This window comes from Ranitomeya variabilis, chromosome 8 (genome assembly GCF_051348905.1).
Source record: "Ranitomeya variabilis isolate aRanVar5 chromosome 8, aRanVar5.hap1, whole genome shotgun sequence".
NCBI classification, from domain to species: domain Eukaryota; kingdom Metazoa; phylum Chordata; class Amphibia; order Anura; family Dendrobatidae; genus Ranitomeya; species Ranitomeya variabilis.
This window is the reverse complement of record NC_135239.1, coordinates 42836158-42908246: the sequence shown is the minus strand read 5'-3', so window position 1 is coordinate 42908246 and position 72089 is coordinate 42836158. Positions and strand designations below refer to the sequence as shown.

Below are 72089 nucleotides of genomic sequence, written 5' to 3'. Positions count from 1 at the left end.
ATACTCACCTGTCCGACGCAGCCGGGACTTCAGCGAGGGAACCGGCAGCGTTGTTTGTTTAAAAATCGCGCTATTACTTGGTTACGTGAATTCCCGGCTTGTGATTGGTCAGGTCGGCCATGTTGCCGGGACGCGGACCAATCACAGCAAGCCGTGACGAAATTACGTCACGGCTTGCTGTGATTGGTCCGCGTCCCGGCAATATGGCCGCCCTGACCAATCACAAGCCGGGACGTCACGGGAGGCTGGACACGCGCTCATTTTAAAATGGGCGCGTGTCCAGCCTCCCGTGACGTCACGGCTTGTGATTGGTTGCGCCGCGATCAACCAATCACAAGCCGGGAGGCTGGACGCGCTCATTTTGAAATGGGCGCGTGTCCAGCCTCCCGTGACGTCACGGCTTGTGATTGGTTGCGCCGCGATCAACCAATCACAAGCCGGGAGGCTGGACGCGCTCATTTTGAAATGGGCGCGTGTCCAGCCTCCCGGCTTGTGATTGGTTGACCGCGACGCAACCAATCACAAGCCGTGACGTCACGGGAGGCTGGACACGCGCCCTTTTTAAAATGAGCGCGTTTCCAGCCTCCCGTGACGTCACGGCTTGTGATTGGTTAATGGCGGCCATGTTGCCGGGACGCGGACCAATCACAGCAAGCCGTGACGTATTTTCGTCACGGCTTGCTGTGATTGGTCCGCGGCCCGGCAACATGGCCGCCCTGACCAATCACAAGCCGGGACTTCGCGTAACCATGTAAAAGCGGGAATTTTAAACAGACAACGCTGCCGGTTCCTGCGCTGAGGTCCCGGCTGCGTCGGACAGGTGAGTATAGCGATATTTTTTATTTTAATTCTCTATTTTACACATTTTAACATTAATGTTGTTCCGATACCCGATACCACAAGAGTATCGGAATCCCGGTATCGGAATTCCGATACAGCAAGTATCGGCCGATACCCGATACTTGCAGCATCGGAATGCTCAACACTAGTGTTGAGCATTCCGATGCTGCAAGTATCGGGTATCGGCCGATACTTGCTGTATCGGAATTCCGATACCGGGATTCCGATACTCTTGTGGTATCGGGTATCGGAACAACATTAATGTTAAAATGTGTAAAATAGAGAATTAAAATAAAAAATATCGCTATACTCACCTGTCCGACGCAGCCGGGACCTCAGCGCAGGAACCGGCAGCGTTGTTTGTTTAAAATTCCCGCTTTTACATGGTTACGCGAAGTCCCGGCTTGTGATTGGTCAGGGCGGCCATGTTGCCGGGCCGCGGACCAATCACAGCAAGCCGTGACGAAAATACGTCACGGCTTGCTGTGATTGGTCCGCGTCCCGGCAACATGGCCGCCATTAACCAATCACAAGCCGTGACGTCACGGGAGGCTGGAAACGCGCTCATTTTAAAAAGGGCGCGTGTCCAGCCTCCCGTGACGTCACGGCTTGTGATTGGTTGCGTCGCGGTCAACCAATCACAAGCCGGGAGGCTGGACACGCGCCCATTTCAAAATGAGCGCGTCCAGCCTCCCGGCTTGTGATTGGTTGATCGCGGCGCAACCAATCACAAGCCGTGACGTCACGGGAGGCTGGACACGCGCCCATTTCAAAATGAGCGCGTCCAGCCTCCCGGCTTGTGATTGGTTGATCGCGGCGCAACCAATCACAAGCCGTGACGTCACGGGAGGCTGGACACGCGCCCATTTTAAAATGAGCGCGTGTCCAGCCTCCCGTGACGTCCCGGCTTGTGATTGGTCAGGGCGGCCATATTGCCGGGACGCGGACCAATCACAGCAAGCCGTGACGTAATTTCGTCACGGCTTGCTGTGATTGGTCCGCGTCCCGGCAACATGGCCGACCTGACCAATCACAAGCCGGGAATTCACGTAACCAAGTAATAGCGCGATTTTTAAACAAACAACGCTGCCGGTTCCCTCGCTGAAGTCCCGGCTGCGTCGGACAGGTGAGTATAGCGATATTTTTTATTTTAATTCTTTCTTTTACACATTTATATGGTTCCCAGGGCCTGAAGGAGAGTTTCCTCTCCTTCAGACCCTGGGAACCATCAGGGATACCGTCCGATACTTGAGTCCCATTGACTTGTATTGGTATCGGGTATCGGTATCGGATTGGATTCCGATACTGTGACGGTATCGGCCGATACTTTCCGATACCGATACTTTCAAGTATCGGACGGTATCGCTCAACACTAACTATAATGCATCTGGAAATTTTTGTATTGATATACTCTATAGAGCAGCAGTAAGAATGCCCCAATAATTTGACTGACAGTCGGCTTTTCAGTGCATCAGTGCTGACCTGGCTGTCAGTCAAAGTACCATGGTATGCCGATAACCATCACTCTCAGTGCTGCAAGTGTTCATGGTAGCTACGCCTGCATAATTGAAAGATGGCCGCACCCGGGAAGAATAAAGTCAATTTTCTCCCAGGTGCCACCCTTTTAGCAAGGTTCTTTATATGCAGGTTAATGGCGTTATCTGACCTGACAGGTTCCCTTTAGGGCTCGTGCAGACTATATTTTCAGTCCAAGTGCGATCCAACAAAACATCCAATTGCACCAGGTCCAATGTTTGTCTATGGGGCCATGAACATGTCAAATTTTGTCCTTACACAGAGCTGGTCCAAGGTAAAAACGCTGCATGACCGAGATTTGGATCGCGCTCATCCATGTAAGTCAATGAGAGCGTGAAAAACAGTCAGACGGCACAAAAGATGAATTCAGATGGGATTGAAAAATTAATTGCAAAGGGTCAAAACTCTGAAATAGTAGGTATTGTACAGACTTGGATTTTTTTCTACTATGCATTAATTGGATCTGAAATCTCAGTTCATTGTTGCAGGAAATCCTCCAGGTCTGATCATCAATCCCAAACCAGAAGCTCTGAGTTTACATGGAAGAACACATAGGCTTTTTTTTATAGAAATCATGAGATCAAAAATTGGAGCATACGCCAACACGTGCTGTATTATGTAAGTATTCTACCCTAGGAGCGTCGCCTCATGGGAGCACCATATGGTGACACATAAAATGCAGTGCAGATCCGTTCTGTGGAAGCAAAGGTTACTGTACTTATACCAAGGTGGTAAAATAGTAACGTCTGTTCCTTACAAAAATACACAAAACCACTTTATCGATACCAATATTGGAGCCTTTGGCGCTATTATACAAAGCACAACACATCAGCTGCAGATAAAGTGATTTATGCCCAAGGTAGAAAAAATAAGTTATAAATGTAAAACAAAAAAAGGTCTGCGCTGTATACAAAAGTGGGAGTAGGAGAAGGAATCAAAATCAGCCAATATACTCCAAAAATTGATTCACGCAATGTTTATCTGCCGTAATGTTACCAAATGGGCCGTTTCTTAAAGCTGGGGCTGCACGTGACATTTGCCATAATGCTGTCATTACAGTCTATTTAGACTGACATTTTTAAGACGCCCCTTATCCTTGGGGGAAGGAAGAAGAATCTTTAGAAACCCGTTGGCAGTGTGTCCATATGTTCCCATTGTGGAGTCACAGTAGCTACCAGCGAGTCTTGTGATTCCACTTTCGGAGCAATGCTGCCTTCCTGTGGACAGGACAATGAGACACTACAAGGAGTACTCACATTTTGCGCGAACCTAGCTGTATTAAAGGGGTGATCCAGGACTATTTTTCTTTTAGGAAAGGACAGTGCCTGCTGCTCCTACCAACAATTTAGCTGATCAACGTCAACAGAGCAGCTTTTCCTCTTCCGGGCAGCTCTGTTGACTGGGCATCACATCATGGTGATTGACCACTGACTTCCTGAAGTTAGGCAGCAGGAAACAGGCTGTCAATCAGCATGACTTCAACAGTCATGACCCGTCAGCAGAGGAGAGCAGAAAAGAAGCCACTGCTCTGTCGATGTGATGTCCACAGAAGCAGCAGAATCGCTGGCAGGAGCAGTCTGTGAACCCTCTGTGCTGGCAGAGATCGGTGCCAGACACAACAGGCAAATAGTTAGCAACTACTTACCTGTTAGGTCTTAGGTCCATAGCAAAAAATTAAATAGTCAAAGATAACCAATTTAAATATCAAAACTTACACCCGAACACTGGACCCATGGACCCTACGGTTGAGCACATTTAGTGCAATATTTTCGATCATCAGGCTATACTGACTGCATTTGCAATATTATAGAAAACTTTGTGTGCAGTCCCAGTTTGAAGAATGAGCGTATTTGGTAACATTATGGCAGATATATATTCTGGTTCATTTGTGTATCATGTTTTTTTTTTTTTTAGTTTATATAATATTCTCTTATCTAGCAACAACTCCCAGTTAAGCTGTAAAAATAGTTGGGACTTTGAAGAATTAATTATTTCAGAAAAGAATGTTAATTGATGACCTTGGGGCAAAATACAGACACTGAAACGAGTTAACAAAGCATCGGTAAATAATTAGGTGGGAATAAATGATAACGAATCAAAAGAATCCTGTTTACAAAGAAAACATCATGGAAATTTCCAGAGACTTTATTGCTCCACTTACCTACTGTGCTCTAATTAAATGCTTTGTACGTCAAATTTATGCAAATATTAGCCTGTGTGATCTGTGTGTGTAAGGTAGGAAATAAAAAACCTGGAGGCGCAGAGCAGGAAGTCAGGAGTGGTCATTGTCTTCCCTCTCCCTTCTCTTCCTTCTGATGTAATGTTTATCAGATGTTTAATTCTAATATATTTTATTCATTTCAGTTCATCATTTCCATAAAAATTCCCAAGAAATCTAGCCAGGATTCAGCCAACTTGACATATTTCTAAATGTCAACTGTTTTCTAAATTCTTAGCAAGTCTTATCTTGCCGAGTGATACAACGGAAGATGTGGCTTATCATAACCCCGGAGAAGTTTTGCCATCTGGATTTTATATTTTACAGCTACGGCACAAAAGCTGGAAATGATATCCAGGTGTCTGAACTGTGGCTCTAAAATATGTGAATCTGAAAGATTATCTCGAGTCCTTTCCTATTGGATGGGTTTGGACGGTGCCAGTTCTGGTTTACTTATCCCCTCGCATGAGCAGATACTTGTAGAGCTTTCAAATATTCAAAACATAATTATATCAAATATATCAGGCAGGAAAACTTCAATCTATGTTATCAAACTTGTCTCGCATACTGACAATTGCCTCAATTCATCAAAGCTATTTCGCCAGAATTCTGGTCTTGAAATTTTGGCACAATGCGAGTTTGCGCAAAAAAAGGTGCCATGTTTGGTGATCTCATGCCATTTTTGACTATTCAGACTTGTCGGATTCATTAGAAGGCATGTATCTCTCAATGACTCAGGAATGTCTGACACCTGCACACTTCATCGAGAAAAACATGAAAAACATCAGTCTTGTTGAATTAGTTCCAACTTCCAATGTCTTTTAAATGACTTGGGCATGTATCAATAATTGTCTTAAAGTGTACCTATTATTATAATTATTTATTTTTTTCAATAAAGCCAATACAGTACATTTTTAATACAGCCTGTTGAAGGATTATTCTTGCATGCTTCCTGTAAATGTGGAGAAATTCTCCAGAAGTAAAAATGAATATGAAAATAGAAGGGTAAAAAAGGTGAGGAAATGCTGCAATATCTCTCCCTCCCAGTGTACGCGTGAGACAGCAAGATTTAAAAGGGTCTTTAACATTGATGCCCTATCCTTCTGAAAGGTCAACAATGTCTAATGGGTGGTTGTACAACCACTGATTAAAATGGAAACATTTTAAAAACCTCTTGATTTATTCAGTAACAACGTCAAGCGGAGAATTCCCTGCACTTAAATGCTTTGGCTGCCATCAATGATGATATTATTGGTTGTCCAAGGAATTTTCTGCCACGCAGATTGTACTTTCATCAAATCATCAAGATCCGCTGCTGGCAGTAACCTTTGCAATTGATGACTAATGCAGATTGACGACCCTTGCAGATCAACTGTTCCCGGAGTCTGCGTTTGCTGGAACTGCTCAGTTATGGATCTGAACAGCTTCGTCGACAGAATAGCGGCCATGAACGAGTACTGCACATCCACCTTCTAATTATTAGAGTAAAAGTACCCGGATGTCCATTTTTTGCTTGCTGTCTAAAAGCTTTGCGTAAGAACGACATATAGCGCTCAAAATGCATAGCTTTATTTCTTTTTTCCTGTGTTGATTTTGGAATGAAACTTTAAAATACTTTGCATATAATGGAATTTTATCCAGGACCTGAAACTTTCCTTTTTCCTAAAGGTTACCTTCACCAGCAGGCATGGCATAGCGAGATAATTCCCCTCTGACTCTCACAGGTTAAATATGATGGCTTACCCAGAGAATAGCTGTCGATCTGAATGTGTATATCCCGAACACATTAATCTAATCTTATATCCTACAATATTGTGCTCCTCTGACTTTCTTTTAGGTGAGTTTGATAGCATACGTGTGCTATATTATATAACATATTATAGACCCATATAAAGTGCAACATGTTAAAAAAAAACCACAAACCTGGGCTGAGTGCCCCCTCTTCACCTAAAACGTTAGTCATGTATTAACAATTGGTACGCCAAAATACTTTCTGTGGATCTTTCCCAACCAAGAAGGACTTAATTCATAGTGACAAGTCCAAGAGTCCTCTCCGCTCCGCTGCTGTGCCTTTCCCAGGGGGGTTCATTATGACAATACTTTTTGCTGTGTGATAAAAGACATTTTTTGCATAGTTACTCGAGTATGGAGGAGAATGTTTTCCTTTTTTTTTTGTTTTATTTTAACAAAGGCTTCAATGTACGAAGAATTCCTTACTTAGCTTTCAGCAAGATTTAATACTTGGACATCAGCAGGTAGAAAATACAGCTGACAGGATAACCTTTAGGAATATCCAGAGCTCTTCACTGAATGGAAACATTACCAACTTGCGTATTTGATTCCTGCTTTTTAGCTAACAGCGATACGTAGTTCATCAACATCATCCTGAAAGTCATGTGGTTGTATGCGCAGTATCTTGTACTATATGTTTACTTTATTATTTCATTTACAGCAAATTCTGATAATAAGGCATCCTCCAGATCAAACGGGCTTAAAATATCAGCTCGTCTTAGTTCCTTTAATTAAATGGAAGCATGTAAATTACTTTTAAGACCCGCTCTGAGCCATTTGAGCTCCCATTCAACATGTAACCTACTCTACTGTCGGTTCCCATCTTGATATAGTTAAAATGGCCAGAAATGCTGCTCAGCCCATATCAGGATGAAGCAGGTCACAGAGATTTCTGGAGTGTTCAGATTAGACTGGTAAAAATACTCAACAGGGACCCAGGGTTACACACCTGCCTTGGCTTGGCTTCACCACCTTCCTCTATGGCCACTGCCCTTTGCTGTGCTCCACATCAGATTTCACAAATGACCCGGCATGCCTCCATAACATCATCTGCCTGGGCTTATTTAAGACACACACCTGTATCTTGAAAATAAGATTCCTTGTCCTATATTCTGCTTGTTTGCTGTGCTCTTCTATCAGCTCTTGGTAAACTTCTCCCTCATGACCCTGCATGCCTTTTACCTTCATTGCTCTGGACTTTCCTATTTGCACTTTTCTTTCTGTGGCTGCCGGTGCTCCAAGACCTCGCTCACACGTGCCTTCCTGTCTCCTACACCAATGCCCGGGATCTGTGTGCCCACCCGGACATGAGGCTTAGTGGATCCACCTTATTAGGTGAGCCTAACACCAGGAAAGTGTTGAAACTTCAGTTGTGGGAAACTGGTCAAATGAGTATTGCTTCTGTCATTTATTTTAAACCAGTCCGAAGCCTTTAAAAGTAACTTTTATCCCATGGATAAACCATTTAATAAGCAACAAAGTCGCAATAGACTAATTTCTCTCCTTCAGAAAGTGATAATTCCTGAGAAACGGTTATTCTGTCAAGTTGGAATGAAGCGGAATTTAGTAAATAAAACAATTATTCTTCCATACCTGAGCAAAACTATAGAGCTGTTATCTGTTTGTTCAGCCGTGCATCTAGACTAAGGGTACCGTCACACAGTACCATTTTGATCGCTACGACGGTACGATTCGTGACGTTCTAGCGATATCGTTACGATATCGCAGTGTCTGACACGCAGCAGCGATCAGGGATCCTGCTGAGAATCGTACGTCGTAGCAGATCGTATGGAACTTTCTTTCGTCGCTTGATCACCCGCTGACATCGCTGGATCGTTGTGTGTGACAGCGATCCAGCGATGTGTTCGCTTGTAACCAGGGTAAACATCGGGTAACTAAGCGCAGGGCCGCGCTTAGTAACCCGATGTTTACCGTGGTTACCAGCGTAAACGTAAAAAAAACAAACAGTACATACTCACATTCCGGTGTCTGTCCCCGGCGTCTCAGCTTCTCTCCACTGTGTGAGCGTCTGCCAGCCGGAAAGCGAGCACAGCGGTGACGCGGTGACGTCACCGCTGTGCTTTCCGGCTATGGCGCTTACACAGTGGAGAGAAGCAGAACGCCGGGGACAGACACCGGAATGTAAGTATGTACTGTTTGTTTTTTTTACGTTTACGCTGGTAACCAGGGTAAACATCGGGTTACTAAGCGCGGCCCTGCGCTTAGTTACCCGATGTTTACCCTGGTTACCGGGGACTTCGGCATCGCTCCAGCGCCGTGATTGCAACGTGTGACCGCAGTCTACGATGCTGGAGCGATATTCATACGATCGCTGCGACGTCACGGATCGTGCCGTCGTAGCGATTAAAATGGTACTGTGTGACGGTACCCTTACAATATCACAAGGCTCTGTTCACATGTCCAGCTGTCATCCATTTGTAATGGATCCAGTTTTTTTTACTACAGGATCTGTGACAAGAACAAACAGATGAACACTTTGGTTCCCATTTTGTATGTGTTTGGTTCCATTTGTAATAGATCCGTTTTTACTTGAGGTGTCTTTGAACATTTCTAGTGTTCTGGGAATCCATCTGTTATGATCTGTTTCCATGTTATATGTCCCGTTGCTTTCTATTTTTATGAACTGGAAAAAAAAGTTGTGCAGACTACGTTTTTTGACCCAGCTAAAAAAGAGATTGCAACTGGATTGCAGACAGGCAAAATACATTTTAGGACATTTCTGTCCCTATTCAAATGAATTAATAATTATTTTTCTGGGGGTTTTTTTGTCAATGGAAATAACTACTGGATATGTGAACATAACCTAACTCTAGTGACTCTGTCCCGGTCTACACAGTAAAGCTGACAAGTGAACTGCAGAAAACAGGAAACGTAAGTGTATTGTGTGTGCCCTAGTGTTAAATTGGTTTTCTGGGACTTTTATATTAAAGGTCTATCCTTAGGATAGGTCATCAACATCGGATCGGTAAGGGTACGACACCCGGCACCCCCACCGATCAGCTGTTTCCCGTATTGGCTGCTGGATATGCTGAGTTGCGGATCTGCACAGAACAGCTCTGTCAACTGCATAGTGGCCAGAAACTGAGTGCTGCACGTACTAGCCTTATTGATTTGAGTAGGGGCGGATGTGCAGTACTTGGTCGTGGGTGGCCACTATTCTGTTCACAGAGCTGTGCAGCTCCAAATTCTGTCTGCTGGTGGCACTGAGAACAGCCATTCCTGCACCCCTACCGATCAGATATTTATGACCTATCCTAACGATAAGCCACCAGTATAATAGTCCTTCAGTGAAAAGATGAATATTACAGATTTTTCTTTTTTTCATGCAAAAACCTAAGTATAATATAAAAGTCTTAGAATGACAGAAATGTCATGGGAATGCAAAATAGGATGAGAGATTGGAGCCCTCTCAACTGTTCAGCAAAACCTAAAAACTCATGACGACATACTGTTCTATAATAAATCATTGCAGCTAAGCGGTGTGGTAGTCCAAGCCGGACATAAGGCCGTGTGAAGCGTGCCCGCTTGTATCCGCAGCCGGTCAAGTTGCCGTGCTGCTCTGTTCTTCCCCGAAGCTTTTTACACGGCACATTCGTGTTCTGGACTCATCAGACTGTGAATAAGCACAAACTACAGTATAACCATTGTGTCTAGTAAATGTCACTGCTGTCATGTACAGAAATGTCACAGTATACTGCAAAAAGAATGGTGCGCACGGGACAAAAGAAATGGAATGCCCTACATACACAATGTGATAAATATTCCCAGCCGGAGAAGTTTACAATAAAGGAAGTGAATATTTTCTTCCTCTTAGCTAATGGAAGATATTCTTTCCTGCTTCCTCTAACACAATTTAACAAGATCATAATTGTCAATATTTGTTAAACTGCAATTACTCTGCAATCTGGGATCACAATAAATAACGTCCAGGTTATTATTCAATACTTCCATATTTCCTGAATCACAGAAAGATACAATATTTCATCACCTGCGCTGTTCAATGTCTCATTGTCGGCATTTATTTCATATATGCAAATCATTATCGCACAGCAAGTTTTGTTCTAGCGATATTTCACAATTCTGCTGCTGAATGTCACACTTTCATGTAATATTTGCTTCCTGTTCCAAAGGCAAATTTTGTTTCATCCATCCAATTAACATGACGTGTTGCATAAATGATACATTTCCAACCATGCGGCTACATAACTCTTCATTGCCTGGTATTGCATCCTACTTAGGTGAGATTTCTCAGCTCTCCATGACTAATCAGAAAATTGAATGATTGAAGTTAATAATTGCTATTTTACTAAGCTAAGATTCTATTTTTACAAGTAAAAGAACTTTCTCTCTTGCCTATTATCACTTCAGCTCTTAGTGCCTGTGCACACCTTGCAGATTTGTCGCATGTTTGTCACTTTTTTTTGTCACCTCACCCTCCTGGCTCACTCACACCACCATATTTTCCATTCGAGTACAATCTGACAAAACATCAGATCACACTCGGACCTATGTTTTTTTATGGGACCTCTAACATGTCTAAATTTATTCATTGGACCAAGCAATCCAAGGAAAAAATCACAACATGCCCAAATTTCATTTGATTATTAGATCGCACTCTGCCATTGGACTTTATCAGTGAGTGGAAATCAGTGGGCTGCACTCGGATGACATCTGAGTGCAGCCACATTCCGTGCCCTGACACAGTGGAGAAGATACAGAAATTTTGCTCTCCATCTTCTCATCTGAGACAATCAGATCACATTCTGATCACACACTGTTCAGAGTTTAATCAGAGTGCCCTTTGCAATAAACGTCTTGATTCTCTCAGATGAGAGAATCTACAGCCGTCTGGCCCCGGCCTTAGATGTTAGAATATGTGTGATAGTATATCGCTATGTAGCATCCTACTTCACTTTATCTCTTTTCTTTTTTTCATGTTTCTAACAGAACATATCCGGTGCATTAAGGGCACTGATCTACACCCATCTGGCATGACTTTGTGATTTGCATTACAACAAGGAATACTACTGTTCGGCTTCAGTATTTGGCCTCGGGTTGTAGATTCTTGTTGTGATATTATATAACACTGTACATCTGCCCCCATGATATTTATTGGATTGCATTTAATGCTGATCGTAGACAACACAAATCTTGTTAACAATCCAAAGTTTTTAGAAATAATAGCAAAAAAACTCAAAGTATGTTGACCATGGAAATTTACTCACTTGGTCATAACATCTATTATTTAATCAGGTATATACAATTTCACTTTTTCAGTGATACATCTATATATTCTATCAAAATAAAACTATACTTTTGCAAATCTTTGGATGTGTTGTAGTCCCTAAAAGTCCTGTTCATTGCTGTGGATCCAGGTCCTGAGAATCATTATTAGCTTTCTGCAAAAACTTGCTGTCCTTGTGAATGCACTGGTCTCGGGGATGTTCCACACTTGTCCCAGATATCCTGGGCTTCGCTTCCTTCCCTTGGGCCCACTGCCTCTGTTGTGCTCCACATTGGGTTTTGCAATTTGCTCGGTATGGATCAATAACATCATCTCCCTAGATCTATTTAAGGCCCATTGTGACATACTGTACACCTGTGTCTTGGGATTGATTCGCTAGGCCTCCATGTTTGGTGTGCTTTATAATCTGTCCTTTTTGTGTTTATGCTAATATTTCATCCCTGCTGGGTTCTTGCTGCTCTTGAGATACCTGAGTGTGCCAAGTCCTTGCAGCCCACGTGCCTTCTAGCTTTCTGCATCAATAGCTTGGGTCTGTGCACCCACCTGGACCTGAGGATTAGAGGACAGCAATATCACAGAGATTTTTGGTAGTGAACAATACCAACTTTGCAATGCCTCAAAGTCATGACATTTAAGTATCTCAGGACCATGTAGAAAACCCCTTCCCTCAGACACACAAATGCCAAGCTTGTACAAACCCGACCCCTTTTGCATTCGGATTTCTGCAACTTTCCGGATAAAAAATCTATTTTTGCTCACAGGAGAGGCCACTGATTGGCTGCAGTGGCTACGCACCATTCCTACCTAAAGAGGGAGCAAGGAGACTGATGGGGGGCCAAGGAAGTGCTAAGGAGAAGCATTGGGCGATCAGCAAATTAAATGTTTTTTATATACAGTATATATTTAGGCCATGGTGGGACGGTTTTAAAACCTTTTTAACATCAACTCAATAACATCTGATTTATGGGGCTCCACATAAAGGAACTTCTTTGCAATTATCACCTCCAACAAGCTTGCCATAGCTTGTCCAAGCCGAGCAAAATCTCTACTTAGTCCTTCACACCTAATGTTGTATTCACATGTCGCAGTCAGTTTGCAGTCACCAAAGTCGCAACTTGTGAATGTAGCCAATGGGATGGCAACTTACTGATAACTGTACAAGAGTTTGACACATTTATGACACAAGTTCCCTAGCCACACCCAGGCCTGATTACTGCCACACCTGTTTTCAATCAAGAAATCACTTAAATAGGACCTGCCTGACAGCATGAAGTAGACCATTGTAAATTGTATATTTGTATATAGTGAATATCTGCATAGCCAGCTCCGGGTTTATGTGGGTCCAGTGGCGTACACAGACAAATGAGGGCCTTTGTGCAAGAACAATATATGGGCCCTTTGCAGTTCTGTAGCTCATCATAATGCACAACTTCAGCTATTTTGGAGGTGAGAATGTGCCCCCTTTCCTCTTGGTCCCATGGGCAGCAGAGTAACTGTGGGCCCCTCTTCACTATTTGTTTTCCTCTTTGCCTTTCAAGCCCTTTAACTTTTTTCTTTTTATTGATAAATTTATATCAGTTTTGTTTTCTTATGATACATGTTGTAATTTTTATCAGAATCATATGAGACTTACAACTCTCTGATCTCTTTTCATTTTTTTTTGTTAATTTGTTAAACAAAAAGCAATGACAACGACTCTTTAATTTAGATTTTTTTCCATTGAATAAATATTATGATATTTTAGTAGTTCGGACAGTTACATATGTGGCGATACAAAATATCATATATTTATTTATTTTTTTACATTTTATTAACATTCTGTTTTTTTTTACATTTTGTGATAAAAATTTGTTCTCTCGTCTTTACATTTTTTTTTTATCAAGAACCATTTGATCGCTTATATAAGGCAATATTGTAAAATTGCAGTGTTTTGTAAAATTTCCTATCACAGTTATTACAAGCATGGAAGATACAAGGGGGCCATCATTTGGCCCTTAGCGTTCATGATAAAGCCATCGGCACCCTGCAATCATATCGGAGGGAGGGGTCATTGGTTGTTGGAATGGGCATTTTCTTCTACTTCTAATCTATTAAATGCTGTTGTACCAATTTGACAGCAGTATGTAAGAGGTTAAACCTCTGCTGTACAGGGTGGTCTCAGCCTCTGAAAGTGCATGTAGAATGGATGTCTTGGATTGAAACCTGGGCAAAGTGGTCCACACAGGCAACATGGACCCCTGGTGCTGCTGCCAGCCCCGACCATGTGCGTACATCCCAAAGCATAATCTGTAACAGGGTCCCCACCTACCATGTATTGTCTATATCACACAGGGTCTATGGGACCCCTCAAACATCACGACCCAGGTGCTATTTCATCCGACCTTGATTACTCAGTAATGTGCATTATATGTCATTATACTGGCTGCATAACACACTGTTTTGTATCTTTGGATGCCTAGGGACCATTATGGAGAAGATCAAGGTTGCAGTCTCTCTACTCCCATAGCATGACAACTGCATTTGTAAAAGTTTTTCAACTTTTTAACTTTACAAAAAAAGTTTTCATTCTCATGCATTTTGCTTTTGCTCCAAAGTACTGGAAAGACATGAACCAGTTAATTTTCATTGGTATTTCTAAATGGCAATAAAGGTTGTTATTGTGCTGAATGATGTTTGGGAACAGATCTGCTGGTAAAGAGTGGGAGGTCGAAGCTACAGACAAAAGCAACAGTGTGTTACTGAAATAACTCAAGAGGGCCTTAATGAATGTGAATATTGGCATGACCCCCGGCCCTTGTGACATACAGACTGGGACCCTCCTAGTATGAAAAACCGAATAAAACCAGATCTAGCTGCACCGCCATGGGATATTTGTGTAAATCTTATCTGGAAATTAATGCTTACTTGCTATTTTTAGAGGTTGGGATATGACTTCTGACCTTAAGGTCATACAAATCATTTTGATCTATGGAATTTTGCCACAAAAGAGAAAAGTAATTGACTTGAGAAAGTAATTGAAAAAAAAATGCCATTCTTGACATGACCTGTACGGAGGAGAAAAAAAATCACTTTTTTTTTATAAATAAGAAAGCAAATAAAGTTAAGTTAAATGGGTTGTCCACCTTTGAGGACAGTTTTATTATTAAATACATGGAAGTGGGACTAACAACCATTTTTGAAATGAACATGCACCTCGGACTGAGCCCTTTTTCCAACATAAACTACACGTTATGTAGATTATATTTCAAAAAGGGATCATTCTGAGCCTGAAACCCGTAATAAAACTACTTCTCAACTACCCCAGTCTGGATTCTTCCTCTCCTTTGGCAGCATGGTCGCTCTAACACCTTTCCTCCATTTCATAGTGCAAAAAAAAAAAAACAGGAAGAAATTTTACTGTTTTCTAACTCCAAGAAGGTAAGTCCTTATACCTTTGAAAAAAGAGTGCACTGAATTTTTCTGACTCCAAAGTATTTCAAACAAATTCTTCAAAAATCTTTCATTCCATAAAATCAATTATTTTATTAAAACATATTAAAATTGGTGCATGTTCATCTCCCACATTTTGAGATTGAAACGCGTTAGGGAACATATATCGCTTTTAATATGTTTCAATAATAAAATTGATTTTACGGAGTGCCGGATTTTTGAAGAATTTGTTTACACATTTCTCATGTTGGGTCTCGATATCTGGTGCTCTTCATTTGCATCCTGCTGCTTCCTTTGGTCAGATCAGTTCCTAATGCTTCCGAGATGACCTTCGCAGCAGAATCGGAGAGTGTAGTGGAAGCTGTAAATCACAACACCCCACCCACCCGCCATTCCTGTATTGTACAATACCAAAGGCATGGTTTAGACGTACCGCTGTACTTACCCATTGCCATTGTGTTGGCCTTCTTGAAAGCAAGCAAATGGAGTACTGATCTGAGTCGGAAGAAGCAGTGGGAGGAAAACGGAGGGCACCAGGTAGGGTAATTATATATAAAAAATGTAGCATCACTCTACAACCTCAAGGTGGAGGGTCGCTTTGACTTGCACGTTTTCTTTAAAGGCCTAAGTTAATATTTTTGTGTTTGAATCTTAATATCCTACGTAGGAAAATCAGCTGATGCTTTTCAGTTCAACGCCGCACAACAGACGTGGGAATCTCCTTGCTTTATATTACGTTAGCGAATTATTAAAAGCTACAATGTGGAAGGCCAAACACAGCAATACCGGGGAAATGTCTTTTTAGTCTTCATTGAACTGATAGTAACAAACACTTAACGGACACCCACATGAAGGTAATGAATCATCGGATAACACAGACTCATGGACAGGAAATAACTATAAAGAAGCTGTTTTTATTATTCTGATGAAAGCCTAGAATCCCAAGGACTTCTCATTCTGGTTTCCGGTCTATTAATGACTATTATGGTTTCATTTAATGGACACGAGCAATCCCTAGCGACATCATCAATTCTTCACTGGAAGGAATTGGCTACTCTTGACAATTATCAAAAATCTAATGTCACCTTAATAACCATAGATATAGCTTTCTGTTAAAGAGGTTTTACCGCTAAACAGGATCAACAACATCAGCAAAAAATGTGTGATTTATCGGGGTCTGACTGCAGGATCCGTCACCCATCTCAAAATAGGTTTCCAAAATGCCCTGTGTTAATGAAACAGTAGCATGCATCCCCATCCACTAACATGGAAATTTGCCCCTAAATTTGCTAATTTTCTCTTTATTCTTTGCAATGTTGTTTTATAATAGTTTATGGGATCAGAGACCTTTCCCGAGGAAGGTGGGACAAGCGTGGCTACTGTTTGTAGAGGGTCTTGTTGCAAAGATGAGAGATGCGAGTTGGGGGGGAAATCATCCAAGCAAAGGTAGACTCAGAGCTCAGTAGGTTATAGCTACTATAGATCTTAACTAGTGATGAGCGAGTGTGCTCTTTACTCGAGTTTTCCGAGCATGCTCTGTTGCTCTCCAAGTATCTTGGGCGTGCTCGTAGATTATGTTTGTGCACTGCAGCTGCATGATTTGTGGCTGTCTGGCAAACTGAACACATGCAGGGATTGCCTGTTTGTTAGGGAATCTCCACATGTATTCAGGCTGTCTAGCAACCGCAAATCATGCAGTCAAGTCACTCGCTCACCACTAATGTTAACAATTTTTGCGGTCTTTCTTAAAAAATAAATAAGTTAAGTACATATTATCTCACCACTTTACATGGTTCTTCAATTTTGAATGATGTTTCCATCTTCAGATCGGGAGAAGGAGAAGACAAAAGTTGTGCTGAAAAGAATAGTAAAGTATTCAACTCATTCTTAAAGTTGTAAAAACGTTATTTCAATAAAAATGTCACAGGAAACTCTTTGCACTGCCTGACGGTTTTTGTCTCTACAGCCTTCCTCACGATATAAAGTAAGATTATCAGTAACATATGGTACTTCTGTTATAACAGCTGAGAGACGATGCATAGATACCTTGATGGATATTCAATGCAGAAGTAAGTTTAAAGGAAACTTGTCATGCCCCCATACACTATTAAATTGCAGATATTGGGTTAATATGCAAGTTATTATTGTTATTATTATTTATTTATATAGCACCATTGATTCCATGGTGCTGTACATCAGAAGGGGTTACGTACAAATTACAGTAAACAAACTAACAATCACAGACTGATACAGAGGGGAGAGGACTCTGCCCTTGCGGGCTTACATTCTACAGGATGGGGAAGGAGACAATAGGTTGGGGGTTGCGGCAGCTCCGGTGTCTTTCTTGAAGAGATGGGTTTTCAGATTCCATCTGAAGGATCCGAAAGCTAAAGCTGCCCATCCGCTGCACTGAAAGTGCCTCTACCAGGAGGAAATTAACTTTATTCCTCCTGGGAACCACTGGCTTTCGACTATAGAGTCATGCACAGAGCGGCTTCAGTGGTCGATTACTGAGAGCAGCAGATATTAGACTTGGCATTCAAATATGGTGAAGAAATAGAATTTTGGTCTAAACAGTAGACCTTCATTAGTTCACGGATTGCTCAGGAAAATATTCTTGACTAAGGAAAATAGATTTAAGGTAAACATGTGGCATCCACCACAGTGTGGAGTTATGAGTGCCTTATCATTCACGTTGTCCATTTTTTTCTTCATCTGCTTTATAAAATGTAACTAAGAAAAAACTCATCATTTTTTCCCTAATCTCACTCATCCCACTTAACCCCTTAGTGACGGAGCCAAATTTTTGAAATCTGACCAATGTCACTTTATGTGGTAATAACTCTGGAACAATTCAACATATCCCAGTGATTTTGAGATTGTTTTTTCACTCCACATTATACTTTATGATAATGGTAAATTTAGGTCGATATGTTTTGTGTTTATTTATAAAAAATATCAGAAATTTGAGAAAAATGTTAAAAAATTAGCAATTTTCTAACTTTGAATGATTATCCCTTTAATCCAGATAGTCATACCACAGCAAAACATTAATAAATATTATTTCCCACATGTTTGCTTTACATCAGCACCGTTTTTAAAGTGTTCTTTTATTTTGTTAGCATTTTAGGAGGTTTAAAAATGTAGGAGTAATTTTTCATTTTTTCAAGGAAATGTACAAAATTTATTTTATTTAGGGACCTATCCATGTTTGAAGTGACTTTAGATGTCCCATATATTGGGAAACCCCCAAAGTTATACCATTTTAAAAACAGCACCCCCTGACATATTGAAAACTGCTGTCAGGTAGTTTATTAACCCTTCAGGTGCTTTACAGGAATTAATGCAAAGTGGCATAACAGAAATGAAAATGTGTATTTTTACCACCTAAATGCCGCTAACTTCTGAACAGGTTGCAACAGCCAACAGACTCTAAGGCCGCTATTTGGTCATGAATTGCAATGACAAACATCAGGACCACGCAATCATGATCTGAGGGCACCAATTGGGATAAAGAGGAAGCCCCCACACTCTGTTAACCCTTTATAATGATGTAGTCACTATTGACAGCAGCATCTAAGGGGTTAAACAGATTTGCACGGTGCAAACACTGATCGTGGCTGATGCAGCAAGTTGTCAGCTATAGTGTACAGCCAACAGCTGCTGGATTGTCACCTGTATGGGGAGGCTATTCTCTTATATCTCAGGTCAGTTAAAAGACGTATTGGCTGTCATTAAGGGGTTGACCTATCTATCACAATTAATGACTGCATTTTTTCATTTTCTCACAAATCCACTGCCTCAGTGTCAAATTTGACTCTATTCAATCCTTCAAACCACATATCCAAGGTCTTAGCACTTCTACCTGCAGCTTAAAAATGTTTTTTGAATCTGCCCTTTCCTCAACTTTGAGTCAACAAAATGTCAGTGCATGACCTCATTATTTTCCACCTCAACTACTGCAACATCTCAGTGGCTTCCCATCTAACACCCTTGCTCTCATCTAATCCATCCTCAACTTTGCCACCCAGTTCAAGCACCTATCTCACTACTGATTTTCCTCTCCCCTATCAACCAACTTGACATTGTCCAGAGAACTAAGTTCAAAATGTTAAAAATGACACAATGCATCTCATCCACACATCTCCATATACCTCCCCACAATAAATCTCCATACTTACAAGATCTCTTTATTTGCAGTCCTCTAGTCTGCTTCTCACTTGATCGACTGTAAGATTTTCTTTATGCTTCCCCCTTAAATGCAAAGCAAAAGTCCAGCACACTAACCAACTCACCAACCTGAAGGTGCATGGAACACAGGACAAATGGGTCCAACAGGCAAAAGGAAATATTGTAAGTGATCGTGGTATCATTAAGGATCACTTGCAATCCGAAATGTGGCAGGTGACGGATATTTCCTTTTGCCTGGTGCAATCCCCCCTTTTCTAAAATACAGTGTCTCAGCACTATAGATTGTCCTCCATGGTTGAAGCTTTCAGAAACAAGGTAAAAGCTCATGCTTCAGAAGTTCCTACAACCTTAAATAAGGCTGCTGTCAGCTCATTACCACCTGAGCTGCTTCCAACCCCTGACAGTCACCTTACACTGTGGATTACAGCCCCATGTAGGCAGGGTCCTCATTCCCCCTGGACCTGTTTGTTATTGATATTTCATGTTCACTATACTTGCTTTGTGTTATGTGTCTATAAATCCTCTTCACATGTGTATGGTGCCTGAGTGGGTTAGTCATGAACAAGCTGCTGCTTCTGCACGCTCTGGCACCCTACAGGAAAATCATGTTCTAGTCCCAGTGTGTTGCTTCGTGTGGGTGCATCACACTTACTTGTGGGCTATAGGCATCCACTGGCTCCAGGTTTTCATTTTCCAGAACCGCAGCATACAGTTCATGGGACACTGAATGCTTTATAGCAGTCAAATGTTTACTGAGCAGTTTACAGTCATTGCAGTAAAGCATGTGGGACAGGGCACAACAGGTTACAGTCTTTTCCTCAGGTACCGGACATAACTTCAGCCCTAATACTCAGTCTGGGTATAACATCCCTTTTCCTACTGACCTCACTGACATTGCAGTGCATCCTCTGCTCTGGACTTCCTCAAGGCATCCCATTTCTCCTTCATGAAGTCAGTCTAGGCAGTGTGAAGGGTGGTCTCTTCCACTTCCAGGGCTGATCTGGGTATTTTATCTGGTCACTGCACTTACACAGCCCACTTTCAGTTGGCCCATAGCTGATAACTTGGCACTTCTGGACCACTTGAACTGCTGTGGCCTGTTCCCCTCAGTTGGCTTCTGCTTTGTCACCAGCTTCACAGTGTCTGAGCCTTCTTCCCACAGCCCAACAAGTTTGGTGACTCCGACCTGGTTGACTGTCAGCTGGTTCATGACACTTCTGGGGGTTCTGACAGGTTCTTTCCGACTCCTCCAGAGAAGGCTTTTCTGGGATTATTTCCTTCCCTTCCCGGTGGGAATTACTGTCTCTTGGAGCTTGGTAAACCCTCTTTGGAACCTCCTCTGTCTATCTCTTCTGGGTCTCCCTCTGGGCACTTCATAGGAGTACCTCCTGGTCCCACTCTTCCACATCCGAATACTCATAGGAATGCACCAGGGTGGCTGCATAGCAGCCTTTCCTGCATTGTCATTTGACAAACCCTACAATTCTGCCTGGGTCCAGACTTTGGAGCCTGGGAGGCAGGTACTTCCTTTTCACTACATCGTGGCTCACATACACTCCATGCCATGTCCATTCTTTTTCCAGAAACCCAAACCCCTCGCTTCATATCAAATTCTACAACTTGGACTCCTCCACAGCCATTCGACGGGCACTATTGAAACTTTCCAGTCACCCTGCCAGATAGAGATCAGTCCTCTTTCTTTATGCCACTAAGTAGTCTATCTCTGGTAGATGTTCTGTCAAGCACCTCAGCCAGTAATCAGGGGGGCTATTGGTTTGCGGGGTATTAAGTATGTCCTGAAGGTTCCACCAATTCATACGGGGAACCTTCTGCTTTACCGACCTTACATCAGCACATCGAAATTGGGCCCAACACTTTTTGTCTCTCCCTGAGATACCACCCTAACAAGGACTGGAGCAAGGATCAGCCACACACAGGCCTGTTTGTCCTCTTCAGGAGATGATGTTCCCATGCTGGCGGCCTCTGGGGTCTTATCTCTGAGCTGAGGATGCCTTTTCCTCCAGCATACGGCTCCAGCACAACACCTTCAACTCATGAACCAAAAGGCTGTGGTCAACCACAGGATCATCATCCGTGGTGGAGGTGATGGCCCTCGGACAGTGCCCATTGTCCTGTGTCTTCCCAGCCCCAGGGATGATGATCTCTGGCATCCCTTCCTCCACCTCTGTATCCCCCTCACTAATGTCCATGGGGCAGTCATGGGGCACACCTGAGTCTCGACTGCCATGTGCCACCGTCCCTCTGGGCTTTTATCTTAGCTTCTCACCTCTCGTGCTGAGAAGAAAATGGCACTGGTTGCTCACTGACTATGCACTTCCTGCGGGTTTGGCTCCTCCTCTTCCTGGGCCAAACTCCTGATGGAACCGCAATGTCATGTTTTACTCCCAATGACTTCACTTTTGGCCACGCCTCCCGTATCCACCATCTTCCACCTGATGGACCATGCCTCACACCGCACCATGCCCTCCTTGGGTTTGCACCTCTCACTTCAGGATGGATCCTGACTGTGGGCACATCTCCTTTCTGACCGATACACCTGGGGGCTGGGCACATTTTCGCGCTCTCGGGCAGCATCCATGCCCACGATAGGTGGTCCTTTTCTTTCTCTTCACTGTTGCCGTCACCATCTTGGAGTCCTTGTTTCTGGCTGCCATTTTTGGCCATATGTATTCCAGCACTCTTCCTCCTGCGCCACGAGTCTTCTCCACCCCATTTTCTTCATGCAAGGAACTCAAATTCTGCAACTACAGCAAATGTAAGGTGCCTGAGCGGCGTAGTCATGGACAAGCTGTGGACTGTCCCAATTACGGTCATCATGAAGTGGTGGGATGGCTTTTGCATTTTTTTTTTTAAATATATTAACTAAGTACCATATATTATTTTCATGCTCTATGCTTGTTAGAGTTTGGCGGAATGCACCAAATATATATTTAAAGAGTAATAGGTGCATTCGCAACCCGGGGTCCACCGTGCAGAAGTAAAACCCGCTGCTAGTAACTGACGGTGCTATATGGTGGTATAAGTGAACTCTGTTACTTCACAGAGTCACTTAAGACAAGAGAACGCTGTGCCCTGTTAACCTCACAGAGGAACACAGCTACCAAATAGAGCGAACAGTGATCATGCAGTCAAAATAGCACACGCAAAACTCATCACCAGGGTGGCGGTATTCTAGGGGCTTTTTTCAGCCGAACCCTGAAACCACATACACATGACGACACTGGCGCAGAACACACAACTTAGTTGATACTAGCGCATGGCCGTGCGGCCATACGAACCTTTTATAGCTGCAGCAACTACAGGACCTTCCTAGAGGACCAATGGGAGCTACTACAGTACCTGAGCCACTTCAGGACCTTCCTAGAGGACCAATGGGAGCTGCTGTAGTACCTGAGCATGTGACCCCCAACCGCCAATGAGAGGACTTACCCTGGGCATGCTCAGAAGGGGAAAAGCAGGACTTAGTCCCAGAGACATCTGCTCGCCGCTGACCAGTACTGGCTACAATGGCTGAGCCTGGAAATGCAGCAGTAACCATCAGCACCGTATCAGGCTGGGACTGACGTCTCCGCTGAGCAGGCTCCACTGTGGCTGGAGAAGAATGGGAGACTGCAGTGGACATGGTTCAAGATTCCCCCTGTGCAGAGGTGGGAACTCGACCCCTAAAGGTACCTTCACACTAAGCGACGCGACAACGATGCCGATCGCTGCAGCGTCGCTGTTTCGATGCTGTTTGGTCGCTGGAGAGCTGTCACACAGACAGCTCTCCAGCAACCAACGATGCCGAAGTCCCTGGGTAACCAGGGTAAACATCGGGTTGCTAAGTGCAGGGCCGCGCTTAGTAACCCGATGTTTACCCTGGTTACCAGTGTAAATGTAAAAAAACAAACACTACATACTTACATCGGCGTCCGCTTCCCTGCACTGTGTAAGCGCCGGCCCTAAAGCAGAGCGGTGACGTCACCGCTGTGCTTTGCTTTACGGCCGGCACTGACACACTCAGTGCAGGAAGCTCTGAGCAGCAGCGCGGACGCCGGGAGACGTGACAGACATCAGAGGGTGAGTATGTAGTGTTTTTTTTTTTACTTTTACAATGGTAACCAGGGTAAATATCGGGTTACTAAGCGCGGCCCTGCGCTTAGTAACCCGATATTTACCCTGGTTACCATTGTAAAACATCGCTGGCATCGTTGCTTTTGCTGTCAAACACGACGATACACGCCGATCTGACGACCAAATAAAGTTCTGAACTTTCAGCAACGACCAGCGATATCACAGCAGGATCCAGATCGCTGCTGCGTGTCAAACACAACGATATCGCTATCCAGGACGCTGCAACGTCACGGATCGCTATCGTTATCGTTGTAAAGTCGCTTAGTGTGAAGGTACCTTTAGATTGCTGTTTATTTATTTACTGGATGGTATTCAATCATTATGTTTCTTTCTTTGTTTTTTTTTTGTTTTTTTTCTGTTCATTGGCTAGTGTGAATGTGTGCTTACACACTGCATGCACACCAGTTTATATCCCAGGTTTTTAATATTAGAATTAGGACTGTCCCAGTTACGGTCACCGTGGAGTGGTGGGATGGCTTTTGCATTTTTTTTCTCAAAATGTATGCTAACTAATTACCATATATTATTTTCATGCTCTGTGCTGCTTATTTTCTGCAGGATATTCAATCATTATGTTTCTGTCTTTGCTTTTTTTTTCTGTTCAGTGGCTAGTATGAATGTGCACTTACACACTGCATGCACACCAGTTTATATCCCAGTTCATACCTTTGGGTTTTTTTCAGTCTGTTTGAATCATATGCATATAAAGGTGTGACCTACCTTTCCTTTGAGCTGGGCATTATATTAAGGTGGTCTCCCATGGCTGTGTATCCACTAGTCCTTCTCAGCCCTTATCCATATGCATGTCACTTGACAAACGGTAAGGTTTTTAATATTAGAGTTAGGAGCGTCCCAATTACGGTCACCATGGAGTGGTGGGATGGCTTCCGCATTTTTTTTGATCAAAAAAATATGTTAACTAAGTACCATATATTATTTTCATGCACTATACTGTCTATTTATTTACTGCAAGGTATTCAATCATTATGTTTCTGTCTTTGTTTTATTTCCTATATGAGGCATCATATGGTGCAATGAAATGCTATACAAAACAAGTCAGTGGCGAGTTTAACAAAGCAAACAACCTGTTGTCAATCAGCCAAAGGAGGGTGCTGCTAGTTAAAAGAATACAGAGGACGCTGAAGAGCTGTAAGTGCAATGTCACGCCCTAATGCACTTCCAGACTGAACTTCAAAGCACGATTTCTCGCTTATTTTTTAAAGGGCCACACAGTCATATTAATGGTTTTGGCGTATAGATGTTTCTGACAGCTTACTTTTAAGGACCATTAGTGCGATGGCAGGAGTATTCGAGCACAGACCCGTACTATACTATTGATGTCACTGGGCCATTTGATCAGCTGCAGGACAAGCGCTATAACACTATTGTCCTTCTGCTGCCATTTGGAGGATCAGAGATAACGCTAATTTTGTTTTTTTAACCACTTAAGAGGGGAGATGGACAGCAGGAAGGGAGCGTCATCTATCACCCTCACGTTAGTGGAAAGATCACAGTACCTGGGTTGTGCTTGCAGAAATGAAGAATCCTCAATAGTGTAAAATGAAGATTTTTATTACACCAACATTTTGGTGCCGGACTGGTGCTTTTTTGAAGGTATATAACCAAATGTGCAAAACACCCTGCCAGTGAGCTTTTAAATGGCTGAAATAATTGAAGAAGAGCCATTAAATGGGAAGGGGAAAAGAAGAAAGCAAAAGGAATGGGATATTCAATAAAGAGAGGAAAAAAGGGGTTTTGGGAAGATATAGTATCTATCACCCTATCATCAATGGTTTGTTATGGCAGGGGCAGGGCGTAATATGAAGTCTGTCTTTGTTACGCCCCCATACAAATTAGACTATTATCGGTTGAACCATCCAATACTCTGAGTCGATCCAACGTGTACAATTTCGGACTGCCGATTACTGTGTTCTCACGGAGATGCGTCATCGGCAAATATTTGGTGGTGGCTTTTTCATAGAGAGCACAGGAGCACTAAGCCAAATGAAAGCTGCTGTGTATGAGAGAGATGGCCATCCACCAAACAATCAACCAAAACATTGTTCGACAGACATCTATCCATTGTGTACGGCCGGCATTCTTTTGCTGGGATCCTGGGATCAACACCAATACACTGCAATATAGAAGGATAACATTAGCGATATAAAGTTTATTAAATTTCAACTTCCCACGAGGGACTAAAACAAAAAGTAAAAAATATTTAAACATTAAAAAAAAAAAGGAATACAAATGTTCCCTTTAACTGGTTGCTATTGTGACAAACATTTACAGTAACTTTCAATCACTTTGTTATTGCAATCTCTATCCTTTGGCCAAGCTTGCGTCCACATCTGTTATTTTCATTCATCCAGTACGAGCTGCAATAGGGAAGACGCCAAGCTGTTCCCCTAACCTTGAAATTCTTTTCATTGGAAAAGTAAATACACCCCGGAAGAATTGAAATGGTTTTATTATGAAGAAGGTTTGTAAAATGAAGTATATACCGCAATGTGGAGGTGTTGAAAGAAAAGGACTTTGAATCACAAGGTGTTTTTTCTCTCGGCCTCCTACACATATGCCAGCTTGAAAAGTCACACATGCATTAATTTATCTCAATCTAACCCATACTTGTCAGTCTTTGATACTTGTAATAATAGAAGCTCTAATATTAGATTTTTTTCTCACTTGCCTGAAACTTGTTAAACTAAAGATCATCATAATCTCCAGCTGGGACGTGTTATTTTGCCAAAAGACGTTTGACTCGCTGACAGACATTTTAAAAGTTGATTACAAAAGGTATTAGTTTTATCACAGGAAGGACTATCCTCTAAGTAGCTTAAAGGGGTTGTCTAAGCACAAAATATTGGTGACTGTTCATTGAAATAGGTCATCAATATCAGATTGGCAGTGCTTCATTTATTGTGTAGCACTCGCTGCTGGCTACTGCAGAACAGCTTATATTCTCTTGAATCGATTGGTGGGGGTGCTGGGTGTGGGAATCGCTCTGATCTCATTTTAATGATCTATCCTTGGAATAGGTCATCCAACTCTTGTGACTGGACAATCTCTTTTTCACGACCAAGGTATGGTTTCTGACAACAATTCTTCCATGAAGTCCACTTCTGACCAAACTTCTCTGAACTATAGATGGATCTAGCTGGGTCCTGTTGGTTGTTTCCAGTTCTGTGATGATGGCAGTGCTGGACATCTTCCAATTTTGAAGGGAAGTAACCATGATGTGTCTTTCATCTGCTGCATTAAGTTTCCTAGGCCGACCGATTCATCTACAATCCTCAATGTTGCCCATTTCTTGGTGTCAACACTGCTGAGAAATACAGGCAGATACATATCCATTATTATATCCAATCAGGGAGTCATCTGATTGGCTCCAAATTCATACAGACAATGTCAATAAGAGCTATCATCCGTGAAAAGAAGGAGTCCTGGAAGTGATGATATGGCCCTCAAGGAGCCCTGGACTCATCATTATCGAGTCTATCTGCGATCACTTGAAGAGACAGAAGGATTTGCATAAAGTCAAAATCTATATAACATCTGTGATTGGTTCACCAATTTGTTTGTAACAACCTCCCTGCCAAACTTCATCAAAAACTGTGTGCAGATATTTAGAATGATGTTTTAAAGCTATTTTGAAGGTAAAGCGTGGTCACACCAAATATTGATTTTAGATCTCTCTAGATTTCTACACCCCTTCCTTAGGCTATTCGTGCAGTTTTCATGCAAAGAATTATTTTATAACTGTGTGCAAGCCAGGAGCGAGGATTTAACCTGCGGTCCATGTAACTTCCGATCATATTCATATTCGTTCATACCTCTAATAAACACATTGCTGTACCTGTTAGCAGCAGCTGCTTCGCTTACGCCATTCAGACAGCAGTGTGTACTTTTGTTACCCTTGGATACCACACAGAAGTCCGTGCTGACATAAATGTATCCACAACACAGCGCAGTTAATGTGTTGGATCATCAAAGCAAAGCTTGAAACCTTCATAGTCAATATGTCATTTGTCAATGTGTTTATATTCCCTTACTGGCACATTGACTTGCACTTAGTACATCCTTTCTTTTCCATAATTCTTTCAGCCCAGGCTGAATGTCAGCATCTACGTTTATAGTTTTGTTTTTCTTATGTAGTACACTTTACATTTTAGAGGGACAAAACAAATCTGACTTTACAGAAAACTAGACTATGGAAGGTCACATGTCCACTACAGAGTTCCATTTGTCTGTTCCATCTACAATTGGATCCGTCTGGGTTCTGTTTTGTCAGTTACTTGGAATAGAAAAAAAATGTTCCTCATGCTAGACTTATTCTTTCATTCTAAAAATAGACACCAAATGTAAACAAAACAGACCCCATAATAATCCCTGTGGACCCTCTGCTACCATTTGTATCATTTAGCCGATATATCAATTTTGGCTATGAATTCTCTTTGTCTGTTTATAGAATGGAGCAGACAAATGTAAATGATATATTCTGTAAATGGGATAAAGTCAACAGTGGGGGCCAGAAGTATCTGTGCTTGGAGCAATGGGGTCCACAAACATATGTACTGGGAGCAGTGGGGACCTCAAGGATCTGTAATAGGAGCAGTGAGGACCTCAAGGATCTGTAATGGGAGCTGTGGGGACCTCAAGGATCTGTAATCAGAGCAGTCGGGAACACAAGGATCTGTACTGGGAGCAGTGGGGACCTTAAGGATCTGTAATAGGAGCAGTGGGGACCTCAAGTGTTATGATCCCAATGGTAGAGGATCTCAGGGTTTTCAGCAAAGTCTGCAAACATAAAAAACCAGCTCATAGGGAGGTGGTAACTGAGCTGACCGCATACCTGATCCTAGCCCACAACTAATAGCAGCCGGGGAACGTACCTACGTTGGTTCTAGACGTCTCGCGCCAGCCGGAGAACTAACTAACCCTTTCAGAGAAAATCAGACCTCACTTGCCTCAAGAGAAGGTACCCCAAAGTAAATACAGGCCCCCAACAAATAATAACGGTGAGGTAAGAAGAAAGGACAAACGTAAGTATGAACTAAATTCAGCAAAGAGAGGCCCACTATATAATAGCAGAAATATAGAAAGCGGACTTATGCGGTCAGCGAAAAAACCTACAAAAATATCCACGCTGAATATCCAAGAACCCCCGCACCGACTAACGGTGTGGGGGGAGAATATCAGCCCCCTTAGAGCTTCCAGCAAAATCAGAAATCACATTATGAACAAGCTGGACAAAAAACAGAACAATAAAAATAAACAAAAATAAGAAAGCAGGACTTAGCTTATCTTGCAAAAATCAGGACCAGTAGACAGGAGCAACCAGACAAGGACTGATTACATTAATGCCAGGCCATGGACTAAGAATCCAGGAAGTTTAAATAGGAACACCCAGGGTCTAACGAACCAGGTGACTACCAACCTGGGGAAAGAATATCCAAGAGCCATACCGCTAGTGACCACAAGAGGGAGCCAAAAAGTATAGTTCACAACAGTACCCCCCCTTTAAGGAGGGGTCACCGAACCCTCACTACGACCACCAGGGCGATCAGGATGGGCAGCGTGAAAGGCACGAACCAAATCGGCCGCATGAACATCAGAAGCGACCACCCAGGAATTATCCTCCTGACCATAGCCCTTCCATTTGACCAGATACTGAAGCCTCCGTCTAGAGAGACGAGAATCTAAGATCTTCTCCACCACGTACTCCAACTCGCCCTCAACCAAGACCGGAGCAGGAGGGTCAACAGCAGGAACCACAGGCACAATGTACCGCCGCAACAAAGACCTATGGAACACATTGTGAATGGCAAACGACACAGGAAGATCCAAACGAAAAGACACCGGATTAAGGACCTCCAAATTTCTATAAGGACCAATAAAGCGAGGCTTAAACTTAGGAGAGGAAACCTTCAGAGGGACATACCGAGAAGACAACCAAACCAAATCCCCAACACGAAGTCGGGGACCCACACCGCGGCGGCGGTTGGCAAAACGCTGAGCCTTCTCCTGTGACAACTTCAAGTTGTCCACCACATGATTCCAAGTCCGCTGCAACCTATCAACCACGGAATCCACCCCAGGACAGTCAGAAGGCTCAACATGACCTGAGGAGAAACGAGGATGAAAACCAGAGTTGCAGAAAATGGAGAAACCAAAGTAGCGGAACTAGCCCGATTATTGAGGGCAAACTCAGCCAATGGCAAGAAGGTCACCCAATCATCCTGATCCGCAGAAACAAAACATCTCAAATAAGCCTCCAGCGTCTGATTAGTTAGCTCCGTTTGGCCATTAGTCTGAGGATGAAAGGCAGACGAGAACGACAGATCAATGCCCATCTTAGCACAAAAAGATCGCCAGAATCTGGACACAAACTGGGATCCTCTGTCAGACACGATATTCTCAGGAATGCCGTGCAAACAAACCACATTCTGAAAAAACAAAGGAACCAGATCGGAAGAGGAAGGCAACTTAGGCAAGGGCACCAAATGGACCATCTTGGAAAAATGATCACACACCACCCAGATGACAGACATTCCCTGAGACACCGGAAGATCTGAAATGAAATCCATGGAAATGTGTGTCCAAGGCCTCTTCGGGACGGGCAAGGGCAAAAGCAACCCGCTGGCACGAGAACAGTAAGGCTTAGCCCGAGCACAAGTCCCACAGGACTGCACAAAAGAACGCACATCCCGTGACAAGGAAGGCCACCAAAAGGACCTAGCCACCAAGTCTCTGGTACCAAAAATCCCAGGATGCCCTGCCAACACCGAGGAATGAACCTCGGAAATAACTCTGCTGGTCCATTTATCAGGAACAAACAGTCTGTCAGGTGGACAAGGGTCAGGTCTACCAGCCTGAAATCTCTGCAACACACGTCGCAAATCAGGAGAAATGGCCGACAAGATTACTCCCTCTTTAAGAATACCAGCCGGCTCTGAGACTCCAGGAGAGTCAGGCACAAAGCTCCTAGAGAGAGCATCAGCCTTCACATTTTTCGAACCAGGCAGGTATGAGACCACAAAGTCAAAACGTGAGAAAAACAATGACCAACGAGCCTGTCTAGGATTCAGGCGTTTAGCAGACTCGAGATACATCAGATTTTTGTGATCAGTCAAGACCACCACACGATGCTTAGCTCCCTCGAGCCAATGACGCCACTCCTCAAATGCCCACTTCATGGCCAACAACTCCCGATTACCAACATCATAGTTCCGCTCAGCAGGCGAAAACTTCCTGGAAAAGAAAGCACATGGTCTCATCACAGAGCAACCAGAGCCTCTCTGCGACAAAACAGCCCCTGCACCGATCTCAGAAGCATCCACTTCAACCTGAAAGGGAAGTGAGACATCAGGCTGGCACAGAACAGGCGCCGAAGTAAACCGGTGCTTCAGCTCCCGGAAGGCCTCCACGGCCGCAGGAGCCCAATTAGCAACATCAGAACCTTTCTTGGTTATATCCGTCAGAGGTTTAACAACGCTAGAAAAGTTAGCAATAAAACGACGGTAGAAATTAGCAAAACCCAAAAACTTCTGAAGACTCTTAACAGACGTGGGTTGAGTCCAATCATGAATAGCTCGGACCTTGACTGGGTCCATCTCCACAGCAGAAGGGGAAAAAATAAAACCCAAAAAGAAAACCTTCTGCACTCCAAAGAGACACTTTGAGCCCTTCACAAACAAAGCATTATCGCACAAAACCTGAAACACCATCCTGACCTGCTTTACATGAGAATCCCAATCATCAGAAAAAAACAAAATGTCATCCAGATAAACAATCACAAATTTATCTAGATACTTCCGGAAGATGTCATGCATAAAGGACTGAAACACTGAAGGAGCATTAGAGAGCCCAAAAGGCATCACCAAGTACTCAAAATGACCTTCGGGCGTATTAAATGCAGTTTTCCATTCATCTCCCTGCTTAATGCGCACAAGGTTGTACGCACCACGAAGATCTATCTTGGTGAACCAACAGGCACCCTTAATCCGAGCAAACAAGTCCGACAATAATGGCAAAGGATATTGAAATTGATTTTATTCAGAAGCCGATAGTCTATACAAGGTCTCAAAGATCCGTCTTTCTTGGCCACAAAAAAGAATCCCGCACCAAGAGGGGAAGAGGATGGACGAATATGTCCTTTCTCCAAAGACTCCTTTATATAAGAACGCATCGCGGCATGCTCAGGTACCGACAGATTAAATAATTGTCCCTTAGGAAACTTACTACCAGGAATCAAATCTATAGCGCAGTCACAGTCCCTATGAGGAGGAAGAGCACTGGACCTGGACTCACTGAATACATCCTGATAGTCAAACAAATACTCAGGAACTTCTGAAGGAGTGGAGGAAGCAATAGACACCGACGGGGAATCGCAATGAATTCCCTGACAACCCCAACTTGACACAGACATAGCCCTCCAATCCAAAACTGGATTATGGGCCTGTAACCATGGCAGACCCAGAACGACCAAATCATGCATCTTATGCAGAACAAGAAAACGAATCACCTCCCGATGTTCAGGAGTCATGCACATGGTCACTTGTGTCCAATACTGCGGTTTATTCTCCGCCAATGGCGTAGCATCAATTTCTCTAAGAGGAATAGGATTTTCTAAAGGCTCCAGGACAAAACCACATCGCTTGGCAAACGACAAGTCCATAAGACTCAGGGCAGCACCTGAATCCACAAACGCCATAACAGGGTAGGAAGACAATGAGCAAATTAAAGTCACAGACAAAATAAATTTAGGCTGCAAGTTACCAATGGCGACAGGACTAACAAACTTTGTTAGGCGTTTAGAGCATGCTGATATAACATGTGTAGAATCACCACAGTAAAAACACAACGCATTCTGACGTCTATGATTTTGCCGTTCAGTTCTAGTCTGAATTCTATCACATTGCATTAAGTCAGGTGTCTGTTCAGACAACACCGCCAGAGGATTAGCGGATTTGCGCTCCCGCAAACGCCGATCAATCTGAATGGCCAGCGTCATAGAATCATTCAGACTTGTAGGAATGGGGAAGCCCACCATCACATTCTTAATGGTTTCAGAAAGGCCATTTCTGAAATTTGCGGCCAGAGTGCACTCATTCCACTGAGTAAGCACGGACCATTTCCGAAATTTTTGGCAATACACTTCAGCTTCATCCTGGCCCTGAGAGATAGCCAGCAAAGCCTTCTCTGCCTGAATTTCAAGATTGGGCTCCTCATAAAGCAATCCGAGCACCAGAAAAAACGCATCAATATTTGCCAATGCCGGATCTCCTGGCGCCAATGAGAAAGCCCAATCCTGAGGGTCGCCCCGCGAGAAGGAGATAACAATTTTGACTTGCTGAGCTGAGTCTCCAGACAAACGAGGTCTCAAAGATAGAAACAATTTACAATTATTCCTAAAATTCCTAAATTTAAATCGATCTCCAGAGAACAGCTCAGGAATAGGTATCTTAGGCTCTGACATAGGACTGCTAATAACAAAATCCTGAATGACCTGCACACGTGCAGCAAGCTGATCCACACTAGTAATCAGAGTCTGAACATCCATGTCTGCAGCAGAGCTTCAAGCCACTCAGAGATAAAGGGGAGGAAGAAAAAAAAAAAAAAAAACTCAGAACTTCTTTTCTTTTAATTTCACTTCTGCAATGCATTAATTATTCACTGGGCCTGGCATTCTGTTATGATCCCAATGGTAGAGGATCTCAGGGTTTTCAGCAAAGTCTGCAAACATAAAAAACCAGCTCATAGGGAGGTGGTAACTGAGCTGACCGCATACCTGATCCTAGCCCACAACTAATAGCAGCCGGGGAACGTACCTACGTTGGTTCTAGACGTCTCGCGCCAGCCGGAGAACTAACTAACCCTTTCAGAGAAAATCAGACCTCACTTGCCTCAAGAGAAGGTACCCCAAAGTAAATACAGGCCCCCAACAAATAATAACGGTGAGGTAAGAAGAAAGGACAAACGTAAGTATGAACTAGATTCAGCAAAGAGAGGCCCACTATATAATAGCAGAAATATAGAAAGCGGACTTATGCGGTCAGCGAAAAAACCTACAAAAATATCCATGCTGGATATCCAAGAACCCCCGCACCGACTAACAGTGTGGGGGGAGAATATCAGCCCCCTTAGAGCTTCCAGCAAAATCAGAAATCACATTATGAACAAGCTGGACAAAAAACAGAACAATAAAAATAAACAAAAATAAGAAAGCAGGACTTAGCTTATCTTGCAAAAATCAGGACCAGTAGACAGGAGCAACCAGACAAGGACTGATTACATTAATGCCAGGCCATGGACTAAGAATCCAGGAAGTTTAAATAGGAACACCCAGGGTCTAACAAACCAGGTGACTAATAACCTGGGGAAAGAATATCCAAGAGCCATACCGCTAGTGACCACAAGAGGGAGCCAAAAAGTATAGTTCACAACACTCAAGGGTCTGTAATGGAAGCAATGGGGACCTCAAGGATCTGTAATAGGAGCAGTGGGGACCTCAAGGGTCTGTAATGGAAGCAGTGGGGACCTCAAGGATCTGTAATGGGAGCTGTGGGGACCTCAAGGATCTGTAATCAGAGCAGTTGGGAACACAAGGATCTTGTAATAATTATAGGGGATAACTCAGGAGACTCTGCGTGGAACAAGACAACTACAGGACACAGTTTTATAAGTGGTAAAGTCTATATTATCACACGGTGATTCAAACAGGTGCAGAGAGAAACACAAGTCCACAACACTTGGAGTAAATATTAAATGCAGACTAGCAGTCTATAGGAAACTTCAGAGGAAAATGCAATCACGCGGAAAGTCTATGAAGCACAATTATTCTTGAGGATACTTGACACGAATAAGTTCTTGCTTAGTCCAAAACACAGATAGATATGCTTATAAGGTAGTTCAAATAATATATTAGCTCAACTAGGGAGGCCTGGTTAATAGTCTCAGATTCTTGCAGAGCAGCAACAGCTTACATGTCCAGCAAATGCAGATGGAAGTAAACATGAGCAGCAGATGAAGGAGGATTACTGGAACTGGGGTATGCAGCAGGATCTCAGAGCAGAGTAGCAGGATAACCCCACAGCTTCACAGGAGCAGGTATATAGCCAGGGAGTCACCAGAGGTCAGGAGCAGGATCCAAGGCAGAATACTCTAGCACAGACTGAAGGCTGGGGTGGAGTTTTATAGCAGGAAGACACAGTGCACATGCGACCAAAGACGCCATCTTGGAAAAGGGCAGTAATGCACAAAATGTTCAGAGTCCTGACAGATCTGTACTGGGAGCAGAGGGGACCTCTAGGATCTGTAATCAGTGCAGTGGGGAACACAATGATCTATACTGGGAGCAGTGGGGACCTCAATGATCTGTAATGGGAGCAATGGGAAACACAAGGATCTGTAGTGGGCAGTGGGGACCATCATGATCTGTACTAGGGACAGTGGGGAGCAGAAAGATCTGTATTTGGAGCAGTTGAGCCCACAAGGATCTGTACTAGAAGCAGTGGGGACCACAGAGATCTGTGTTAGGACCAATTCTTTTCAATTTTTATGTTAATGATCTTGTTGATGGAATTGAGAGTAAAGTGTCAGTCTTTGCTGATGACATTATGTAAGATCATAAAAATTTACCTTAATAGTACAAAATTACAAAATGATCTGGGTAAAATGTCTGCATAGGCAAACACGTGGCAGATGAAGTCTAATGATGATAAATGTACAGTAATGCATCATGGTCAGAGTAAATGTGTTGCTGCATATATACTAAATGGAAACATACTAGGTACTACAGAACAGGAGTAGGACTTGAGTATTCTGGTTACAAGTAAGCTGAGCAGCAGAACTCAATGTCAGGCAGCAGCTGCAAAAGCAAACATGATTTTAGGGTGTATAAAAAGAGAAATAAAATACCATGATCCCAATATGTTATTACCCCTTTATAAATTACTTGTAAGTCCACATCTTGAATGCAGGATCCAGTTTCGTGCTCCAAATTTTAAAAAGGATATTCAGAAGTTAGAGTCAAATGAGAGCAACAATGGGAGCTTATTAAAGCTAAGATCTCATTTACATACTGTATAAAAATACGTGTGTGGTCAATACAAAGGACTGGCACATGACTTAGTCCTTCCAAGGACCCTACAAACCTTACCAAGGGCAAGGGTGTTGGCAGATATGCAACAGATACAGACTTATTTGTGTGCAGGAGGAGTTTACACTTTTCTGACAGTAGATGGCGATGTTGTTACTATTATATGCTTAGTTGAATGTAATGCATATACTTGTTGTACTTTGGTTTCATTTTCTCTCTGGTAAAATGTTCTTCAGACTTCCTGTTATCTTGTATTAAGAAGCTGATGCATGTACCTCATGTTCTGTGAGGATAAAGTTGAATAACACCAGATAAAATCTACTTTCACAAGCTTCTTCTGCGACCAAACTATGAAACACAGGGGACATTCATTATTTGTGGAGGAAAGATGATTCTGGCTAAATAGGAACGGGGGTTCTTACAGTTAGAGCAGCCAGACTATGGAATTCCCAACCACAAATGGTAGTAATGGCAGACACTATATCAACATTTCTAAAATGGCTTTTTCCTACAACAACTGGTGTTGTGGGTTATAAATATTTTTTAGCAATAGAGAATGTAAAACTGTTGGAGAAAAGTTGAACTTGATGGACCTGTGTCTCTTTTCAGCCTGTGTAACGGTGTAACTATAGATAGAACACCAAAATGGACATGTAAAACACAGCCTAATTCTAACAAGAGGAATGTGTGCAAAAGCTTCTAATACATGATGAAATAGGGATGACACAAAAGGTTATACCATAATTCCATAATTCTTTTGCAATTGCACACCCAACAGTGAGGGTGGAAGCACATCATTGCCATGACACTCAAGTGTTACCTGCAATATCCTGTATCTATTTGCCCCTTCACTTTCATGATGTGGTCTTTACACACCTGTCCTGGATCCAGGTTTTGTTCCTCTCATCCCTATCCGCTAAACTCTCTTGTGCTCCATGTCGGGCTTTGCAGGTGGGCTGACGTGCTCCCATGTGATTGGCTGCCTGGGTCATTATAAGGTCTACCAAGACACACATCTATGTCTTGATATTAAGACTTTCAGTATTCCAGAATCCTGTCTGCCTGCAGCTTCCAGGACCTCTGCTACCTATTTCTGGTCTGTCAGGACTTCTGCTACCTGTTTTCGGTCTTCCAGGGCCTCTGTTACCTTGGTCCCAGTCTTCCAGTACCTCTGCTACCTGCTTCCCGGTCTCCTGTCTGCCTGTAGTCTCCATTACTTCTACTACCCATGTGCCACTTGGCTCTCCTGCCTGCTGGGCTGACATCAGTGGTCCATGTGGCCAGCCAGACTTTGGCCTTGAAGGATCTTCCTCACTAGGTGAGCCAAAACACTTTGGCTTTGATCTCATCTTTGAACCTTCTGGACATTCCTATTAAAGCCCTCTTTGTTTTTCCTTTAGACATTTGTTATTGTAGTATCTAACAAGCCATCCTTTTAATAACCATTGTCAATTTAGAGGTGCTATTGCTTCATATTATCACTGTATGTCTATCTCAGCTAAAATATTGCATTTCTGAACCAATGTCAGGCTTTCTGGGTTACTCGAAGTAATTTATCTTATCATTATTTACTTCAATTTTATTGAATAATTTTTGGAAAAGTCTGAAAACAAATGGGATGCTAATGCGTCATTGTGATAAATCTATAATTGTCTCATCTGCTGATTAATGTCTAGAGATTATAACATTGTTTAATACTTTCCATATAAGTAGAGTTTAAGCATGAGCTTAGGTAAATCGGTCTCATCTGATCACTGCTCATCCCTCATAGACAACGTCAACTCAGTATTATTTATCTAATGGATTTGGATGATCACCAGGATGTTTCCTAACTTATTTGCCAGCTCTAAAAACCAGGTCAATGTCAGTATTGGCAGCGGTATCTTAAATTAATCATCTATTGAAATCCTGGCATAAAGCCCTCCTGGCACAAAAAATAATTGAGGAGGTTGGACAATACCTTCAATAATAAAAATGAAAAAGGTAAGGTTGTCCTGTTGTCATTTACGTTATTTGTCCAAAGGCAATATTGGTAAAGTTAAAGGGATTTTATGGAACTTTATAATCGAAGGCCAATTCTTACGATAAAAAATCTGTCACGTTTTCATCACTAACCGTGTCCTAGAGACATTGTGAGTGACAGCTTAGCCTCCCTCTAGGATCTGGAGTATGCTGGACTGTCAGTATGGTGAGTGACAGCCCAGTTGTCTAATCTGAGGCTGGGGTGTACTGGGCTGTCAATATTTAGATTTACATCCCTGCTGCTCAATCTGGCCTAGCCTTGTAATTCACTAGCTGTTTAGCTGACTAGATGTGAGCAGACCTTTGTCACTTTTAGCTTTGCTCAGTGGGCAGTGTGCTTAGTGCTCTGTGTCTGATTTCCTGATCTTTGTTACTGGACCTTGGATTTGTCTTGACTATTTGTGTGTACTTTCCCTTTTGCTATTGACACTCTCTGATCTTAGGTACCTGACCACGGACTTGATTATCCATTTCTCTTATCCCTTAATCTTGACCTACTCTCCTGGTATTTGACCCCGGAATGTGACTTGACCATGGCTTTGTCTTGCCTCTCTGTATTACGAGCCCTCCTGGTATCTGACCTCGGACCTCCTGACTACTTTGTCTCACGGTTTGTGCGTGAGTAGTGACTGAGCATCACAAAATCAATATTAAATCAATGGGAGTGCTTTTGAAAGTTAAAAATAATATTGAAAGATAATTTAAAAGTTTACAAAACTTGCTTTGTATCGCCATAATCTGCGACTCATAACTTTTCCCTCAATTGAGCAGTATGAGGACTTGTTTTTGGCAGGGTACACTGAAATTTTTACGGATACCCTTTTGGAGTACATACAAATAAGTCTTTTTGATTACTCCTTTGGTCAGATGATATTTTTTATTTTAACAGGAGTCTGTCAGCACTTAATAAATATACAAAACAAGTACAGATGGTTGGTGCACCCTTAGAATGGCCAAACAGATGTAAAACAATTAGGTGGAAAGGTGCACTATCTCCATCCTTCTCTGGCTAATGAAGATAGATGTGTCAATCAAAGGAGAGGATGGTGGAAATAGAAGGTAAACAAGAAGTTAAGGTGTATTTAAAGGTTTGGCCACACCAAGGGTGCACCGAGCACCTGTACTTGGTTTTAACAGCCATCCTGTGCTGACAGAGTCCCTTTAATTTTTTTGTTTAAGGGAAAACAGGTGTTGATTTTTTTTTTCAAAAACTTTTAACAAGTATTTATTACATTTTTTAGTACCATTAGGGACAGTGTCTCATAGAAAGACAAGTATGGTAGGCATATGAGCGTTTTGTTGACATTGGAATGGTATGACAGCCCATCTGCACATATCTATCCTGGCGACAGTGTGCTAACAGAAGTCCCTCTTCTATGACCAGTTATATGCCCAGATCACTATTGACTGCGGCATCTAAGGGGGTTAAACTGCTGAGATTGGAGCTAACTCTGACCACTGCAGTTCTAGTTGGGTGTCACCTGTAATACTATCAGCACCCACGGTGTCTAATGTCACAAGTGTGTCTGCTCCATACCAGTGCACCTAACTTCTGTTATAAATAAACAGGGCTATCACGAAAAGTTTGTGATCTAGAAAACCTGACAACTCTCCTGACATGTCCATTTTAGTCAATATTTGTAATATCCATAAAATACCAATTGTGGAGCATCGTAAAACTCTACAATGTGCAATTCCACTTTTACTCCTCCAAAAAATCTGTAAATAAATAGATACCTGGGTGTTGTGTGCGTGTTCATCCTCGCTCAATACAGTTAAATTGAGAGAGGCTGGATACGTCTAGTCGGAATGTGGCCAGAAGTATTAAAATCACATACTTGCAGTCACATGACCACCCGCTCTCGGCGCTGGTATTGGAGAATCCTTATAGTGCACATTGTCCGTGCTGTGAGAACTCCAAGGCTGGACAACTCATTTAAAGATAAAATTTGCAGCTTTGTCTAATCATTAGTGATGAGCAAATATACTCGTTACTCAAGATTTCCCGAGCACGCTCAGGTGTCCTCCGAGTATTTTTTAGTGCTCGGAGATTTAGTTTTTATTGTCGCAGCTGAATTATTTACATCTGTTAGCCAGCATAAGTACATGTGGGGATTCCCTAGCAACCAGGCAACCCCCACATGTACGTATGCTGGCGAACAGATGTAAATCATTCAGCTGCGGCAAGAAAAACTAAACCTCCGAGCACTAAAAAATACTCGGAGGACCCCCGAGCGTGCTCAGGAACTCTCGAGTAACGAGTATATTCGCTCATCACTACTAATCATTGATGATTGACTGTCTCAGACTATATAGGGACACATGGACACTGGAAGATCCTGACAGCGTGCGCAGTGCACACTGTGAGGATTCACAAGTCTGCAGTCACATAGTGTCTACAGACTTATACCCCAAGCCTGGCCAACCCCTTTAACCATAAAATCTCAGTTATAGAAGGGAAAAAGCAATTGCCTACATAGAAGCTCTGTGGTATACGCCTAGTTGGTAGAAGGGAAAATTGGCATCTTTATTACGTATGGGGAATAACTTTGGAAGGGAGAGGCACAGAAGGGAAAGAAAAACTGTTCCAAAATCAGTGACAAGGGAGAATTTGGATGAGGTACTCAGTTTAAATTAAAAAAATCCAGTAAAAGGTCAACTTTAATAAAACAGGCATGGCAGCAGAGTTGACGTAACCTCTTTATAAGTCTACAAACACAAATACACTGGCGCTCAACACTCCTTCCCACTGAAACCTGTGGGACTGATCTGTAAAAACACCCAGCTGCTGGTATCCTCAGAATATGTGCCACTTCTGAAAGACCAAATAAGAAGACTCAAAAATTATACCGCGCTTAGGTGATTAGAATATAATATAATAATATATATAATATTCTAAGTAATCACCTACGCGCGGTATCATTTTTGAGTCTCTTTATAAGTGTCCTTTATACCATAGAAACCTATGCCCTACGATATACTGCAGCATTTTTCACTGTACACTATGTAAACCTCAATATCTGACAGTATGATGACCCAGTAATAGTCAGGTAATAGCTTTTTTTCATAATGTTCATTTACAATCATCTCATTGCAGAACTTGTACAAAAATGACGTTCTGCGCACAGCAAGAACAGTCTGAAGGGCACAGGTCGTAAGTAATTCAATATACGAAACGTTATTTGTTGCAAAAAGCAAATGACTCCGTCTGATAAGGTCGTTGTTCAAGGTCAATCTGTCCGTTATAGTCGCATGAGTAATAGATGCAAAGATTGTATTTAGTTATGGCACATATTCTTCTAATAGCACAGTGCTCGGACAGTAATAATGTGATACTGTCATAAGAGGCTAAAGAGATCTACAATGATCCTCATGGTATCTACAGTACATACTGATTGCTTTGGCGTTTAAGCACTGGGCAGCTCAGTGCTAAATAATGTTACACAAGAGACCTCTTATAAAACAGGAATTAGATTTTGAGTCCCAAACGATGAGAATTCAAGGACATTATTTCTGTATCAAAAAGGAAGAAATCTAAGAATGCATAAAAACTGTAGTAAATTGTATCAAACTTTCTTTTATAGCATATCCTGTTTTTATGCATCAAATATACAAAGTATATGCAGCTTTAAAAAGTGCTTACTCTTTTTTATAGGGTTAGTCGCCATGCAATGCATATCTGGAATCTGCAGCCACTCATTAAAATCCAGACACCTACTAAAGTGGAAAAATTTACTGCAGGTGCCAAGTAGTATTATGTAGGGAATATGTAATGTATTATTGTTCTATCACATAATTAGATTAGATACGCTGGATTATCTCAACACTGGATACGTAATATGGTATCGTGTTTCCCTTTTTGTTTGCGTTCTACCAGTAAGATTCCATTCATAGTATAGGCACAGCATTGTACATAACATTTCTATGAATGAAACCTATTGTGACCCACTTCCTAACTGGATGATTGACAAGGGAACTCCTTATAATCTACATAGGCATTTTTCCAAAGCCATTTGGCAGAAACATCTGCTAACATATCCATATACTTCTTATGTGGAATAAGTGTTTGTGAAAATGGCATCTTTTGCAGTTGAATTCCCCCTGGAACCCATCTGAAAAAGCACTAAAAAAAAGCAAAAAAGAATGCACACTTGCACAGTTATGTCAAAAACAACTTGCTGTGCATATCATCCTTCTTTTGTAACTTATTTTAACTACTCTAGACTTCTAAAGCTGTGAAGCGAAGAAGCTAAAAGAAGTGAATGTTGCATTCTCCTGATGGCTTCTGCTTGGATGCCACCACTATTTTATTTATGGAGTGAAAAAAAAAGTGTTGACTGCAAAACTGCTGCAAAAGGTGTTCAAATGGGCGTCAGAAAAGAGGCTCCAGGGAAGAAAATGTAACGTGCACAGATCTTTAAACCGTGCAGATCCATAATCTCTAAAGTTTATCCACTTAAAACACCTGTCATAGAAGTTTTATATCTTTGTATTACTGCCTGTCTCCAGTACTAAGTGGTGTGCCGAGCTATTATTTCATTCTACTGTAAGAGTAGGTATTGTATCAGTTATGTTCGTGACTGGCATTCAACTTGGGGAATGCAGCCAATAATTGACAAATAGGCTACTTTCTCATGACATACTTCCAAGTTCCTGTGATGTGAATGGAATTTAGTTCCAAGATTTTTAGTGCACAAATATCAAAGTTTCAAAGCCTGTAGTCATAGAGGTTATTAATTTATTATACTGCCTCACTGTGAAAGGTTCCTCTAAAATTAAGCACTAAAGAGCAGTATGATAAGTACAAAAGAATGGCTGTTTTAATTTGCAGGAAGGAATTGACAATTGGCACGTTTGTGAGTTGACCAAACTAAATGTCATTTAACAAGTAAAGATAAATATGTGAAAACAAGCAACGATTGATGATAAGGTGGTGGAACGTTAGAAGGACATTGATTTACATGCAGCATCCACATTTTGTTAGAGTTAGAAGAACCTGGATCGTAACTAAAGTGGATGACTAAAGTGGATGTAGGTATTGCAGTCACACCAAGACCCTAGAGCCTAAGGAGGCCCAAAAGGCAGCATTTGCCCATATGAGAAGACTATTAAAGGTGTGGTCCGGCACTTAAAATATCCTTTCTTAATATCTATCTTTACACCTTAATCACCTTTGTAATTAGCTTTGTTATATAATACTATACAGTTCTCCCTATCTATCTAAACCTTAAATTTTTTTTTACTTCTCTTCCTGTGTAGTTTTGTTGGTGAAAGGAGTGTCAAACGGGATGTCACAGGAAGCTGGAGCTGCACTCACTTTCCTCTAGCGTCTACTACCCCTCTTGGAACAGGACATCAGGGGTCAGTGCTGTAGTCACTTACTACAGTTTCTTGAGTTGCCACTCTCTGAAGATGTATTGGTTCCATGGGGATAGAAACTGTGGGAAAGGTAAGTGCAGCACTGGCACTCTGCTTCTCTCTCCACCATCACAATTTCTAACTGTGAAAATGCATTGCCAGGGGGTAGAGAAAGAAGTAGTGAGTGACACCAGCACTGCCCCCAAAGCTTCAAGTAATGTCCTCAAATGAATTGCTATCAGAGGACAGAGCTGGTATCATTCACACTTTTCTATCCATCACCGCTTCCTCCTTTTCATGATTTGTCAATCTGTCTTTTCAACTTGTGTTAACCATTTCAGGTTTCCTAAGATGTGAAGCAGTTAAAAAAAATTACTGGCCCATTCTTAGGTGGGTTGAAAGTTTCTTACTAGTTTGTATATAAAAGTTTTCTTTTGTAAAAAAAAAAAAAAGACACCTATGGCAAGCAACCACAAAAGCAATGGAAAAGATGCCAAAGAAAATGCTTCAGGAAAACCACTAAAGTGTCTTCCTGTAGCATAAAATATGGGTACTCCGGCATCTAAAATACGTCATGTACACGTACCCTTAGGGCTCCTGATCTCACAATTCCCTGCAAATTGAAAGCAATTCTTGAAACACCTGTTATTCCAGTCCAGACAATTTCATCTTTCATTCATTTAAGGGCTTATGTGCACAAACATATAATGGCTCCAGACATCCTTTATAATGTACAGAGCCATTATGAGTTATTCATAGACTCTGATAACTCTCTGTTGTAGCTCTTCCCTACATTTGTATCTTGTTAGCCCTCCATGTGTGGTCATAATACAGACCTGTACAGTACTGATATTCTGCTGTGGCCATACATTACTTTATCTGCGGTTATCGTTTTCCCTTATGAATACAGCATAAACATTTTTGGTATAGCCCACACTATAATGTTTTATGGAGCATTGCTTATACAAGGGAATTTCGCTGCAATATGCTGTAATGCTGTAAGATGCAGCATCCTACAGTTCTGTTCTATGAAGCCGCTGAGACTTCAGTGTTTAATAGGGCACTGAATTAATGTCAGATGAGGCCTTTGACTTTATTACAATTAGCAATTGTTTGTTCCTCTTTCAGGTAAGGTTTATTGCTTACATTATTTTTCACGGCTTTATAACACTGAATAAGGTGTTGCATCTCTTACCGTCATAACATTTTCATTGTGTAATCAGAACCTGTCATCACACAATAGAGCACTGTCTATCTGCAGGATATTGCACATCTACATCACAGGTTCCCTGAGCCTCTATGCAAAGCAATCTGTGGGAATTAATCTTAAATGCAACAGTCATTTTGTAAAAGTCTTTATTTATTACAAGTATATCATAGTGTTTCTGATAGGTGGGGGTCTAGGTTCTGAGACCCCCACCCATTGCACGGAACACTGCTCTGAAGTGGGCTTCCATACACATTTTTATGAGAGAGCCCATTAGTGTTCCCAAACAGAATGGTACTACTTTCATGGCATAGGATGCCTCTCTTCAACCCCATCCTCCCCCCCACACATACACAGTATTATTTATCCTCCAATAGTACATTTTCCCACACACCGTATGATGACACTATGGTACATTCCCCCCCACACAGTATACGGTCCCCACAGCACTATTATATGCAGTATGATGCAGCACAACACACACACTCCGTTACACTTGCACAGTTTGATGCCCCCATAATACATTGCCCCAAACAGTATGATGCCTTCAGTCTCTCCACATACACAATATAATGCCCCCACATCCCTCACATACAGTATTATACCATCTACATCTTTTCCACACACAGCATGATACGCCATCACACAGCATTATGCCTCCACAGCCCATCCACACACAGTGTGATGCCTCCCACACTCCACTTCACACAGTATGAAGCTCCCACACTTCTGACAACACTGTATGATGCCCCTAAAGTACAGGAACATAATGACGCTGGACCTGATCTTCTCCCGACTCTGCTCAGTGCATGATTTTACTACCTCTCCTCTCTCGCTCTCTGACCACATCCTTCTTTCATTCTCTGTCAAGAGCTGTCACCTCGCTCAGGAAACCTCCACTTACCACACTTATAGGAATATATGTGCAATTAATACACAGAAACTTATGAAGACTTTGCAGTCTTCATTGACATCAATCTCCTCCCTTTCGTATTCTGACTTTGCTCTGAAACATTATAATGAAACACTGCAAAGTGCCGTAGATAAAGCTACACCTCCTACACATAGAGCAACTGTCAGACGTTGGCAACCTTGGCACATGCTGCAATCACATTTTCTCCAGTGGTGCTACAGCTGCACTGAATGTCTGTGGAGAAAATCCAATCTGGACGAAGATTTCATCCATTATGCTTAAAACATACAACTCTTCACTTCACCTCTCCAAACTTGCTTTCTTCAACTCCCTCATCACCTTACTATCCAACAATCCTAAACAACTCTTTCATACTTTTCATTCCTTCTTCAGCACAAGAGTTCAAGTCCCTGCAAGCAACCTCAGCATTGGCAATCTGGCCAATTATTTCAAAGAAAGAATTGACCATAACCGACAGGAAATTTTCTCCCAATTTCCTAACATCATGCATTCTCTTCCCTCCTGCACTTCATCTAGCTCACTTCCTGTCTTTGAACTGGTCTCGGTAGAAGAGGTTACCTCACATCCTCTTGCCCTACTGTCTGCACCAGTGACCCTATTCCCTTATATCTCTTTCAGTCCCTTTCCTGTTATGACCCCAATGGCGAGGGTCTCAGAGATATCAGCAAGTCAGCAAAGTACAAAAATCCAGCTCATAGGGCAGTGGGAACTGGGTTGACCATATATCTACTCCTAATGCCAACCCTAGAAGTAGCCGGGGAACATGCCTACGTTGGTCGCTAGATGTCTCGCGCCAGCCGGAGAGCTAACTACCCCTAGAAGAGGAAAACAAAGACCTCTCTTGCCTCCAGAGAAAGGACCCCAAAAGTAGGATACAAGCCCCCCACAAATAATAACGGTGAGGTAAGAGGAAATGACAAACACAGAGATGAACTAGGATTAGCACAGAGAGGCCCACTTACTAATAGCAGAATATAGTAAGATAACTTATATGGTCAACAAAAACCCTATCAAAAATCCACGCTGGAGATTCAAGAACCCCCGAACCGTCTAACGGCCCGGGGGGAGAACACCAGCCGCCCTAGAGCTTCCAGCAAGGTCAGGATACAGATAATATACAAGCTGGACAAAAAAAATGCAAACAATAACGAATTGCAAAAAGCAAAAAAGCAGACTTAGCTTAATCAAGCAGGAACCAGGATCAGTAGACAAGAGCACTACAGATTAGCTCTGATATCAACGTTGCCAGGCATTGAATTGAAGGTCCAGGGAGCTTATATAGCAACACCCCTGACCTAACGACCCAGGTGAGCATAAAAGGAATGACTGACAAACCCAGAGTCAAATCACTAGTAGCCACTAGAGGGAGCCAAAAAGTAAATTCACAACAGTACCCCCCCCCTTAGTGAGGGGTCACCGAACCCTCACCAAGACCACCAGGGCGATCAGGATGAGCGGCGTGAAAGGCACGAACTAAATCGGCCGCATGCACATCAGAGGCGACCACCCAGGAATTATCCTCCTGACCATAGCCCTTCCACTTGACCAGGTACTGAAGCCTCCGCCTGGAGAGACGAGAATCTAAGATCTTCTCCACCACGTACTCCAACTCGCCCTCAACCAACACCGGAGCAGGAGGCTCAGCAGAAGGAACCACAGGCACAACGTACCGCCGCAACAAGGACCTATGAAATACGTTGTGAATGGCAAACGACACCGGAAGATCCAGGCGAAAGGATACAGGATTAAGGATCTCCAATATCTTGTAAGGACCAATGAATCGAGGCTTAAATTTGGGAGAGGAGACCTTCATAGGAACAAATCAAGAAGACAGCCATACCAAATCCCCAACACGAAGTCGGGGACCCACACCGCGGCGGCGGTTGGCAAAACGCTGAGCCTTCTCCTGTGACAACTTCAAGTTGTCCACCACATGATTCCAGATCCGCTGCAACCTATCCACCACAGAATCCACCCCAGGACAGTCAGAAGGCTCCACATGTCCCGAGGAAAAACGAGGGTGGAAACCAGAGTTGCAGAAAAATGGCGAAACCAAGGTGGCAGAACTAGCCCGATTATTAAGGGCAAATTCAGCCAACGGCAAGAAGGTCACCCAATCATCCTGATCAGAAGAGACAAAACACCTCAAATACGCCTCCAGAGTCTGATTAGTTCGTTCCATTTGTCCGTTAGTCTGTGGATGAAAAGCAGACGAAAACGACAAATCTATGCCCATCCTACTACAAAAGGATCGCCAGAACCTGGAAACAAACTGGGATCCTCTGTCCGACACAATATTCTCAGGAATGCCGTGCAAACGAACCACGTTCTGGAAGAACACAGGAACCAGATCAGAAGAGGAAGGCAGTTTGGGCAAAGGAAACAGATGGACCATCTTGGAGAAACGATCACATATCACCCAGATGACAGACATGCCCTGAGACACCGGAAGATCCGAAATGAAATCCATAGAGATGTGTGTCCAAGGTCTCTTCAGGACAGGCAAGGGCAAGAGCAACTCGCTGGCACGAGAACAGCAAGGCTTAGCTCGAGCACAAGTACCACAGGACTGCACAAATGACCGCACATCTCTTGACAAGGAAGGCCACCAAAAGGACCTGGCCACCAGATCTCTGGTGCCAAAAATTCCCGGGTGCCCTGCCAACACTGAGGAATGAACCTCGGAAATGACTCTGCTGGTCCATTTAGCAGGCACAAACAATCTGTCAGGTGGACAAGAGTCAGGCCTACCAGCCTGAAATCTCTGCAACACACGTCGCAGATCTGGAGAAATAGCTGACAGGATAACTCCTTCCTTAAGAATACCCACAGGTTCAGCGACTCCAGGAGCATCAGGCACAAAGCTCCTAGACAGAGCATCGGCCTTCACATTCTTAGAACCCGGTAAATACGAAACCACAAAGTCAAAACGGGAGAAAAACAATGACCAGCGGGCCTGTCTAGGATTCAGGCGTTTAGCAGACTCGAGGTACATCAGATTTTTGTGATCAGTCAAGACCACCACACGATGCTTAGCACCCTCGAGCCAATGACGCCACTCCTCAAATGCCCACTTCATGGCCAACAACTCCCGATTGCCCACATCATAATTTCGCTCTGCCGGCGAAAACTTCCTAGAGAAAAAGGCACAAGGTCTCATAGTAGAGCAACCAGGGCCTCTCTGCGACAAAACGGCCCCTGCCCCAATCTCCGAAGCATCCACTTCAACCTGAAAGGGAAGTGAGACATCAGGCTGGCACAAAACAGGCGCTGAAGTAAACCGGCGCTTCAACTCCTGGAAAGCCTCCACGGCAGCAGGAGCCCAGTTAGCCACATCAGAGCCTTTCTTGGTCATATCCGTCAACGGTTTAACAACGCTAGAAAAATTAGCGATAAAACGACGGTAGAAGTTAGCAAAACCCAAGAACTTCTGAAGACTCTTAACTGACGAGGGTTGAGTCCAATCATGAATAGCTCAAACCTTGACTGGGTCCATCTCCACAGCAGAAGGGGAAAAAATGAACCCTAAAAAGGGAACCCTCTGTACACCAAAGAGACACTTTGAGCCTTTAACAAACAAAGAATTTTCACGCAAAATCTTGAAAACCATCCTGACCTGTTCCACATGCGAGTCCCAATCATCAGAAAAAACCAGAATATCATCCAGATAAACGATCAAAAATTTATCCAGATACTTCCGGAAAATGTCATGCATAAAGGACTGAAAAACTGAAGGTGCATTAGAGAGCCCAAATGGCATCACCAAGTACTCAAAATGACCTTCGGGCGTATTGAATGCGGTTTTCCATTCATCTCCTTGCTTAATGCGCACAAGGTTGTACGCACCACGAAGGTCTATCTTGGTGAACCACTTGGCACCTTTAATCCGGGCAAACAAGTCGGACAACAACGGCAAAGGATACTGAAATTTGACAGTGATCTTATTCAAAAGCCGATAGTCAATACAAGGCCTCAAAGATCCGTCCTTTTTAGCCACAAAAAAGAATCCCGCACCAAGAGGGGAAGAAGAAGGACGGATATGCCCCTTCTCCAGAGACTCCTTGATATATGAACGCATCGCGGTATGTTCAGGTACCGATAGATTAAACAGTCTTCCCTTAGGAAACTTACTGCCTGGAATCAAATCTATTGCACAGTCACATTCCCTATGAGGAGGCAATGCACTTGACCTAGACTCGCTGAAGACATCCTGATAATCAGACAAATACGCCGGAACTTCCGAAGGCGTAGAAGTAGCAATAGACACGGGCAGGGAATCTCCATGAATTCCATGACAGCCCCAACTTGACACTGACATTGCCTTCCAGTCCAAGACTGGATTATGGGTCTGTAACCATGGCAACCCCAAAACAACCAAATCATGCATCTTATGCAGAACAAGAAAACGTATCACCTCCCGATGTTCAGGAGTCATGCACATGGTAACCTGTGTCCAAAACTGCGGCTTATTTTCTGCCAATGGCGTAGCGTCAATACCCCTAAGAGGGATAGGATTTTCTAATGGCTCAAGAACAAAACCGCAACGCTTGGCAAATGACAGATCCATAAGACTCAGGGCAGCACCAGAATCTACAAACGCCACGACAGGATACGATGACAGTGAACAAATCAAAGTTACAGATAGAATGAACTTAGGTTGCAAATTACCAATGGCGACAGGACTAACAACCTTAGTAAGACGCTTAGAGCATGCTGAGATAACATGTGCAGAATCACCACAGTAGTAACACAAGCCATTCTGGCGTCTATGAATTTTCCGCTCATTTCTAGTCAGGATTCTATCACATTGCATTAAATCAGGTGCCTGTTCAGATAACACCATGAGGGAATTTGCGGTTTTGCGCTCCCGCAACCGCCGGTCAATTTGAATCGCCAGGGCCATGGAATCATTCAGACCTGTGGGAATGGGAAAACCCACCATCACATTCTTAATGGCTTCAGAAAGGCCATTTCTAAAATTTGCAGCCAATGCACACTCGTTCCACTGGGTCAGCACGGACCATTTCCGAAATTTTTGGCAATACACCTCAGCCTCGTCCTGGCCCTGAGACATAGCCAGCAAGGCTTTTTCTGCCTGAATCTCAAGATTGGGTTCCTCATAAAGCAAACCGAGCGCCAGAAAAAACGCATCAATATCAGCCAATGCCGGATCTCCTGGCGCCAGCGAGAAAGCCCAATCCTGAGGGTCGCCCCGTAAAAAAGAAATAACAATTTTCACTTGCTGAGCGGAGTCTCCAGAGGAACAGGGTCTCAGGGACAAAAACAATTTACAATTATTCCTGAAATTTCTAAACTTAAATCGGTCTCCGGAAAACAGTTCAGGAATCGGTATCTTAGGTTCTGACATAGGATTTCTGGTAACATAATCTTGTATGCCCTGCACACGAGCAGCAAGCTGGTCCACACTTGTAATCAAGGTCTGGACATTCATGTCTGCAGCAATCACAAGCCACTCAAAGGTAAAGGGGAAAAGAAAAAAAAAAAAAAAAAAAAAAAAATGAGAGAGAGAAAAAAAACCTCAGAACTTTCTTTCTTATAATCCCACTTCTGCAATGCATTTAACATTTAGTACTGGCCTGGCAAACTGTTATGACCCCAATGGCGAGGGTCTCAGAGATATCAGCAAGTCAGCAAAGTACAAAAATCCAGCTCATAGGGCAGTGGGAACTGGGTTGACCATATATCTACTCCTAACGCCAACCCTAGAAGTAGCCGGGGAACATGCCTACGTTGGTCGCTAGATGTCTCGCGCCAGCCGGAGAGCTAACTACCCCTAGAAGAGGAAAACAAAGACCTCTCTTGCCTCCAGAGAAAGGACCCCAAAAGTAGGATACAAGCCCCCCACAAATAATAACGGTGAGGTAAGAGGAAATGACAAACACAGAGATGAACTAGGATTAGCACAGAGAGGCCCACTTACTAATAGCAGAATATAGTAAGATAACTTATATGGTCAACAAAAACCCTATCAAAAATCCACGCTGGAGATTCAAGAACCCCCGAACCGTCTAACGGCCCGGGGGGAGAACACCAGCCGCCCTAGAGCTTCCAGCAAGGTCAGGATACAGATAATATACAAGCTGGACAAAAAAAATGCAAACAATAACGAATTGCAAAAAGCAAAAAAGCAGACTTAGCTTAATCAAGCAGGAACCAGGATCAGTAGACAAGAGCACTACAGATTAGCTCTGATATCAACGTTGCCAGGCATTGAACTGAAGGTCCAGGGAGCTTATATAGCAACACCCCTGACCTAACGACCCAGGTGAGCATAAAAGGAATGACTGACAAACCCAGAGTCAAATCACTAGTAGCCACTAGAGGGAGCCAAAAAGTAAATTCACAACACTTTCCCCAGCTGTCACCACTCACCTAACTACAATTTTTAACATCATTTTCTCTCCTGGTATCTTTCCCTCCTCCTTCAAACACGCCAGCATACACACATTAGTAAAAAAAACATCCCTCAACTCGAACTGAGCTGCTTACTACATACCTGTCTCTAATTTCCCCTTCTTTTCTAAACATCTGGTACGTTTGGTCCACTTCCTTCTAATCCGCTATCTCTCAGATAACTCTCTTCTTGACCCATCACATTCCAGTTTCCACTCTTTACACTTTACAGAAATTACCCTTACTAAAGACTCTAACAATTTAACAACAGCTAAATCTAATGGTTACTACCCCCTGGTGATTCTTCTGGATCTCTCTACAACATTCCACACTGGATCACCAGCTCCTTCTCACTAAGCTCTGCTCTACTGGGCTCAAGGATACTGCTTTCTCTTGGTTCCCCTCTTATCTCTCTGATTTCTCCCTTACCATTTTTGTACCTTTTTCTGGCTGCTCTTCTTCTCCTCTTCCCCTTACTGTTGGGGTTCCTTAGAATCCCATTCTAGGTCCCCTTCTTATATACTGCCCTACTGGACAAACCAGCGGTAGATTCGGTTTTCAGTACCATCTCTATGCTAATGGCACCCAATTATATATCATCGCCTGACTTCGCCCCTACATTACTACAAAATACCAGTGATTGTCTTTCTGCTGTCTCTAACATCATGTCCTCACGATATCTAAAACTGAGTCTATCAAAAACTAAACTCCTTGTATTTCCACCCTCTACTAACCTTCCCAAACCCAATATTGCTATTTTGTGTGTGGTTCTATCATTACTCCTCTGCAGTACTCTCACTGTTTTCAGGCTATATTGCCTCAGAACTTTCCTTCATTTTCCACATTCGATCACTCACTCATGTTACCTACACCTCAAAAACATCTCTAGAATTTGACCTTTCTTTCCTTTGACTCTGCAAAAACGCTTACTGTTGCTCATTCATTCTCGTCTGAACTACTGCAATGCTCTACTAATTGATCTCCCTCTTATCAAATTCTCCCCTTTCCAATCCATCCTGAATGCATCAGCCAGGATCATTTTCCTCTCTAACCGCTGCACTAATGCCTCTACCCTGTGCCAGCCATTGAACTGGTTGATCACCTACTACAGAGTCCAATATAAACTTATCACTCTCACCCACAAAGCTCTTCACAGTTCTGCACCACCCTATATCTCCTCCCTCATCTTTGTCTATCATCTTATGTGTGCTCTTGTTCTGCTAATGATCTAAGACTAACATCCTCAATAATCCAAAGCTCCAACAACTGTTTCCAAGACTTGTTGCAAACTGCGCCACTTCTCTGAAATACACTAACCTGGTCAATTTTATTAATTCCCAATACCCACAGTTTTATACTTGCTCTAAAACTGCACGTCTTTAAACTGGCCTATCACCTTTACTCACTTATGTAACTATCCCAATTTTGCCCTACCAAATTTTTCTTCCTAATCTGATCCCTCACAACATCTGTTCACACACCCTCCATGCACTTAATAGCCCTCTGTGTTTGTACTGTACTGTACATGTACTAGATGGTGATCGGTTCATGCAGTGTTATGTGATTACCCTATTTATTATATTGATGGGAGCAATAATAAGAAAATGGAAGACCACGGATAATCTCCCTCGATCTGGGGCTCCACGCAAGATCTCACCCCGTGGGGTCAAAATGATCATAACAGTGAGCAAATATCCCAGAATCACACGGGGGGCCTAGTTAATGACCTTCATAGAGCTGGGACCACCGTAACAAAGGCTATTATCAGTAACATACTACACCGCCAGAGACTCAAATCCTGCAGTGCCAGATGGGTCTCTCTGTTTAAGCCAGTGCATGTCCGGGCCTGTCTGAAATTAGCTAGAGAGCATTTGGATTATTCAGAAGAGTATTGGGAGAATGTCATATGGTCTGTTGAAACCAAAGTAGAACTGTTTGGTAGAAACAAAACTCGTCATGTTTGGAGGAGACAGAATGCTGAGTTGCATCCAAAGAACACCATACCTACTGCAAAGCATGGGGGTGGTAACATTATGCTTTGGGGCTCTTTCTCTGCAAAGGAACCAGGACAACAGACTGATCTGTGTACATGAAAGAATGAATGGGGCCATGTATAGTGAGATTTTGAGTGCAAACCTCTTTCCATCAGCAAAGGTATTGGAGATGAAATGTGTAGGGGTCTTTCAGCATTATAATGATAACAAGCACACTGCCAGGGCAACGAAGGAGTGGCTTCGTAAGAACCATATGAAGGTCCTGGAGTGGCCTAGCCAGTCTCCAGATCTCAACCCCATAGAAAACCTTTGGAGGGAGTTGAAAGTCCATGTTGCGCAGCGACAGGCCCAAAACATCACTGCTCTAGAGGAGATCTGCATAAAGGAATGGGACAACATACCACCAACAGTGTGTGCCAACCTTGTAAAGACTTACAGAAAACGTTTTACCTCTGTCATTGCCAACAAAGGATATGCAACAAAACATTGAGATGAACTTTTGCTAATGACCAAATACTTATTTTCCACCATAATTTGCAAAAAAATCTTGCCAAATCATGCAAGATGATTTTCTGGATTTGTTTTCTCATTTTGACTCTCATAGTTGTGGTCTACCTATGAAGTCAATTACAGGCCTCTCTCATCTTTTTAAGTTTGAGAACCTGCACGATTGGTCACTGACCAAATACATTTTTCCCCACTGTATATTTACTTCAGGTTTAATGTGTGCCGCCATAAAAAATCATAGTAAAATGACAAACATGATGCAACAATAGGTTCCTTTGAGGTTATCCCAAGAATAAAATCTTCTTCACAGTTAAACATGTTGGTATGGTCTTGGCGTCATTTGCAATATTTTCCCCCTTAGGGAGAAATGAAAATTGTATTGTTGTAAAGGATAGAAAAGTTCCGGCAAAGTTCTGACTGGGATGTTGCTGAAATATTCTCTCCGGGAAGTGGACTTTTACTTGGCTCCTTCAATGCCCGAGTGGCTCTGTCGATCAGATGATGTAAGTAGAGATGAGTGGATTGATCAGCGGAAGATGAAGTTCCAGTTGACTTTCCTGAAATTCGCGGTTTCACGTGAATTGAACATTTTGAAATTTGATTTGCGGTTCTCAACAAAAAAAAATTTCCAGGTAAAATTTCCCACGCTGTGAAGCATCAGAGAAGGGGATTATGTATTTTTGTGTGGTGGGGGACATCTCTATAATGCCCTGCAATTATGACATCTAGTGGATTATCATATCTTGTACAGTGGTGGTCAGTACCTGGGCCATCACAGATCAGCGGATTCCAGTGGGGCTCTTATGGCCAAGGGGGTTACTCTCTCCTGTGGAGTATAATCTCTTAAGATCAGCAGGGTTCTTTCTCTCCTGTAGAGTGTAAAGGCCCCGTCTCACATAGCGATTTACCAGCGATACGACCTGGCCGTGATCGTTGGTAAGTCGTTGTGTGGTCGCTGGGGAGCTGTCACACAGACAGCTCTCTCCAGCGACCAACGATCAGGGGAACGACTTCGGCATCGTTGAAACTGTCTTCAACGATGCCGAAGTCCCCCTGCAGCACCCGGGTAACCATCGGGTTACTAAGCGCAGGGCCGCGCTTAGTAACCCGATGTTTACCCTGGTTACCAGCGTAAATGTACAAAAAAAAAAAAACAGTACATACTCACCATCTGATGTCCGTCAGGTCCCTTGCCGTCTGTTTCCTGCTCTGACAGTGCCGCCGTACAGTGAGAGCAGAGAGCAGCGGTGACGTCACTGCTGTGCTGTGCTCTCACTGTACGGCCGGATCTCAGTCAGAGCAGGAAGCAGACGGCAAGGGACCTGACGGACATCAGATGGTGAGTATGTGCTGTTTTTTTTTTTTTTACATTTACGCTGGTAACCAGGGTAAACATCGGGTTACTAAGCGCGGCCCTGCGCTTAGTAACCCGATGTTTACCCTGGTTACCAGTGAAGACATCGCTAGATCGGTGTCACACACACCGATTCAGCGATGTCAGCGGGACCTCAATGACCAAAAAAAGGTCCAGGCCATTCCGACACGACCAGCGATCTCACAGCAGGGGCCTGATCGCTGGTACGTGTCACACATAGCGAGATCGCTACTGAGGTCGCTGTTGCGTCACAAAACTTGTGACTCAGCAGCGATCTCGCTAGCGATCTCGCTATGTGAGACGGGGCCTTTAGCTCTTATGGTTGGCAAGGGTCCTCTCTCTCTCTCTCTGTAGTACATTGATGGCTCTTATGGTCAGTGGGGTCCTCTCTCTCTCTCCTGGAAAGTGTAAACTCTTATGGTCAGCGGGATTCCCTCTCTTTCCTGTGGAGCGTAAGCTCTTATGGTCTGCAGGGTCCTCTCTCTCTCCTGTAAAGTATAAGCTCTTAGGGTATGTGCACATGTCAGGATTTCTTGCAGAAATTTCCTGAAGAAAACTGGAAATTTTCTGCAAGAAATCCGCATGTTTCTTTTTGCGTTTTTTTCCCGTTTTTTTCGCTTTTTTTTAGCATTTTGCAAGCGTAATTAGCTTGCAGAATGCTAAAGTTTTCCAAGCGATCTGTAGCATCGCTTGGAAAACTGATTGACAGGTTGGTCACACTTGTCAAACATAGTGTTTGACAAGTGTGACCAACTTTTTACTATAAATGCAGCCTAATGCAGCATCAATAGTAAGATAGAATGCTAAAAATAATAAAAAAAAATAAAAAATGGTTATACTCACCTTCTGCAGACAGACGATCTCCTCAGCGGCTTCCGTTCCTATAGATGGTGTGTGTGCAGGACCTTCGATGACATCGCAGTCACGTGACCACAACGTCATCGCGGTCATGTGACCGCGACGTCATCGCAGGTCCTTCACATACACCAGCTATAGGAACGGAAGCGGTAGGGTGCACCGCTGAGAGGTGGGAAGAGTGCGGGGGCCATCGAAGGTGAGTATATGACTATTTTTTATTTTAATTCTTTTTTTTACCAATTATACGGTGCCCAGTCCGTGGAGGAGAGTCTCCTCTCCTCCTCCCTGGGTACCAACCGCACATGATCTGCTTACTTCCCGCATGGTGTGCATAGCCCCATGCGGAAAGTAAGCAGATCAATGCATTCCTAGGTGTGCGGAATCCACGCAATTCTGCAAATTTAATGAACATGTTGCTTTTTTTTCCGCGATGCGATTTTTTCGCGGAAAAAAATGCAACATTTGCACAAGATATGCGCAATACACTGAAAATAATGAGAGGCATATGTAAGCGTTTTTTTCGCATTTTTTTCGTGTTTTTATAGCGAAAAAACACGAAAAATACTGAACGTGTGCACATGGCCTTATGGTCAGCAGGGTCCTATCTCTCTTGTAAAGTATAAGGTCTTTTGATCAGCAGGGTACCCTCTCTCTCTCCTGTAAAGTGTAAGCTCTTATGGTCAGCAGGATCACCTCTCTCCTGTAAAGTATAAGGTCTTTTGATCAGCAGGGTCCGCTCTCTCTCCTGTAGAGTGAAGGCACTTATGGTCAGCAGAGTCCTTTCTCTCTCCTATTGAGTGTAAGCTGTTAATGTCAGCAGAGTTTTTTCTCTCTCCTCTTCCTTATGTGTATTCTCTAAGGAATTACAAGCTTCCAGTATAAAGATTCATACAAATGTATTCGCAATGAATTACATTTTTGATGAAAATTCAGTAAAGTCAGAAAATTTGCATTTCAAAAGATCTGCTCATCTCCAGATGTAAACCCTGCCTGTCCACTTTAGTTTGAGAGGTGATGCAGCCAGAGCATCAGGTAATTCTTAGGATACAGCAGATACTTGCCTCCTTGACTGTGCAGACACTGTCCACAGGCATTGCAACACTCAGGGAGTGAGTAGAGGGCGATATAAAAGTACCAGATGGCTGCATTTAAAGTTGAGCTAGCAAAGCCCATATAGTGTGCCTTCATAACTTCCGCCATCCTGTGCTAGAGGTGAGTGCAGCTCAAGTCATGCTGCAAGTCTGCACAGCAGGAAGGAGATTATGACGGTCACTTTACCGCCCAGCGGACTAATATGAAGCTTGGCAAGGGTGGGCCCTGAAGTTTAAGGAAATTTGCCCAAAATAGCCAAGATGCTCTTGGAGACAGACGTGCTAGAAGCTGTTTTTAAGGCTCATATTACTAGCATAGGCCTAAAGGGACGGAGTTCCCCTACATGAGAGACCTGATGTACCAATTGTATATTTTTGAAGAAATATGTCTTAAGAATGTATAAGTATTACAGTAAAGGTTTTGGGTGCTTCAAAGTTCAATCAGGTCTCCACATGCCACTTTTTCCCATGACATACAAGTAACTTAATATGTTGGCCATGATTTCACCGTGTAGTCCCAGCCAATACTATTTATTTTAGGCAAACAGAAATATTTGTTAAAATGACCAATCATTTACCTTAGTCCAGAAGAAAAAACATATGAAAACATCCTTATTTGGGGATTGATGCCTTTCTGTAAACAAGCGGAACAGATTTCTATGAGTTGCAAATTGTTTTCTTTCTTTCTGTCTACACATGTGGTCAGTTGGCCAGAATGATCATGTTTGCTTTGGCGTAGGTGCAGGGTATAAACATAAACCTTAGAGGAAAACATAGACCGCTGTCCACACAATATGTGCATCCACAACAAATAAAAGAAAAATGTGTTCTATCACATTGTCTCCTTACTTAGGCCACGTGCGCACGTGGCAGATTTGTCATGGATTTTGAGTGCCCAAAATATCTGTATCAAATTATAGTAATATTAATTTAGGTCTGAGGTTAGGAAACCCAATTTACATGCATCAGAAGAGATCTGCACTGATCTGTAAGGTATAGAAAAAAGTGAAAAAGAGAGATGTAAATTTTATTGCATACAATACTTTAATTGTGGCTGTTTTTTGGGGGGCACTTTGTGGCAGACACTGGCAGCCATTGTAGCTGAATTTTCGTTACTTTTCATTTGCATAAATGGTGGTACACAGACCCTGGTATTGTATGATGAGTGTGAACAGCAAAGCTGTAGTCCTTTCTTTGAAGATGTAATTAATGTCAGTCTATATTCTTCTCTAAAACAGTCAGGTCTGGGTCCTGTTCTTCCCCCTTTTTTTTAGGCCTACTGACACATAGCAAGCTAAACGAAAAGCATTAAAGGCCATCCTGATTGTGAACACCTTGTCATGGTGGGATGACTTTTATGCTCTATTGACCAAAATAGTGTCAACTGAGTACCCGATATTAGGGTTGAGCGAAACGGGTCAGCCATTTTCAGAAGTCGCCGACTTTTGGCAAAGTCGGGTTTCATGAAACCCGACCCGACCCCTGTGTGGGGTCGGCCATGAGGTCGGCGATCTTCTGAATCTGGTATCGGAATTCCGATACCGAGTTCCGATATGTTTGCGATATCGGAAATCGGTATCGGAATCCACATTTAAGTGTAAAATAAAGAATTAAAATAAAAAATATTGATATACTCACCTCTCCGGAGGCCCCTGGACATCGCCGCTGGTAACCGGCAGCCTTCTTTGCTTAAAATGAGCGCGTTTAGGGCCTTCCATGACGTCACGGCTTCTGATTGGTCACGTGCCGCTCATGTGACCGCCACGCGACCAATCACAAGCCGTGACGTAATTCTCAGATCCTAAATTCCTCATTTTAGGAATTTAGGATCTGAGAATTACGTCAAGGCTTGTGATTGGTCGCGTGAGCGGTCACATGGGCGGCCGCAACCAATCACAAGCCGTGACGTCATCTAAGGCCCTTCACGCGCTCATTCTTAAGAAGGAAGGCTGCCGGAAAGAAGCAGGGCGCGTCCGAGGGTGAGTATATACCTAATAGGAATATACTCACCCTCGGCTGCTTTCCGGCAGCCTTCCTTCCTAAGAATGAGTTCGTGAAGGGCCTTAGATGACGTCACGGCTTGTGATTGGTCGCGGCCGCCCATGTGACCGCTCACGCGACCAATCACAAGCCGTGATGTCACCGCAGGTCATTCACACGCTCATTCTTAGGAAGGAAGGCTGTCGGTTAGTACCAGGGCTCGTCCGAGGGTGAGTATAGCAATATTCTTTATTTTGATTCTTTATTTTACACTTAAATATGGATCCCAGGGCCTGAAGGAGAGTTTCCTCTCCTTCAGACCCTGGGAACCATAGTATCCCATTGCACTGCATTGGGTTTCGTGTTTCGGCCGACCCCGACCCCGACTTTTTTATAGGATCGGCCGATTTCACTCGACCCAGCTTTTGAGAAAGTCGGGTTTCGTGAAACCCGACCCGATCCTATAAAAATAAAAGTCGCTCAACCCTACCCGATATTATTTATTATTTACTATTACTATTCATTTACTTACTACAGGGTATTTGCTCATGTTGTTAGGTTCTATCTGTTAAATGCCCACAATGTGAACGTGCTCCTATACACTCCACTTATACCAACGTGTTCCAGCTCATTTCTTTTGTTTTGCTTTAGTTTCTTGAACTTAGAACTTATAGGGGTATGGCCCCCTTTTTGGGCTGCCCATTTTGTCATTACAGCTTTCCATTGGCTAGTTCTAAGTGGTCATGTCTGGGTCCTGCACTGACCTCATCTATTTATCTATTGTCAGGTCTGCTGACACATAGCGAGGTGAACTAGAAGAGTTAGGGAAAATCCTGATTGGGTACACCTTGTCGCGGTGGGCTGTTTTTTACACTCTTTTGATCAAAAAAGTGTCAACTGAGTACCTTATGTCATTTACATCTATTATTACTGTTTACTTACTGCAGGGCATTTGCTTATATTGTTTTTATTCTAGGTTCTCCTTTCTCCTCTAAAACAAGGTTCTACAATGGTCATGCTGTATATCAAAAGGAATAATATAACTCCTACAATACAAATTATTAAAATATCACAAGTCACCTTGGATTATCCAGATTTTACCAGTTTCTCAGATGCTTCCATGCTTCAAAGTTTCACGGTCATGGTATATTTAGAAGGACAATGACAAATCACGTGTTTTTGCTCCTAAATTTAGGGACCAAGGATTTTGCTTCGGAACAAAACATTTTGCTATTGTTGTAGTGTGAGAGGGCCCTGCTGGAACAAACATGAATAGTTTCTTTCTAGTAAACCAAGTTTTTATTTCTGAGTTATATTTAGTTACAGTATATTTACTTGCGTTTAAGGAGCTCTCCACATTAAACTATTTATCAGCCGTCCTTGGAAATTCAGCACTAATGAGCACTTAAGCTTTTCAATAGTTTTAAAGAGAATGCTTCTAAAATAGGGAAATACAAACGTCCATGGTTTAATGGGTATTGAAACTTTTGAGTCTATTCTTTCAAAAAGCACAGAAAAATAATTACAAAACCGCCTGCAAGTTAAGAAACAGCTTACAGTGGCATATAAAAGTTTGGGCACCCCTGGTCAAAATTACTGTTATTGTGAACAGTTAAGCAAGTTAAAGATGAAATGGTCTCTAAAAGGCCTAAAATTAAAGATTATGTCACAGTTTTTTTAATGACTGCTCCAAGGAACACTGTAAGTGACAGCTCAGCCACATTATAGAATCTGGGGTGTGGTGCACTGTCAGTTTTGTGAGTGACAGTCCAGTTATCCAATCTTATCCTGTGGCGTGCTGGGTTGTTAACAGTTTGATTGACAGCTCTGCTGCTCAATCTGGTTTGGTCTATGAGTGTTTCCCCAGGTGTCTCCCATCTTTAATCATTTGCAAGGTATTTAGCTGGCAGGCTGCTAGTACTCTGTGTCAGTTGTAGATTTGCTTTAAGTAGGTGTATTTACTTGCTCTGTGTCTGTCTCTGATCTTGCTGATGACCCTGGATTTGGTTGTGACTACTCTTTTGGATTTCCCCTTCTGCTTTTGATGTACCCCCCTGGCATTTGACTCCAGACTGTTAGCTGAACATGCTTTTGTATCACCCCTCAGTACTACAATCCCTCCTGGTATCTGACCTGGGACCTCCTGACAACCCTGTCTCACAGCTTGCCTGTGAGTAGTGATTCAGTGTCACAGATGACACATTTTCTTTTTTTCTTTTCTTTTAAAACTTGCAAAAAGGAAAATGGGCAAATGCAAAAGATTTGGCACCCTTGTAGATTTGTTTACTCAGATAACTTTGACCAAAGTTTCAGAACTTAATTAGCTTGTTAGGGTTAAGGCTTGCTTATTAGCATTGCTAGGAAAGGTCAGGTGATGCAAATTTCCCAGCTTTATAAAAGCCCAACCTCCTCTAACCTTGTGCCAAAAAATAGTAGCCACGGATTCCTCTAAGCAGCTGCCTAGCACACTGAAAATGTATATGGTGGAGGCCCATGAAGCAGGAGAAAGCTATAAGAAAATAGCAGAACATTTTCAAGCTGCCCTTTCCTCAGTTTGAAATGAAATAAGAAATTGCAGTTAACAGACACAGTGAAGGTCAAGATAAGGTCTGGAAGACCATGCAAAATTTCAGTGAGAGCTGCTCGTAGGATTGCTAGAGAGACAAATCAGAATTCCCACTTGACTACGAAAGACCTTCAGAGAGATTTAGCAGACTCCGTAGTTGTGGTACTGTCATGGGTGTCATGAGGCTCCAGACAATCGCATTGCATCTAGCTGCAGAAGGTCTCAGTGGTTTGCTTTGCAGACTCCTTCCTAGTTCTTCTGACTTTACGACCCAGTGGCAACATCCCCGGCTCTAGTTGACATACCTGGACCGGGATGTTTATAACCCCCAGCTTGCTGCTAAGAGTTGAGGTTGATATTTCTATTTCCAGTTCCCTGTTGTGGCTTGGGGCTATTGCAGTTGGCTATCTTCCTCCTTTGTGGACTTCTGTGTTTCTCTCTGGGTCTACTCAGGCTAAGTGTTCCCCCTTGTATGTGTATCCCATCTGTCTTTAGCTGTAGTAGGGACTGACTAGCACTCATCCTGTCCTTTTCGATGCTGGGCTTATCGCCAGGGTCAGGCTGGAATTAGGTATCCAGCTCGGCGATAGGTGCGGAACCTCTATAGGGTTAGGTCTGTCTAGGGGTCTCCACTCTCCCCTTCTCTAGTGTTTGGTTCCCCTTCCCTTTGTCTTTAACCCCTTTCTGTCATTAGACGTACTATTCCGTCCATGTGGGGTGGGCCCTACTTCCCAAGGACGGAATAGTACGTCATACGCGATCGGCCGCGCTCATGGGGGGAGCGCGGCCGATCGCGGCCGGGTGTCAGCTGCATATCGCAGCTGACATCCGGCACTATGTGCCAGGAGCGGTCACGGACCGCCCCCGGCACATTAACCCCCGGCACACCGCGATCAAACATGATCGCGATGTGCCGGCGGTGCAGGGAAGCATCGCGCAGGGAGGGGGCTCCCTGCGGGCTTCCCTGAGCCCCCCGCAGCAACGCGATGTGATCGCGTTGCTGCGAGGGTCTTACCTCCCTCCCTGCCTGCTCCAGACCCGGATCCAAGATGGCCGCGGATCCGGGTCCTGCAGGGAGGGAGGTGGCTTCACAGAAGCCTGCTCAGAGCAGGCACTGTGAAGCAGCCTGCACTTCTCTCAGATCGGTGATCTGTCAGAGTGCTATGCAAACTGACAGATCACCGATCTGTATTGTCCCCCCCTGGGGCAAAGTAAAAAAGTAAAAAAAAAAATTTCCAAATGTGTAAAAAAAAATAAATAAAAATATTCCAAAATAATGAAAAAAAAAAAAAAAATATTATTCCCATAAATACATTTCTTTATCTAAATAAAATAAAAAAACAATAAAAGTACACATATTTAGTATCGCCGCGTCCGTAACGACCCGACCTATAAAACTGGCCCACTAGTTAACCCCTTCAGTAAACACCGTAAGAAAAAAAAAAAAAAACGAGGCAAAAAACAACGCTTTATTATCATACCGCCGAACAAAAAGTGGAATAACACGCGATCAAAAAGACTGATATAAATAACCATGGTACCGCTGAAAACATCATCTTGTCCCGCAAAAAACGAGCCGCCATACAGCATCATCAGCAAAAAAATAAAAAAGTTATAGTCCTGAGAATAAAGCGATACCAAAATAATTATTTTTTCTATAAAATAGTTTTTATCGTATAAAAGCGCCAAAACATAAAAAAATGATATAAATGAGATATCGCTGTAATCGTACTGACCCAACGAATAAAACTGCTTTATCAATTTTACCAAACGCGGAACGGTATAAACGCCTCCCCAAAAAGAAATTCATGAATAGCTGGTTTTTGATCACTCTGCCTCACAAAAATCGGAATAAAAAGCGATCAAAAAATGTCACGTGTCCGAAAATGTTACCAATAAAAACGTCAACGCATCCCGCAAAAAACAAGATCTCACATGACTCTGTGGACTCAAATATGGAAAAATTACAGCTCTCAAAATGTGGTAACGCAAAAAATATTTTTTGCAATGAAAAGCGTCTTTCAGTGTGTGACGGCTGCCAATCATAAAAATCCGCTAAAAAACCCGCTATAAAAGTAAATCAAACCCCCCTTCATCACCCCCTTAGTTAGGGAAAAATTAAAAAATTAAAAAATGTATTTATTTCCATTTTCCCATTAGGGTTAGGGTTAGGGCTAGAGTTAGGACTAGAGTTAGGGCTAGGGTTATTGCTAGGGTTAGGGCTAGGGTTGGGGCTAGGGTTGGGGCTACAGTTAGGGTTGGGGCTAAAGATAGGGTTAGGGTTTGGATTACATTTACGGTTGGGAATAGGGTTGGGTGTGTCTGGGTTAGAGGAGTGGTTAGGGTTACTGTTGGGATTAGGGTAAGGGGTGTGTTTGGATTAGGGTTTCAGTTATAATTGGGGGGTTTCCACTGTTCGGGCACATCAGGGGCTTTCCAAACGGGATATGGCATCCGATCTGAATTCCAGCCAATTCTGCGTTGAAAAAGGAAAACAGTGCTCCTTCCCTTCCGAGCTCTCCCGTGTGCCCAAACAGGGGTTTACCCCAACATATGGGGTATCAGCGTACTCAGGACAAATTGGACATCATCTTTTGGGGTCCAATTTCTCCTGCTACCCTTGGGAAAATACAAAACTGGGGGCCAAAAAAAAAGTTTTGTGGGAAAAAAAAGATTTTTTATTTTCACGGCTCTGCGTTGTAAACTGTAGTGAAACACTTGGGGGTTCAAAGTTCTCACAACACATCTAGATAAGTTCCTTGGGGTGTCTAGTTTCCAATATGGGGTCACTTGTGGGGGGTTTGTACTGTTTGGGTACATCAGGGGCTCTGCAAATGCAACGTGACGCCTGCAGACCAATCCATTTAAGTCTGCATTCCAAATGGCGCTCCTTCCCTTCCGAGCTCTGTCATGCGCCCAAACAGTGGTTCCCCCCCACATATCGGGTATCAGCATACTCAGGACAAATTGGACAACAACTTTTGGGGTCCAATTTCTCCTGTTACCCTTGTGAAAATACAAAACTGGGGGCTAAATATCATTTTTGTGAAAAAAAAAAAAAGAATTTATTTTCACGGCTCTGCGTTATAAACTGTAGTGAAACACTTGGGGGTTCAAAGTTCTCACAACACATCTAGATAAGTTCCTTGGGGGGTCTAGTTTCCAATATGGGGTCACTTGTGGGGGGTTTGTACTGTTTGGGTACATCAGGGGCTTTGCAAATGCAACGTGACGCCTGCAGACCAATCCATTTAAGTCTGCATTCCAAATGGCGCTCCTTCCCTTCCGAGCTCTGTCATGCGCCCAAACAGTGGTTCCCCCCCACATATCGGGTATCAGCATACTCAGGACAAATTGGACAACAAATTTTGGGGTCCAATTTATCCTGTTACCCTTGTGAAAATACAAAACTGGGGGCTAAAAAATCATTTTTGTGAAAAAAAAAAAGAATTTATTTTCACAGCTCTGCGTTATAAACTGTAGTGAAACACTTGGGGGTTCAAAGCTCTCAAAACACATCTAGATAAGTTCCTTAGGGGGTCTACTTTCCAAAATGGTGTCACTTGTGGGGGTTTTTAATGTTTAGGCACATCAGGGGCTCTGCAAACGCAACATGGCATCCCATCTTAATTCCAGTCAATTTTGCATTGAAAAGTAAAATAGCGCTCCTTCCCTTCCGAGCTCTGCTATGCGCCCAAACAGTGGTTTACCCCCACATATGGGGTATCGTCGTACTCAGGACAAATTGCACAACAACTTTTGTGCTCTAATTTCTTCTCTTACCCTTGGGGAAATAAAAAAATGGGGGCGAAAAGATCATTTTTGTGAAAAAATATGATTTTTTATTTTTACGGCTCTGCATTATAAACTTCTGTGAAGCACTTGTTGGGTCAAAGTGCTCACCACACATCTAGATAAGTTCCTTAGGGGGTCTACTTTCCAAAATGGTGTCACTTGTGGGGGGTTTCAATGTTTAGGCACATCAGGGGCTCTCCAAATGCAACATGGCGTCCCATCTCAATTCCAGTCAATTTTGCATTGAAAAGTCAAATGGCGCTCCTTCCCTTCCGAGCTCTGCCCTGCGCCCAAACAATGGTTTACACCCACATATGGGGTATCAGCATACTCAGGACAAATTGCACAACAATTTTTGGGGTCCAATTTCTTCTCTTACCCTTGGGAAAATAAAAAATTGGGGGCGAAAAGATCATTTTTGTGAAAAAATATGATTTTTTATTTTTACCGCTCTGCATTATAAACTTCTGTGAAGCACTTGTTGGGTCAAAGTGCTCACCACACATCTAGATAAGTTCCTTAGGGGGTCTACTTTCCAAAATGGTGTCACTTGTGGGAGGTTTCAATGTTTAGGCACATCAGGGGCTCTCCAAATGCAACATGGCGTCCCATCTCAATTCCAGTCAATTTTGCATTGAAAAGTCAAATGGCGCTCCTTTCCTTCCGAGCTCTGCCATGCGCCCAAACAGTGGATTACCCCCACATATGGGGTATCAGCATACTCAGGACAAATTGTACAACAAATTTTGAGGTCTGTTTTCTCCTGTTACCCTTGGTAAAATAAAACGAATTGGATCTGAAATAAATTTTGTGGGAAAAAAAGTTAAATGTTCATTTTTATTTAAACATTCCAAAAATTCCTGTGAAACACCTGAAGGGTTAATAAACTTCTTGAAAGTGGTTTGGAGTACCTTGAGGGGTGCAGTTTTTAGAATGGTGTCACACTTGGGTATTTTCTATCATATAGACCCCTCAAAATGACTTCAAATGAGATGTGGTCCCTAAAAAAAATGGTGTTGTAAAAATGAGAAATTGCTGGTCAACTTTTAACCCTTATAACTCCGTCACAAAAAAAAATTTTGGTTCCAAAATTGTGCTGATGTAAAGTAGACATGTGGGAAATGTTACTTATTAAGTATTTTGCGTGACATATGTCTGTGATTTAAGGGCATAAAAATTAAAAGTTGGAAAATTGCGAAATTTTCAAAATTTTCGCCAAATATTCGTTTTTTTCACAAATAAACGCAACTTATATCGAAGAAATTTTACCACTATCATGAAGTACAATATGTCACAAGAAAACAATGTCAGAATCGCCAAGATCCGTTGAAGCGTTCCAGAGTTATAACCTCATAAAGGGACAGTGGTCAGAATTGTAAAAATTGGCCCGGTCATTAACGTGCAAACCACCCTTGGGGGTGAAGGGGTTAAAAATCATTATATTTACAAAAAGTTTATTCTGACTCAATTTTACAGTCCACAGCTGAATTCACAATTCCGAGGGCTTCAAAGAAGAAATCTTTCATCATTCTTTCATTCATTTTTTTAATTTAACTTTTATTTTAGCAACAGAAAAGAAAGTTAAATAGAAAATAGGTGTTAAAAATATGGCTGTATTATATAAATCCAATAGAGTCAATATGTTTTGCATTTGGAGAGAACATTTTGTCATATACTGTCTTTAAAAGTCATATTTACAGAAAATGTATTCTGACTCAAGTTTACAGTCCACAGCTGAATTCACAATTCTGAAGGCTTCACAGCAGAAGTCTTTCATCATGCTTTAAATTTAAAGACTAAAGGCCCCGTCTCACATAGCGAGATCGCTAGCGAGATCGCTGCTGAGTCACAAGTTTTGTGACGCAACAGCGACCTCAGTAGCGATCTCGCTATGTGTGACACGTACCAGCGATCAGGCCCCTGCTGTGAGATCGCTGGTCGTGTCGGAATGGCCTGGACCTTTTTTTGGTCGTTGAGGTCCCGCTGACATCGCTGAATCGGTGTGTGTGACACCGATCCAGCGATGTCTTCACTGGTAACCAGGGTAAACATCGGGTTACTAAGTGCAGGGCCGCGCTTAGTAACCCGATGTTTACCCTGGTTACCAGCGTAAATGTAAAAAACAAACAAACAGTACATACTCACCATCTGATGTACTTCAGGTCCCTTGCCGTCTGCTTCCTGCTCTGACTGTCTGCCGGCCGTACAGTGAGAGCACAGCACAGCAGTGACGTCACCGCTGCGCTCTGCTCTCACTGTACGGCGACACTGTTAGAGCAGGAAGCAGACGGCAAGGGACCTGACGGACATCAGATGGTGAGTATGTACTGTTTGTTTTTTTTGGTAACCAGGGTAAACATCGGGTTACTAAGCGCGGCCCTGCGCTTAGTAACCCGATGTTTACCCTGGTTACCCGGGTGCTGCAGGGGGACTTCGGCATCGTTGAAGACAGTTTCAATGATGCCGAAGTCGTTCCCCTGATCGTTGGTCGCTGGAGAGAGCTGTCTGTGTGACAGCTCTCCAGCGACCACACAACGACTTACCAACAATCACGGCCAGGTCGTATCGCTGGTCGTGATCGTTGGTAAATCGCTATGTGAGACGGGGCCTTAAATTAGTCGGTATATTTGTATCTGCATTATGGCTAACCCAAACTTCAAGTCACGGAACAAGTAAGTTCCCGCCTTCTCAAATAACATTAAGAACCAATTTGCCAACTCTTTAGAAATAGCTGATAGGGCTAAAGCAAAGATTAGTGTTTCTGGGAAACGAACCTTTAGTGTGTTATTGGGGTTGTAATGATGGATGAAGCATCCAAGATCCCAGGTGACTCCAAAGCACAATCCAACACATGTCATGTATGAGTAAATCTTGCCATGATTAAGAACTATATCATTCGAAATGCATAGGTTTCAACTTTTCGTGAATATGTCACTGTAGTCTGCAATTTGTTTTTGTCCTATTTTAAACCAAAAAATAAGAAATCCTGGATACTTCCTGTCTCTTTCTAGATTCCCCTGGATCTTTGCGGCTGCAACAAGTTGGAAGGAGAGTAAGCTGGGACAAAAGAACCGGTGCATGGTGACACGACTGGAAACTAAAACCAAAACATACTGCAGAAGTGATCAGGAACAGACCTTAATTGGAACCAGATGCATGGACACCATTATGGACCAGCAGCATAGACTCCACAGACACAACCAGGGTCTGGATTGAAGGCCCCGTCTCACATAGCGAGATCGCTAGCGAGATCGCTGCTGAGTCACAAGTTTTGTGACGCAACAGCGACCTCCATAGCGATCTCGCTATGTGTGACACGTACCAGCGATCAGGCCCCTGCTGCGAGATCGCTGGTCGTGTCGGAATGGCCTGGACCTTTTTTTGGTCGTTGAGGCCCCGCTGACATCGCTGAATCGGTGTGTGTGACACCGATCCAGCGATGTCTTCACTGGTAACCAGGGTAAACATCGGGTTACTAAGCGCAGGGCCGCGCTTAGTAACCCGATGTTTACCCTGGTTACCAAAAAAAACAAACAGTACATACTCGCCTTTCGGTGTCCAGGTCCCTTGCCGTCTGCTTCCTACTCTGACTGAGCCGCCGTAAAGTGAGAAGTGAGAGCACAGCGGTGACGTCACTGCTGCTCTCACTTCTCACTGTACGGCCGGATCTCAGTCAGAGCAGGAAGCAGACGGCGAGGGACCTGGACACCGAAAGGCGAGTATGTAGTGTTTGTTTTTTTTGGTAACCAGGGTAAACATCGGGTTACTAAGCGCGGCCCTGCGCTTAGTAACCCGATGTTTACCCTGGTTACCCGGGTGCTGCAGGGGGACTTCGGCATCGTTGAAGACAGTTTCAACGATGCCGAAGTCGTTCCCCTGATCGTTGGTCGCTGGAGAGAGCTGTCTGTGTGACAGCTCCCCAGCGACCACACAGCGACTTACCAACGATCACGGCCAGGTCGTATCGCTGGTCGTGATCGTTGGTAAATCGCTTAGTGAGACGGGGCCTTTAGGGTTGAGCACTAGAACATTGTCTAGAATGTAGCCAAGTGTTGTCACCACTAAAGGAGCAGTTTGAGAAACAGGAATAGTCAGGAGTACAAGCACCAAAAACAATAATGTGGAACAGACTTGGAACAAGGTGGCTTGACGCAGAGCCCACAGGGATAGATGGCCATATGGGGCCCAGTTATTTTGTGGACAGTGCATGTACACTAAGGCTAGCCATATAGATTAGATGTCTGGTGGCAGAATGATAGGTCGACAGATAGGTCGTCCGACAGCCATCTCAGCCAACTCGAGCTTGGCTAAGTGGCTAAACACTTTTGTGTTCCCTTTGAGAGAGGCACTAGCTGACACATCGGTCGAGGGCTTATCTTGGGAGAACAGTGTGATCGACAGTCCAAAATCAGACATGCACAATTGACATCTTTCTTGAACATCAGTTGTCCGCTGCCTCCATACATATTAGACTGTTGTCCAAAATTTTCAATATCAACGGGTTCAGCCAACATTTGTCTAATGTGTAGAGGGTCCATAAGGCCCATAATGAAAGATATAGTGGGGTTAGAGATCAAATGTGGATTAGCTGTATAGAAACAATGCTTATAACCAGGAGACATTAACCCTTGCTTACTTGCGGCAGAGTGTATTTGAACGATGGAGACAGAACACATGAGTAGACTTTAGTAGGCCACCATGATTAAATGCATCCTGAAATCGGAGGAGAGATTAAGTAATGGGACTGGCAGCATAGTGCAGTGACAAATCTCCTTTGAACTACCCATTTATCAATCACAGAGGAAGAAAAGCAGCAATATCAAAATCCAATGTCTAAACATGATCCATATTTGATATTATTACATCGATCACTGTCAGTTTGCAGAAACCAACATTTATTTTGCCCACAATTTCTGTATTCAGTTTTCATTTTCTTTGAGCTTTGCAGCCTACGTGACATGTAAGTGTAAGCACCTGACAGACAAGTCTATTATTTGCATCTCTGTTTAATAAACTGTTGTCAGTGTTTCATCTTATTAACTAAAAATATTTCCCTGCTTGGCAACTTTACAAGAAAAACAATGAAAATTTGGTAAATGACTGTCTATTATATTTCCCTTAACCCTTTTTATTTGATTTTGGGACAATTGAATTCTATGTTTAGTAGAGATTAGCACTAAATCCATATTCCTGGCATCAACGATGAATAGATTGTGTGATTATACTGGCATAAAAGGTAAAAGGCAAAAAAAATCTAAATTAAATGTCTCCAATGGGGATTATTGTCATAATCCAACCCTAAATAGTAGGTCATCTCTAAGCTAGCTAAGGTTTGCACGCTTTTTCTAACCTGAAGTTTATTCATTGCATCTCATACAATAGTACATGCAGTTTTAATGGAACTGAATGACTGGTGGCATATGTTAGCATTTATTACTGACATTTACAAGACACTTGCATAACTTTTATAAAACAGTATTCATGTGGTTTTCCTCCATGTTCTCTTGTTTCCCAGCACACTCCAAAAGCATAAATGGGTAATTAACTTTATGAGAGTGTGTCCTTAATTGCTTGCATGCTGAAAATTAATATTGCTGGGAACAGGTACCATTATCAGTGTGTTGCTCATATATTGTTTTGACCTTGTGTGGATAATAAAAAAATATTACCGAAAATTAAATTTGCAGAGATTTTAAAGGGAGAATGTTAGTAGGATCATCCCTGCTAAGCAGTCTACATGGGCATGCAGGTCATAGGAAGCTGAATAAAATACCTTAACCCCTTTACGACCAATGACAGAGACAGCATGTCATGAGCAGGTGTCAGTTCTTGCACCATGGCATGCTATGCCGTCATGACTTTGAACTGTCACTGTGTGTAAAAGCAGTGACAGTTCTGTGCCGACAAGTGAGTGACCTAGAAAGAGGTGTGGGGACACATGACATCTGTCACCCGCACTCAGGGCGCTGTGATCACTGACTGATCACAGCATGATCACACAGGAGGTGCTGAAATATCAGCACCTGCTGCCTGATCACAGCAGGAGCTCGCCGCTGCTAGTGGCCGAGCTCCTGCACTAACAGCCAGGGATGGTGCCAGCACCGCTTCTTGCTATTTAACCCTCTAAATGCTGCGATTAAGTGCAATCGCAACATTTAGGAGGCAGACAGAGAGAGGAAGCTCCCTCTTCCTTCAGAACGGCAACCTCACGTCATCATCACGGGGGCCTGATCGTTGCCATGGTGACCCAGGGTCGACATGGTCTAAGAAGCTTTCTGTACAGGTATAGTGCATTAAAATGCTGGTGCTTTTCAATGCATTATACCTGCAATCAAAGTAAGATTTAAAAAAAAAAAAAAAAAAGTGAAAGTTCCACAGAGGGACTAAGTAAAAAAAAAAAAGATATAAAAATCTAAAAAAAAAAAGAATAAATTAGAAAATAAAAAATATTACAGTAATAAATACACATTTTTATGTATATAT

The 72089-nt window shown here is 43.0% G+C and overlaps 1 long non-coding RNA gene across 2 annotated transcripts; it reads left to right on the top strand.

The window, feature by feature from the left end:
- The first annotated feature begins 40574 nt into the window (after window positions 1-40574).
- On the top strand, window positions 40575-68819 carry LOC143788265 (uncharacterized). Of its 2 annotated transcripts, XR_013218586.1 has the most exons (5): window positions 40575-40681; window positions 42787-42976; window positions 43227-43275; window positions 54303-54444; window positions 68618-68819. It is a non-coding gene; the product is annotated as an uncharacterized LOC143788265 (long non-coding RNA). The 2 variants fall into 2 exon arrangements; XR_013218587.1 differs by lacking the exon at window positions 43227-43275.
- Window positions 68820-72089: the final 3270 nt, after the last annotated feature.